The sequence below is a fragment of the Peromyscus californicus genome, unplaced genomic scaffold (genome assembly GCF_007827085.1).
Source record: "Peromyscus californicus insignis strain IS unplaced genomic scaffold, ASM782708v3 Scaffold_15__1_contigs__length_86483966, whole genome shotgun sequence".
NCBI classification, from domain to species: domain Eukaryota; kingdom Metazoa; phylum Chordata; class Mammalia; order Rodentia; family Cricetidae; genus Peromyscus; species Peromyscus californicus.
This window is the reverse complement of record NW_026294447.1, coordinates 62311575-62374261: the sequence shown is the minus strand read 5'-3', so window position 1 is coordinate 62374261 and position 62687 is coordinate 62311575. Positions and strand designations below refer to the sequence as shown.

The following is a 62687-nucleotide window of genomic DNA, read 5'->3' as shown; positions in this document are numbered from 1 at the left end:
CGAGGATGGGGGAACAGCAGGACAGGTGAGCTAGAAGCTTATGTCAGCCCAGCTGGGCAGAAGTGGGGGGCACAGTAAGTGGAGAAGCCAGACACTGAGCAGACTGAGCCTCAGAAGTACAGGACCTTCGGGAAATCAGCTGCTTGCTGGTGAACTGGAGTACTTGTCCACAAGCAGCCTAGTGGTTGCCTTGGACTGCACCCTCCGGTGGCTGCACACAGCACTGTTTCCTGGAGGACCTTGCTGGACGTACTCAGCAGTCAGAGCTGACCTCAGTGCTTCCACTGCTTGGGTGGTACAGTAGGACTGGCCCTACCACTGAACCCACCCCCTGCTCTGCAGACCGACCAATAGGGTGCATCAGGACCAGCCAAGCTTAGAGGACTGGCAGGGATGTGGGCTGGCACACAGCTCCTGGAGTAGCACACCTCCAAGGTACTCACTGTACAGCCAGCACCCTCTAGCCCTCATCTGTCCCATTTACGGGACTCAGTTACTCTGCAAAAGGGCCCTGGCCTCTTAGGGGGCACTGAGGTATCAACTCAGCTTTAGGTAAGGTGGTTGGAGGGGTGCTATCCTATGGGAAGTAAACTATGCAGGTAAGGGTCTCAGCCCATAGTGAGTTTCAGGAAGGACTCTTGGGCAGGGGGCCCAGCCTTTTACATGCTCTAGTGAGGTGGGCCACTGTTTCCTTGGTGGTCAGAACCTGTGTCTATACCCTGAGCTACATGCCTTTAATCCCAGCACGTGGGAGGCAGAGGCAGACAGATCTTTGTGAGTTCGAGGCCAGCCTGCACTACAGAGTGAGTTCCAGGAAAGGCGCCAAAGCTACACAGAGAAACCCTGTCTTCAAAAACAAACAAACAAAAAAAAAAAAAACAAAAAAAAAATTGTCCCTAGGGTGCTTGGGCTGGAACAGGCTGGCAAAGGGTGGAGCCAGGTTCCAAGCTGCACTTGGCGCCTGAGGTCTGCCCAGGCCTTCAAGGGGCTGTGGGCAGTGGTAATGGGCAGACTTTATGGTTTTCCTGTTGGGAGAGGAACCTAGATCAGGAGAGCTATTGTCCCCAAACAATGGGCCTGGCTAAGACCCACGAGGGCAGTGGCCCCAAGCTGGTGGGACCCAACCCATCTCAGCCATCACCCACTTTCAGTCTTCAACCTGACCTTGGGTCTAGCCTGTCCTGAGCCTCATTCTGCCATACTCTTTGTTCCTGCCATTCCAGCTGATCCTGGATGGGGAGGAGCATGGAGGTGCTCCCCAAACATCTCCAGAGGGCTTTAATGCATAATGCACCTTGCATCCCAGCCCGACAAAAGCAGCACAGTGGAGAGGGTATCACTGGCACCTGGGTAGCAAAGCTGAGCTCCCAGGCTAGCCCTGCTGCTCAGATGGGTCTGACTGGCCTAGGAGACCCCAGCTTGAGCCAAGATTGGAGAAGTCTAGAGAGAAGGTCTAGTTAAACTTGGTGAGCTGAAGGCAGTATCCACTCTGCCGTATGATGTAACTCCTGTCCCCCAATATGAAGGTTGTGAATGGCTATCAAGCCAGGCACCTGACTCAGCAGAGCCTTTGGAAATTATCATGGCCTGATGACACAGCGTATCTTGGGGAATGGCCAGCTTCCCCTCCCTGCCCAGTGGAACTGGACTGACCCTTGCAGAGATACCCTAGGGTAGGGGCAAGGGTCAGACTTTAGTGGATGGAGGTACAGGCTGTAAGGATCAGCATGCTGTCTTCAGTGCCTATGTTCAGAAGTGGCATAGGCTTGCTGAGGTGGTTTTCACACCTTTAAGCACCCAGCTAAGGAGCACTTGCTGGGCCCAAGAGAAGGCTGGCGATTTCCACTGCCTTGAGCTACCTCCCAATTCCTGAAGAGCCAGGCACCACTACCCTCATTACTTACAGACAAGCTCACTCCACAGGAGAGCAGTGTACTGCAACTGAAGTAAAAATGAGCAACAGGACAGGCGGTGGTGGCACACACCTTCAATCCCAGCACTCGGGAGGCAGAGGCAGACGGATCTCTGAGTTCGAGGCCAGCCTGGTCTATAGAGTGAGTTCCAGGACAGCCAGATCTACACAAAGAATTGGAAAGCAGATGCCCTGGAGGTTTAATCAAGTCTCTCCCCTGTCTCAGCAATGCACACACTCACGCTTCAATGACAAGTATAATAGAAACGCTGAAGGCTGTCCTATGCCCATCACCTGTTTTGGGAGGCTGGAATAAACTACTCGGCATCCGGAAGCCCCAGGACCTTCATCTCCCATAAGCCTTTTACCAGAATTGTCTCTCCCCCTCACACACACACAAAAGGCTCAAAAATACATGTTTCTCAGTCATTTGTGAGTTGTTCACTGAGCAGACACAGTAAAGTCAGTGGTATAGCAGGGAACAGCCAGGCCTCCCCTTCAGGCTGCTGTGGGAGAGATTAGCACACGATGTATCTGTCTATTGACACGTGAGGAATCTAGCAAGCAAACTGGAGGGGCGGCATAGAGCTAGAAGCAGAGGCAGGAGGATCAATGTAAGTTCAAATTCAGCATAGGCTATAGAGTGAGACTGTTTGAAACAGAACAAAAGTGGGGGGACCCTCTGCAGAGGCCCACAGAGGAGAAATGGAGTCCTGCTAGACAGCCAGGCAGGACCTGAGTAGAATAGCACTCTGGCCTTCCTCTATTCCAAAAACGGCCATGGCTGATAGGACCAGAATGGACCTGGAGAGCTGGGAGGTACCCTGCATGAGCACAGGGTGTGGAGTGCTCACAGGGACTGCTCCGAAGTAAAGTTCTTGACAGAAGCTCGTGAGGATGTGTGGAGAAATGGGTTGTGGTAGGACTGTGTTCAGGGGCCTGCAAGGTGGACAGAGGTCTCTGAACAGAAGGATCTAGGATGATGAGGTGGAATCGGGCTCAGCAGCCTGTGGAGGACTTTGGGGGGACATCCCTGGTAGATGTGCCCCAGACAAGTTGCTGTTCAAGAACAGGATTTCCCAGCCCGCTGGCAGTGACTCAGATTGAGAACTTGGAGTGGGGGCATTGTCACGGGCTCAGGCTGCACACAGCCATGTCCAGGCTGGATGGAACACAGGTGTTACACTCCTCTGTTCTAGTTTGCCTTCTTTTTGCTGTGATAGTTTTTAGTTTTCATTAGATTTATTAATCTTACGTGGGAGTGTTTTGCCTGCATATATGTATGTACACCACGTGCATGCTTGGTGCCTGCTGAGGTCAGGAAAAGGTATCATCCCTGGAACTCGGGTTACAGGTTGCTGTGAACTCCATGGGTGCCAGAGAGTGAACCTGTGTCCTCTGCAAGAGCAACAAGTGCTCTCAACTGCCGAGCCATCTCTCCAGTCTGTTGCTGTTATTTTAAAAAGCTGAGCAAACCCACTTTGGGAAGAGGGGGAGGGTTCATTTGGCTCATAAGTCCTGATCACAGTCCATCATTGAAAGAAGTCAGGGCAGGAACCACGGAGAAACACTGCTTACTGTCTTGCTCTTCAAAGTTTGTTCAGCTTGCTTGCTTAGACAACCCAGTACCACTTTCCCAGGGATGGCATGGCCCACAGAGGGTTGGGCCCTTGGGCCCTCCCATGTCAATCAAGAAAATGCACTACAGACGTGCCTACAGGCCAAACCTGTGGGACAATTCCTCAATTAACATTGCTTCTTATTAGGTGAATGGTTTGTGTCAAGTTAACAACTTACCATCACCCCTTCTCCACTCAGGCTCAGCAGGCAGAGACGGGAAGCCCTGAGTGCTGGATTGCAGGTCTTACAGACAAGGGACTTCATGGTTAACATAACAGAAGCCCTGTGCCAAGGAGAGAAGGGCTTCCCCCGTAGGCAAGAGTCCCAAACAGCCTGTCCTTCCCCACTTCTCCACCAGCCTTTTGGATGTAGGGGCCAAGGGCACTCTGTTCTCCCCAACCCCAGCTCCAGTCTTTACACACAGCAAGTCCTGGGGTGTGCTGGGTAAAGAGTACACTGTGGTAAAGGTGGAGGGTCAATTTTGCCAGGGGGCAACATACCTCAGGGTTCTGCTAACAGTCCACTAATGCTCAGAGATAAGCCCATGAAATGCAGGCACTCAGGGTGGAAAGGGGCTGGGAGAGCCTTCCTGAGGCCCTAGGGCGGGAGATTTATAGGAGTCACACTGGGACATCTTCCCAGAGCTATGCCAAAACGGCACAAAATCTTTAAGTATCTAGAAGAGTCAGGTCTCCACATACTCTGGACCTGGGTGGCAACAGAGAGCATGTCAGGGTACGACTGACAAAGACATAGGGTGTGGGGAGGTGTGGGCAGGACCCCATGACAAGGGACAGCATGGGTCTCTGTGGGTAGGAGGTGTCCAGAGATTGGGGTATCATACTTTTTGCAGAGTAGAGCAGTCCAGCAGAAGCAAGGTCATGGCTCAGAAGAAGAGGTGAGCCCAGCTGTGAGGGCCTTGGAGAAGAAGCCAGCTTGTTGTGAGACCTAATGGCTAGGCACAAGTGCTGTGAAGGTAGGCAGAAGGACATGGGGCCAAGGAGTCCTCATGCTGGGCGCTGTGTGAGTCACCACTGACCCGACGTCCTGGCGCCAAGGTGGGGGAGCAGGCCACTTTTACAGCAGGAAGCCATGAAGGCTGATAAAGGGCAGAGTTGGAAGCCAAGGGCTTCCCACTTCCTGCAGACTGAGTGGTAGGGCTAGGAGACCTGTGGGCATCTGCCTTTGCAGACCTAGGTGTCCACAGCCTGGCCTGGATGGCTTGTAAAACAGGACACATTTGTCCCATGGCTTGTCTAGCTGCACCTTTGGATAGTGTGGCAAGAAAGGACCTGGTGAGTGCAAGGTTATCTCGCACAGCTGCCAGGGGAAGGGTCTTCTAATCAGGGCAGTGTGGAGAAGGTGGCCAGATAGGCAAAGAGGAATTTGACAGGTGTATCGACCTAACCAGGCGACGTCAGGAGTGCACAGGTACCCAGGAGATGGTGCACTCCCGGGAAGGGCACACTAACCCAGTCTTTGATGTGACAACAGATGATGCCTACTGAGAGCCCCACCCAAAGTCCCATGGTGACCTCTCAGTGCTGCCCAATGAGTGCAGCCCTTCCATACCTCAGTGCTCTGCCATGCTATGGCCACAACCACCCAGCCTGCCCACAGACAGAGCCACAGAGGGACTGCTTAGCCTGACCCTTGCATTGGCAGGGCCACATACCTGCCCTGTCTTCCAGGCACCGCAGCCTTAAGTCCCGGGACCCTGGCAGGTGGTCACCACATGGGCTGACCTTCTCACCAGGGCTGCCAGCATAATGGTCTCAAACAATGCAAGAAGTGGAGCAGACGGGCTAAGGGCGACTCATCAAGCCCTGGCACTCCAGCACCCTTGTGCCACTCCCGTGTGCTTCCCTTTCCCCAACACCCGGCTCTTCCCTGACCCTAGTCTACATTGTGCTGCTGTTGCATTTTTCCTCTGCTCCCTTCTCCAAAAAGCCTTCCTTGCTCTCTTCCACCAGAACTGAGTTAGAGCACCCTGGGGCTTCAGCAGTCTTTGAGGGTCCCTCTGTCCCCACCCACTGCATCCCGCCCTCCTGAGTTCGGGACTAGGGGTTTCGGGGAGGGGGAGCTGCTAGCAGGCCCGCACTTCTTGGGGTAGGGGTTGCTTGCTCGTGGAGATGAAGCAGGAAGTACTGTGAGCTGTACAGTGCCAAGGAAAGCAGACCCTTCCCTGCCCCATCTGCCTGGGGTCTGCCAAGACTGGAAATGACCAGGGCCATCTCCTTCTGACCAGATATAGAGGTCTTTGTCCCTACTCCTGCCAATTTCTGTCCCTCCCCCATGACGCTGTCATTCCGGGGCAGCTGAGCTCTTCCTGACAACTACAACAGATGCCTGCCAGGTATACTAATCGCGGCTCTGTGGGCTCACTCAGAGCTGCCCCAGGTTAGGGTGGGGACTTAGGGGCTTGGTAAAAGGCAGTCTCAACTTCCCTCCTCTCTGGAGTTGGCTCCAGTGTGAGCCATCCAGGCCTCCAGAGCAGTAGGAGGCCCAAGGAGTTTTCCAGATATGGTCCCAGAGGGCGCACATCGTCTATCTGTTGGATAATCCTCAATGCCAACCAGGAGCAGGAATATAGCCTGGTTTTATATGTCTTTTATATGTCTCTGACTTCACGTTGAGGGTAAAGGGCAAGACAAAGGGCGTGTCAGATGCTCCCCTGCTGTGCGCATATACGCGGAGTCTAGGCTGCCCGCACGGCTACCCTCTACCACCTCAACTCTCACAGAAAACTAGGCGACACTGCCTGCCACGCAGGCATCCATGCCACCCAAAATAATAAGAGAGAAGCGCAGCCCTGCGAGGATGTTTCCCAGCATCAACACGGATGACGTCTGAGGCTTTGGGAGAAGACACTTTTTTCAAAACATCACACAAAACAACTCAAGAGCCGCACAGGAGTCAGGCGCTGCTCAGCGGTCTTAGGCAGCGGGGGAGGAGCCCCTCGCCAGCGGCCCTAGGGGCGGAGCCAGAAGGGGCGGCTCCGAAGCTGTGAACTGTGCCAGGCTCTGGGCGGGGCGGCTCCCCCCACCCCACCCCCGCCCCCCCGCGCTACCGAGATTGGTCCGAAGGCGGGGCTCGCCGACTTCCCATTGGTCCCCAGCCACCCACGCGCAGGCCTGGACGAGCTTTGGACTTCTCTCTGCGCAAGGCTTCTGTGGGTTACAGTGGAGGCGCACGGTGGGGAGGGACGCGCGCACAGCTCCGTGTCGTTCTGGGCCGGGTGTGCAGGGTCTTATCAGCGCAGGCAGCTGGCAGCCTGTCCCCGCACGAGCTCCCCAGCCCAATTCAATGGCCATTGTCCGCCGGCCCCTTTGTTCGGGAGGCGGCCACTTCCTGCAGGACAGAGCAGGGGGCGGGTTGCAGGAAACCAAGATTCGGAGGCCAGCCTGGCCTGGGGTCCTGTCTCGGGGGCTCGTCTCCGTCCGAGGCCTGTTGGGTGGATGGGAGAGCCGGAATGTCTCCTGGAGAAGCGGTGGTGGGGGCTGGGTTCGTGAGATCAGATCCTATAGAGCTGGAGGAGGGGCCGAGGAAGGTCCCCAGACTGCCATGCCCCTTCCAGGTCTGCTGCCTCCTACTGATCGGCGCCGGGTCACCGGCTCGGAGAAGTTAAGAACCGCCGTTTTGGATGGAACTCAGACGTCCGGGTGTAGAAACTCCACTCCCACTGCCTCCCCTACAGGAATAATCCACTGGGACTCAACTGAGAAAGGGACTGTGGCATGGACTGTGAGTCCTCTTGTTGCTCACTCTCCTGAGCCTTGTGGGGATCATTGGGCTGGCTGTGGTCCAGACTGCTCATCTCTGGAGGACCCACACCTGGCCAAGAGTCAGCTCTGTGGAAGAGGGAAGGCTGCCCACTGGCCCACAGTCCACCGTGGTCCTTACCAGCTGCCCATGACTACCTAGTATAGAACCAAACAGCTCTTTCAGGCCTCCCCTCTTTCAGGCCTCGGTCCCCAGTCAAAATCCAGGATCTCACGCAGATATTCCAAATAGGGATTACATACAAGGAGTTGGCAACGAAAGGCTCAGGCAGGTGGGCAGAGCTGCCCCTGCTGTCCAGAAAGCCAGAGTTCCTGTGCCTGTCCTGGATTCTTCTAAGACGCTAGGATGTCACAAAAACGACAGCAAGTGGCTGAGGATATCGGGCTCCCCTGGGTTGAGAAGAGATTCCCTACATACTCACCTCAGTGCAGAGTGGGGCCAGGAATGCTCAAGGTGAGCTGATGGGCACCCAACCAGCTTCTTGCCACACCCAGCCAGATCCTTGCCCCTTGGGCATGTCTTGTCTATCGAGACTCTCTAGCCATGATGTGAAGCTGGTGCTGAAGAAGGCATGGGCAAACAGCACCCCACAGAGCAGAGCCTAGTGGCCCTTTGCAAACAGCCAACACCCTCAATGTCCTGGATCCTCTAGGGATGGAAGCCTTACCATACTGATGCCTGTGAACAGAGCGTGGAAGGAAGCCCTTAGTGTGGTCAGCCGGAGGCCACAAGGTCTGGGAGAGAGCAGTTAGGCCTGAACTTGAATCTTCTGTGTTCCTTCAGGTTGTCTGAGAAGTCAAGATGGGCCATCTTAGGAGAGGGCAGGGCGAGCCCTGCCTGAGCCAGGGACCTTGGAAGTGAGAGGGGCAACAGCATGAGCTGGGACCACAGTCAGCCCAGAAGAGGTTGGAACCGTCATTCTGAGTGCTGTGATGTCCCTAGGAGAAGGGCAAGAATTGGAAGAAGGGAGGGCTGTGTGAGCTTCCAGAGGACCTGGGAGATAAGTGGTCCTCCCGTAGACTACATTAGAAACAGACCTGGAAAGGCAGCCTGGCGGGCTGAGGACTGAACCAGAGCTAGTGGTCCCCTCGAGCATGCCAAGAGGCAAGGTGTACTGCCCATGTGCCAGCTGTAGGCAGAAGAACCAGGTGTCCTTGCATGCTCTGTCTTCACAGTTCTGGCCTGAAAAGACTGCCCTGCATGGCCCCAAGTTGGAGGATAGCTGTCAGCTCTCCCGAAGCTGTACTCACTACTCCAGAAAACTGCCTCGGTCTCTCAGGGCTACATGCCACTCAGAGTGGCTCGACCCTTCATGGGATCCTAACTGGCTGCCACTGCTCAACCTTCTCACGTCAAGGGATGTCCACACCCCAATGGCCCTGTTTAGTCTCTGCCATGCAGACTATGGTCAGTCCTCAACACAGGGCCCTGTCCAAAGAACAGTGGCCTTATCAGGACCAGGAGCCACTGGCCTCTCTCCCTAGACCTTTCGTCCTTGGGTAATCTAGCTGCATCCCCCTCACTGGTTCTACCCAGCTCTTGGCACTTGAACCTAGGCTTCCACCAGGAAGCTCCCATGTCATCTGTTAGCACAGGTGATGCCCGGTGCTGGGATGGAACCCAAAGCCCAAGAGGGCAGGGGCTGCAGGGAAAGATGGACCCTTGCTTTGCCTCGGAGCTGGGGGTGGGGAGGGGCTCTGGGGCCATCTCTTTCTGGGAGGTCTAAGCATGAGTCACCCCTTAAGGCCCAGGCACAAATGCAGGAAACTGCCATTCTATGGAACTATTTTCTCTCACAGAGGGAAAGCCCGTCACACGCAGGCATTGTTCATGACCAGTGCTTTCCGGGTGGGCTCCTGCAGAAACCAGCAGACTAGGGCTCTGGGCTGAACTGCTTCCCTTTGAGACGTAGGGGCGCCTGGAGGCTAGGAATGTGGGGCCCTGGTCCAGCCACTAGTCTGAGGTGACAGGAGCACGTCCACAAGAGGGGTGCCCTAGGGGGATGGGGGCTAGACCAGCCAGGTCATTTTGCTGCCTACACATAGGAGTGGGGGACAGGAGTGAAGGGGAAGCAGGGGCTGGCCACTGCCCCCCATACCATGTAGCTTGTCCAGCAGCTGCCTGCTCCAGCAAGTCTTGCAGACCCCCGCCCTCTGTTTACTTTGGCTCTGAGTCTATATAGGCCCTGTGGCAAGAGCTGAGCCTGTAATGGCTGGGGGATGGGTCTGGGCACAAAGGTGGAGAGGGGCAGGGTAGGGTAGTGTCACCTGGCCCTCAGGTGCTCACCTGTAACTGAGGACTACACTTACTGACAGGCTGCCTAAGACACAAGCCCCTCATAGGAAGTTGGGAACGCTGGCGCCCCCTGTCAACACCCTTAGGGCAGTGCAGTAGAGAAGTAGCTAGTGAGCCAGGTGGGCTGGTCCCTTACCCGCACACCTCTTCTTTGGCTGAACATGCGCTAGAGTGTCATGGCATCCCAGCAGGGTGAGGGAGCAACCTTTCTGAGCCCTGCCCTCCTCCAAGCTTCAGGCCACCTGTCTACAATATCCATGCTATCCTTGTCCATCTAGGGACTTTCCTAAGCTGTCGAGGAAGAGCCTGGACCTGCTTCAGTTTCGGGTCAAAGATGTCAGCAGCACAAGAGCTCATTTCCATTTTCGCCACCATACACAGACTCACAGGCTTGGCCTCACTTGTGTAGGCCTATATGTGACCCTCTGGTGTCACCACACTTCCTTGGACAGAGCAACAGAGTTGATGAGGGCGGGTGAGAACCATCCACAGCCTGATAACATGCAGGGAGACCTGGGGCTCCTGGGGCCCGAGTCTACAGCACAGCTGTCTCCTGGAGACCCAGAGTCTACAGTGACATGTGGGGAGACCAGCTCACAGGAACAGGCGGCCAGCTGGACAGAGCCCAATCCCAGTGAGGAAAGCAGGAGCGTGTCTTGTGTACTGGAGGGGCCTGCAAGGGACCCTGGGGCAGCAGCGTGTGGTAGAAGACATCTAGGGAAAGATCCAACATGAGAGGTGGCCCCGAGGAGTGACTCAGAGCTGGGTACCCGCCCAAAGAGAGCCTCCTAGAACACACTAGGAGGAATGGGAGCAGCCACGATGCCCCATAGATAGGATGGGGAGGCCTCAGCAGCCTCACTGCACCTCTTGAGGGGAGCAGAGGAGACAGCTGATACAGACAAAGGCTGTGAGACATGTTGCTTATGCCCTTTCCGGCCACCTCTCCCCTACGTCTCTCTGGGCTCTTCCCCAGGCATCTTCTGTCTCACTCACCTCTGACACAAAACCCACCTTACCACACACATCTCACATCCTCACAATGTTTCAATGGGAGTAAAATACACAAATACAGCATTTATCATCTTAACCATTTAAAATGATTTTAATTGAAAAAGTAGTACATGCCCCAGCAAAATTCAAAGCAGCGCTTTATGTGTACAATGAGAAACAGAGCTGGTTACCCCTTCAACTACTCACCCACCGTTGATGGCGCCCATGTGGTGCACACCTGTTACCCCAGCACTTTAATTGGGAAGTCTGAGGCAGGAGGATTGGTGAAAAGTTCAAGACTAACTTTGATACTGCCAGTTTTCTTTTCTTAAAGCACACCCAAAATTCACTGTTGTAACCTTTTTTTTTTTTTTTTAGTTTGTTTTAAGACAGTGTCTCATGTAGCAGATGCGGGCTTTGAACTCCTGCGTCGCCTGCCTCCACCTCTTCAGTGCTGGTATTACAGGTTCCATTGTAATCACTTGTTTTGTTTGTTTGTTTTTTCCAAGACAGGGTTTCTTTGTGTATCCCTGGGTATCCTGAAACTCTCTTTGTAGACCAGGGTAGCTTTGAACTCACAGAGATTCACCTGCCTCTGCCTCCCAAGTGCTGGGATTAAAGGTGTGTGCCACTCCTGGCCATTGTAACCACTTTTAAGTGTACAGTTTAGTGGCATTAAACTCACTTGTCATTGTGCTCATTGTGGAACACTGTCATCATCCCAAACTAAAATCTTGTCCCCAGCCTCCTCCCCCAGACACCCCTTCTATCTGCTGTGTCTACGAATCGGACTACTCCTGGAACCTCATATGAATGGAAGCACATGGTTCTTTTGACTGGCTTATTTCATTCCGCCTCAGAGGTCATCATTTGTAGCATGTGCCACAATTTCCTTTCAGGCTTAACAGTGCTCCATTGCACAGCAGAGTGTACACCTGTATATTCATGTGTCCATTCACAGTCGCATTCTGATGCACAGAGATGATGATTCTTCTTCTTCTTCTTCTTCTTCTTCTTCTTCTTCTTCTTCTCCTCCTCCTCCTCCTCCTCCTCCTCCTCCTCCTCCTCCTCCTCCTCCTCCTTCTTGTTTGGACAGGTTTTCTCTGTGTACTCACTCTGTAGTTCAGGCTGCCTCGAACTCAGAGATTGGCTTGGCTCTGCCTCTCAAGTGCTGGGATTAAAGGCATGCGCCACCACTGGCCCCCGATAGATTTTGCATGTTCATGAAGTCCAATCTGACTGCTTTCCCTTCAGCTGTCATTGACGAGTTGAATGTCGTGAGTGTCTGCCCTTTTTCCCCCTCGGAGTTTTAAACCTTGGTCCTTTTGCTCAAGGCTCTGGTCCATTTGAATTAATTTTGTGTTTGGTGCCTCGCAAGGCTCCAACTTCATCCTTTTGCTATAGACACCCATGTCCCCTGAGATGCCTCACAGCCAGGAGAGGCCAAAGCCCAATCTCCACCCCACAGCAAAACACCACAACCTGCTTTTGCTCGACTGGCCTCCTTCCAGTTGTTTGGGTCAGAAAACCTGGCAATATCCTGATTCTGTGTCCTTCACTCTTAACTCCACAGAAGCCTGCTGCAACTCTTCACAGAGTCTGGCAGAGAATATGCATGCATGCCCAAGACATGCTCAGGAAGGCTGAGGCCACGGCTGGTAGTATGGGACCTATTCCTCTTGAAATCTGCTCTGAGGGGCCAGAGATGGCGCAGGGGACAAGGCTGTACTGGCGTGAGGATCCCAGCACCCAAACAAAACCAGGGTGCATGTCTGGAAGCTCAGCTCCTGGGGAGAGAGGCAGGATAAATGAGGTAGACAGTGGTAGAGGAAGACACCCAACAACTCTGAGAGGCATGCATATTTACATACACAGGGTATGTGATGGTGGCAGTGGGGGTGGCTGGAGGGGTGGCTGGTGTCACACGGAGGACAACTATCGTAGAGTCAGTTCTCTCCTGCTTTTGTGTGTGTTCAGAGATTGAGCTCAGGTCACCAGGCTTGCATCATCAAACAGTAAACACCTTTATCTGTTCTGAGTCCACTGTAGTGGCTCACAACTGTAATCCCAGCACTCCAGAGGCTGCGGTCAGGTGATGGGTTAGGAGTTCCAGGTGAGGCTGGGCTACAGAGTCAGACCCTCAAAACCACTGAGAAGTGTGTGTGGTGGGGCGGAGTCCGTACTGGAAAAAGTTCAAATGCAGAAAAAGGACAACCACGTAGAGAACGTCACCAGCCTTAGCCCCACCCACTGGGGCCAGCACTGCTTACCTCTCTCTATCCTAGAAGTCACTTTGACTTTGGCCTATATCCCCAGCTCCTTGGCAGCTCTGGCCCAGCCGTCCCAAGCAAATACACAGGCACTCGGAAGGTCCGGCCAGCACAGCACTCAGGCTCTTGTCCAGCACAAGGGAGGCAGGCAGAAGTGAGGTCCCACAAAGCCCTCAGTGGCCTACAGGTGGGTGGAAGTAGCCCCTGGAGATAATCAGATAGCAAAGCAACCCGCCAGTGCTGGAGGAAGCTGACCCCAGCCGGAGCTTTGTACCTGGTCACAGTCACCCTTCTCTGTGTAATAAGCACATTCCAACAAGGGGTGCTGGGCATGGCTTCTGCTTGGAATGGGGGTGGCATGGAGAGAGCGGAGGATGGGTATTTTTCCCGGATGTCTGCTCTGCCACAGCTGACACACAGGAAAATAGGGGCAGGGTCTCAGCTCTGTCAGGTTACCAGAAAGACGAGGTCTTCGTATTCCAGAGCTACCTGGTCTCCCAGCCTTGACACAGTCCTCCCAGCCACTCTGTCTCTTAGGATCCTCATGTTGTATGGTATTCTTAAGTCTCCAGACCTACAGGCTACCTGTCATCCCACTAGATAACACAGAACCCAGTGCCCACCTAGACGTGTCCAGGCCATGGACACGATCTAAGAGCATCTTCCATCCTGGAGCCAGCAGTGGGCAGACCATTTGTGCCCTACAGCTCCCCGGGTATAGGATCTGCCCTACTGTGTGCCTGCTTGTGTTCACATGGAGCCTAAAGGGGCAAAGAGAGTTTTGTAGGTGTGGCTGTTTGAAGGCCCTGAGGTGACAGTGGCCCTAATTATCAGGGGCCCCAGATGTGATCATATTGTCCTGTGGAGCTGTGAGCTCTTCCTGTTCTCCTGCTAGGCAGGCCCAGGTGCCCAGAGCGAGTGCAAACATAACCCCCAGCCAGTGACACTAGGCCCTGTAACCTCCTCCTTCTCCTGCCCTGCTGATGAGCCCGAGACTGGTCCTTATTGTCTGCACACACCCCAGGGAGGAAAGGCCTGCCAAGAGGCCTCTGAAATGGGAGGAAGACACCTTTGGCCGGGGTGGGCTGCTAGAGGGGCCCCTGGATGGAGGTCAGTTGGACCTCCAGGACACCTGGTGGCCATGCTTAAAGCTGGAAAGCACAGTGCTTTAGGAGAGGTAGGGGTGTGTGTGTGTGTGTGTGTGTGTGTGTGTGTGTGTCTAGTCTTCAAGAATGGCTAGTCTTGTGACCCATGTGCCCCATATTGTGAATTCCCCTCCCCTTGAATCTGGAGTGGCCTGGGCCTTTGGATGCATCTAGACTGATATTGTGATGGAGGAGTTCTGAAGCCCTCTCTGGCTGGGTGAATGTGTGCAGTGCGGTAAGGAACAACATGGCCTCTGTGAAGAGAAACAGCCAGAGACAAGTCGCACTTTCTCTCAGACTGGGGTGCAGTCCAGGCCAGGTCAGCCTCTACCTGGGCTGGGGCTCTTCCTCTAGCCTTTCTTCATCAGCCTTTTCTCTTTTGACTCTTCTGAGAGGAGTCTTCCTACTCTCCCCTTCTGTATGCTCCAGTGATCGCCCCGGTTCCCAAGCTTGGGGAGGGGGTGGGGTTGTTACTAACCAGGGGCAGGCAGGCATCTGCTCGGCTCCCCTACCCCGGCGATCCCCTTTGATTCCTACCCGTTGGAGGCTTCAATTACCACAAAGCCCTCCTCTACCCTACCGGGTTCTCATCCCCTCTCTAGGGCTTGGAGACCAGCCTGACAGCGCCTCCCTTGCGCGCTGCACTCAGCAGGTGCTACCTGCGCGCTGGGGCCCGCCCTCCGGCCCGCCCTCCGCGCGAACTGGGCATGCCCAGAAGTGCGTAGACGCTCCCGCCAGCTCCTGTCTGCGGAAGACTCTCCACTGCGCCACCCATGGAGCGCATCGAGGGGGTGGCCGTGGGCCTCTGTTCCCGCTCGCCCTACCTGCGGCCTCTCAGGCTGCACTACCGCCAGGTGATCTGCCCCTCGCGCGCCTCTCTGCTCACCCCACTTAACCCCGCCGACTATGCGGTCCCGCCCCCGGGTTTGGCTCCGCCCCCGGGGCTCACGCCTCCGCCCCGAACTGGTTCTCTGAGCCCGAGCTCCGCCCTCCTGCTGTCCTGACCACCGGTTTTCAGACTCAGTTAACCTGGAATGGCCAAGGAAGGACATTCGAGGATGCTCTCTCTTCCCTCCAAGGCAGATTGACTGGCCCTCCATTTCTGACCGCCCATCGATACTTTTATGCAGTTGGATCTCAGGGCAGGAAGAACTCTGGGGAAAGAAGCCCACCTTGTGATGGGAGACACCCTTTGCTCATTCCTTCTAGCTCCTCCTTCAAGCCTTAGCGGAAAGGCTACTGCTTCTAAGAAGCCTCCCCAGTTCAACCTTTCCCAGCTCCCAGGTGTCTCCTAGAGCAACAGGGCCGTCCATAGCTTTCTTGCTGGCACCGTGGGGTGTATAGTAGGCCCACAGAAGACATTTGTTGAGCTTGGTTGCTGCCTCCTCTCTCTCCTCTCACCCTGTGGTCTTCCAGCAGGGTGGGCCTTCTCTGCTCTGCCGGCCCTGTCTAGTCGGTCTCTGCTTACTTCCCTTCGCTGTGCTATCAGATGCACACTGCTTGCCTGACCTGGTCAGTGTAGCCCTGACTGGGTTTCAGCCCAGGTCAAACCACCCAGGGCTTGGTGTTTGCCCAGCACCCCCATCCTCCCTGTCACATCCATCCCTGTCACCAGTGTCCAGTGTGGCGGCCTCCAGCCTGAAAATCCCCCTGACCCTCATGTGTTTGCTGGGCACAGGTCCTCCTGACCCCAGGACACAGAATTCCTCTCCCAGAGTGCAGCCAAGGGTAGTTCAGGCTTGGGGGAGCAGTTGAGTTAAGTTGAGGGACATGGGGGTCACTTTCCTTTCCCCTTTCACTGGCTGGTGACAGGGGATGGGCACTGTGGCTGTTCGTACACAGGACCTGAGGCTCGGGTGGGCAGTTGTTGGGAGCAGGGTGGTCCAGGCTAGTTCTGCTATGGCCCCTGACAACAGTGCTTCCCTTACTTCCTGGGAAGTGCTGTGGGGTGGTTTTGCAGCCTTGGCTGGCAGCCCACCAGCACATTTCCGCTGATGGGGTTGGTAACCAGAGCTCAGCTGAGCAGGCAGCAGCCATACTCATGGCGGTGGCGGGGGACGGGTAGCATTTCCTCAGGAGCTGAGGGATACTGAGGCTGGGCTGTGAACTGGTTAGGGAACGGCAGCCTTTAACTGACTGCTGCTCCTGGCCAAAAGAGGTCTGGTAGACAGACCAAAAGCAGGGGCCCAGTTGCCCTACTCAGCCTGTGTCCACCTCGATGTCCTAGGCCTGTCTGTCCCTCCCACTGCCAATGTCAGCTTCTCCGGCTCTTCCCACGGCTCTAACAAAATGTTTGACCTTGGGTCAAGAGGGTCCTTTGGAGTGATACTTACGGGAATGGAAGCTGTGAGGGTAGGCAACACAAGGCTCACTGCAGCCTGGGCAGGTAGCCTTCTTTGGAGCCTGCCTGGGTGGCGAGATGTCAGGCAGGCCCGGGCTCGCCTCGTGGGGTGGGGCTTCAACGGCCTCCTGGGCAGCCTGACCTGCCCAGGACATTGGCTCTTTTTTCGCCCTGGAAACCAGGCTGCTACCACCGTCCCAAGATACCTCTGCCTGCAGGCTCACGTCAGTCTTTCTGCTTTGGGACCTTCACCTGTGAGGCTCTCCCATGCGTAGCAGTACCCTTCTCCACCTGTAGGCCAACACGAGGAAGCCCTTGTGGCGGTTCCTCAACATCTCCCTCTTTGTTGCCCACCGCTCTGTCTCTGGGGCCCAGGCCCCTGTCTATTTTTCGGCTTGGATGGAGCCCCAGCATCTGTGGTAGGCTGGCCAGGGCTCGCTGAATGACCCAAAGGTGGGTAAGCAGCAGGAAGGGTTAGGGGTGAATAGGCTCTAGGTCTCCAGCCCCCAGACACAGCCTGTCTTACCACGTGGCATCTTGATGATGAAAGGTGGGGCCCTCCTAACCTGGTATACAAGGCACCGTTGACATCCGGTCTAGCTGTCCTCTACTGCAGGGCCCGCCTTACCTGTCTCCTGAGTGCTGCATGGATCTAGGGAGCCTGCCCCACATGCAGGATCAGCAGGACTATGGGATGTGTAAGAGATAGCCTGAGCCTGCAGCAGGGTGGGGCATGGACTCACCGCCCAACGCACAACTGCAGTGTGAACTGTCCTGTGGCCCAAGGGAAATTCAGCAGTGAACACCTGACTTCTGCTCTGCCCACCTGCGATCCTCTCTGCCCCACCTAAGGGTGTCACATCTGCCCTTCCTGTATCCTCCTAGTTCCTTCCCACACTTGATGGCAACATAGGTTTCTGTAGTACTTTGTGCTCATGAAATGCCTTTCCTGCCCTTTGCCCGGGCTTTCTAACTTACCCTTCCCGGAACACCAGGCTACCCTGACTTCTGGGGAGACCTCATCTACCCCCACCTGCGGCAAGTCCCCATTCCTGATGGATGTAGGCAGGCAGCAAGCCTCCCTGCTGGGAGCTGCCTCAGTGGGTCTGTCTGGCCCATGTACCTCCATCTGTTGCTGGCAGCCACTCACCCTTCCTGATTGCTACCCTGCCTCTTTCAGGACGGTGTCCAGAAGTCCTGGGACTTCATGAAAACACATGACAGGTGAGAGGGGCTATCCTGGCCACTAGGCAATCCCCCAGTTTCTGCTCTCCTTAGTGTCTTCAAACACCTCCCACCTCAACCTAGTCTCTGGCTCTCACGTCTGTGAGGCCTGGTGGCTAAGGAATGTAGTAGCTGAGGACACCAGGGCCCCTCCTAGGGCTGAAGAGATCTGCTGATCCTACTCTTCAGGATCCAGAGCGTGGGCTAACGCGGTTTGTGAGGGGTGTGACAGTTGGGAAACCAGCCAGCAGAGGCCTCCACTCTCCCAGTTGCCCAGTATGTTTTCTCCCCCTGCCCCTATTCTGTGAACCTGAACCTAGCAGGTCAGGGCCCTGGCCTGACTGCGTGGCCTTGCTATCTGAGCAATGGCCTGACTGTGGCGTGTTCTTACTGCGCTTCATTCCCCCATGCAGTGTGACCATTCTCATGTTCAACTCCTCTCAGAGAAGCCTGGTGTTGGTGAAGCAGTTCCGGCCAGGTGAGACCAGCTGGGTGGGCAGGAGCTGGGAAGGGGGAATTGCAGCGTGCTTCCAGGCCCTTGATCCTGAGCGTCTGAATGCTGATGCAGTGGTGGTTCTAGGGGAAACTGAGCTCCAGCAGGAGGTGCCGGGCCCAGAATAGATTGCTCTGAGGTGACCACCATGTGGCCGTGCTTCCCCCCATACCAGCTGTATATGCAGGCGAGGTGGAGCGCCTCTTCCCAGGGTCTCTGGCAGCTGTGGACCAGGACCAGCCCCAGAAACTTCAGCCAGCACTGCCTGGCTCAGTGGGAGTGATGGTGGAACTCTGTGCCGGCATTGTGGACCAACCTGGGCTCTCACTAGAAGAAGTGGCCTGCAAGGAGGCTTGGGAAGAGTGTGGCTATCGCCTGGACCCCACCGACCTGCGCCAAATTGCCACGTACATGTAAGGAGGCTTGGCAGGGTGGGCTGCTACCTCGTGTGGTTTAAAGGGTGAGAAAAACTCTCAGGGAGTGGGTGAGAACCCTGTCCCTGAGGGTATACAAGCACAGGACTGGAAGAGGGTTGGTGGACTGTGCCTCAGCTCCTAGGCTGGGCCAGACCTGGTGCTTTGGGGCTGGTTCTGGAGTATGCTCAACCCTGTGCCCCTACCCTGCAGCCCCAGCCATGTGGGGTTGGGCTCTGGGTGGCAGCTGCTGCCGACAGATGCCCCACTTCCTGTGGGATTAAAGCACCGGGCGCTGGGGGTGGGGTGAGTCACAGCTCTGTTCTCAGCCGGTGGCTCAGGAATGAGAGGGAAGGACAAGTCCTGGGGAGGGGAAGGAGGAGGGACTACCCCTTCTAAAGCCCAGGTGCCAGCCACTCATGCCTCCCTCAGGCAGCCAACCAGGGCTGCCTTATTCAAATGGAAGCCACCCCTTGCCTCAGGATGTTGTGTGGATCCTTGACCACTGAGATCTTAGGGCAGAAAAAGGGTCTTATGGTGCCTGTCCCCCTACAAGGTTGAGTACCACCTTTACAGGGGCCTGAGCCCACCTTCAACCACAAAGGGCCAGAGTCCCTGCCACTTCTCTCCTGGCACTCTCCACCCAGCCAGGGCCCTCCTGCCTCCATCCCTGAAGACCTCACTCCAGCACCTCGCTGTGGTTGGACCGTGTTGGATCCAGTGTTGACCATCGCCTCTGAAGGGCTGGTCTGTGTCCTTTTCTATGTCTTCCATTTGGACGGACAGTGATTCCTGGATCCTTCAGCTCCCAACATGACAGTGTTTAGGGCAGGAGAATCTAAGGAATCTGGCCTTCTTCATAGGAGTGGGGCTAGTGTGTGGAGCAGACAGACGGGATGGAAGGCGGGAAGGAAGTTAGCTTTTGGGGTGGGGGGTCCTGGCAGATGTTTGAGGACAAGGGAACCTTGTCTTGAGAGGTTTCATAGGCAGGGCCCCTGGGCTGTGTCCTAACTGAAGGTACTAGAGAGCCGGCTAGTGATCATCCTGCTCAGACTTATATTTCGAAGAGGAGGGTGTGGCTGTGAGGAAGCATGACTGAGGGTAAAAGGCTAAGTGAAAGTCGGAGCACCTGTCCCTGTGGGCCTCACTGGGACTGAACAGATCAGAGCCTACCCACTTAATGGTTCCCTGCCCAAGACCAGAAGTAAGCCAGTCCACTCCCTTGATAGTCATACGTGACTGTTGTTGCTTTGTTGTGTGAATGACATTAGAGCCTGCCCAGGCTGGAGGCAGCCTCTAGCCTGCCCAGACCACAGGCTGGAGCTGTCTCCCTCATGAGTTGGGGAACTGAGACCGGTGGCTGATTCCAATCACAGGTGTAGGCCGTGACTGTCAGGAAAATGGGCCATCAGGAAGGGCTCTGTGGGCATAAAGCGGTAGCTGGGCATGGTCAGTCTTGGAGGTGGGGGTCCTCCTCTTGGGGGTTGGGAGGTCTTAAGTATCTCCCAGTTCTGCTCCTGCCTCCATGAAGTGTCCTGCTGAGAGATTTCCCCACCTGCACCTGTCTGGAACTGTGTTGGAATCTGCCCTTTTATGTGAAGAGGTCTGTGATCCCCACCGCCACACCCGGTCTCTGGTTTCTCCATGGCTCCCCAATCAATCAGGAGCTGCTGGCTTGGGCCTTAGCAGTTATGGAAGTCAGGCCCTGGTTGGGTACCCGGCAGGCGCCACGGGCAGGGGCCTAATGAACAGATTCTAAGAGCCTATCACAGACTCTAGTTCTGCTTGCTTATGACCCCATGGCTTCTGCATATCCAGTCTATGTCCAGGGTCCTTGGTCTTCCACTCAGGGTCTCATAAGCTTCATTCAGGGCTGCCAGCCACATCCATACAAAGGTAGCACACTCCAATTCCTGCGGCTGTGGGATGGCGGCCACTTCCTGACTAGCTGTTGACCAGGAACCACTCCTAGATCTCAGTGGTGCCCGAAGGTCCCTGCCATGTGTCTCCTTACAACACAGCAGCTTGTTCTGGTCTCTGTTAGCAGAAAGCATCAGACTTCTCCAGTTTTGAGGTGGAAGCTGTCGTGTGAGTTCACCTGGTTAGGCCAGGCCTACCCGGGTATCTCCCTTGGGATGAGTTCAGTCCGGTAGCCGAGCAGGATCCTGGGTCCATGATGTGTGTATGATGCCTCTGACATTTTTGTTTTCCCTAAATGCCAGTCATCATGTTTGTCTTGACCGTTGGATGGCGAGTCTCGTCTTTGGTGGCTGAGCCATCTCTCCAGCCCAATGATCAAAATCATTTCAGTGCTCTTTACGTCCCTTTCCTAATTAGCGTGAGATCCCCCACCTCCGCCATATGATAGTCTAGTGCCAGAAGGCATGCCCAACATGCATCGGGTTCCCCCACTCTAGGGGGCATACATGACATGGATGTACCCACCAGGAGTGGTATTTGGGAGGGGTGAAGCCACTCAAGAGTTCTGCCCATCAGAAAGCCAGAGAGAGGGGCATGGAAGCAGGGTGGCTGGCAGGGTCGCCATGGTGTCTCAGTGCCCCCTGTTCTACCTGACAGGTCTGGAGTAGGATTGACTGGCTCCAGGCAGACCATGTTCTATGCAGAGGTGACAGATGCCCAGCGAAGTGGGCCTGGTGGAGGCCTGGCTCAGGAGGGGGAGCTCATCGAGGTGGTACATCTGAACTTGGATGAGGCCCAGGCCTTTGCCGACAACCCCAACATCCCCAAGACTCTTGGTGTTATCTTCGGGATCTCTTGGTTCTTTAGCCACGTCATTCCTCACCTGAGTCTCCAGTGAGACCTTGGGGCTGGACAGGCCGGTCCCGTCCACTCACCTTCCTGCCCTACACACTCAATAAAGCTTGCATAATTTTCACTGATGGCCACTGGGGTGAGGATCACTGTCTTGAGGGGCAACCAGGTCTCCACACAAGCCCCTGTGTCCCTCCTCAGGCTGTGCAAGTGGCTGGATGCCCTGGGAGGCAGATGGCTGTCGGGGCTGGTGCGGCAAGCCTGGGATATAGTCAGGTGGAGTAGCCAGCTCGGGAGGGGACCAGGCTAAGTGTTCAATCTGGGACAGGGCCACCATTCCCTGTGCACAACGTGAGCTGTATCTGCAGGAGTAGAGAGACTGAATGCGGCCTCAGTTGAGAGGAAATGGGTACAGTCCTGCCCATTCCAGAGAGTGTATACTCCCTGATCTGGGCAGATATAGGGTCCCTGCCATGCCTGGGCTTGGGCTCGAACAGCACTGCCACTGCCCAGGAACTCAGGGCTAGGGATACTCTGTATCTGGGGTCTCCAGTGCCCTCTCCGTGACTTGAGGGGACCTCACTTGGCCTGTAGGACACAAGTAATGTTGCAGGCTTGGCCATGATGAGCATCTAGGGCAGTCATCTTGGTGTGGGCAGCCTGGTCCTTGCATAGAGCTGCCTCAGGAGTGTGACAGCTCACAGTGCTGCTGGCCTTGCTCTCTGGCCTGAGGGTGGGGCTACGAGAGGCATGCACATAGCTCAGAGCCATCCTCCAGGTCCCCAGAGTGCCTGCCGTGGACAAAAGGGCATGCTGTCCCACCTAGCCAGCCACCTGGACCACAGGCACATACTTCAAGCCGCCCTGTGAAAGGTGCATTGGGGGACATCTGAGGGATCCGGAAGTTGGTCTGTCTTGGGTAAGGTCAGGCTGCAGAGTCGTGGCCAGCTGTGCCTTTCCCCAGAGCTTCAAACCCTCCAGTCAGCATCTTATATGACATCCCACTGACGAGGGCCACGAGGTATCCTGGAGAGATGCCCCCTTCCCCCTTGTAACTTAGTACAGTGGCACTCAGGTGATGAGCTGTCTATGAGCATGTCCTGGTGCTCTGTGTCTCAGTGTCCCCTTGTATGAGGCCAGGAGCTGAAGTGTCGGAATCCTAATCGTGGACACTGAGATAGGGATGCTGAGGTGGGTGGGGTGCCCTCTGTCCTCTTACAGCCCCCTGCCCTGCCCTGGAGGATGGGGGGCACTGGCTTCACCCCCTCCCTATGCCCCAGGTGGGTGTGACATTGAGGCACCACCCTGAGGAGGCTGTGACATGTGGACTGCTCAGATAGCACCACCTGTATGCAAATGTTTGTAGCAATTTAGGTGGGGCTCAGCCAGACAAGCAACCACAGCTTTTCTTTTCTTTCTTTCTTTTTTTTTTTTTTTAATTTTATTTTAGGGAAGGGTCCCTAGGCATGTGGTGTGTGTCCAGGAGCTGAATACAGGGAGGCACAGTGATCCAGCTTCACCTTGATGGTCCCAGGACAGGAGTATATCCAGCCACTGCCATCTATGCCCTGCCCTTACATCCTGCAGCTGCCTAATGCCCACCATCGGAATCCCATGACCCTCAGGATTGCCCTTGGGTGTTCGCTGTCTGACGGGCAGAGTGGGGGAGGGCTCTGGAGGGCAGGAGGATGGGTTAGGAGTCAGGGCACCTGGGCTTGGGTAAAGTCCAGTCCCTCACTCTGATCTGCAGCCTGGCGGGCAGGTCAGCCGGCACCAGTGCTGGGCCTAATGGAGCTGGCATCGATTTCCCGGCTTGGGGTGGGGGGGCTGTAACCGGAAACTCCCCTCCCTGGCCGCTATATTTAGCATCACAGGACATGGGCGGAAGCATAGCTCACTCCTGAGCCCAGCCAGCTCCGTCCAAATCCTGGGCTGCCTCATCCTCCAGCCTGGTCCTGAGGCCCCTCTGTGCCTGTCCAGCTCAAGCTAAGCACCCATTCAGAACAGGCCCAGACCTCAAGTGTTAGGGATCTTGGCGAGAGCCACCAGGCGGGAGTCAGTCATGCCCAGTGGGTGATGAAGGCCTTCCTGAACAGGCAGAGCAGCTGACCCCACAGGGTCAGGTCAGGGTTTCTGAGCCCCCAAGTATACTGGGAGCAGCATGAAGGCAAGCATTAGGTTTGAAGGGTGTGTGAGGCAACAGTTCTCCACGTGCAGGTCCATCTGCCCCTGGCAATTCTGCCTGAAAGCTGCCGAAATCAGTGCAGGGCGGGGGTTTTCAGGGGAGGTCCCACTCAATGCAAGTGGCCACCTTCCACACCTTCAGCATCTGCTGGTCACCATCAGGTAAGGTGGTGGTGCCCAGGAGGAGGAAGAGGAGGTCATCACCATTGTGGTGATGACACCTGGTCATGGCAGGTGTCATCCAGGTATTGAATATACTGCCCTGATAGTCACCAGCTGTTCTAACCAAGGAGACCCAGGTCTCCCTGTTCTCCAAGGCATGCTGTTGGACAGACCCCCTCGGAGCCTGTGTACCTACAAGGTAAGTCCTGTGTCTTGGCCTGATGAAGAATCCTTCCCTGAGCCACTGCACCCACAGTTCTGAGCAAGGGGGTGGGAGTAGGCTGAGTCAGTCACACAGAAGTCCATGTCAGCACACCGTGGCTCTGCCTGCTGGCCTGTCCTCCCACAGCTACCTGACAGCAGGAAACAGGGAGGCACACAGAGATGGGCTGCAGGGTTATCCCTGGGTTCTATTTCATGCTGAGCTCCCCCCGCCCCAGCCCCTGCACTGCCTGGACACCCCAGACACTGTCCTAGACACCTGTGCCTCTCAACAGCACCGTGCCATCACCCTGACCTCCCCTTACACCCCTCCAGGCCGCTGTCAGGGATCTTGATGAAAATGTAAGTCGTGGTGTGACACAGCCATCCAGGCTCTTTGTGACTTCCCACTGGTATCGGCAGGAAGACTGCAGTATTACCACCCACCTTGGTTTGGATATTTTGTCCTCATAAGCCCTTGTCAGGTTCTTTGAGCCCCAGAACCTTAGCGTGTTATTCCTTTTCCTCACCTTGCTGCCCCACCCTCTGGGTCTCATGGGGCGTGGGAGTGGGGGTGTGTGGAGGCACCTGGTTTTAGACTCTTTTACGGTTTGCTGGTCTACAATATATCATCCACCCTTAGAGAGGTCCCTGCAGGTAGGTCAGGGCTGTGGCTGCCTAGTTCACAGCTTTGCTGGGTGCCTCAAAGAGATGGTGAACATAGGCAAGCTGGGAAAGCTAAGGCTCTTGTGTCCTCTGTGGCCTCCCTGTCTCCAGGCCGGAGAGAAAGTGAGGCTGAATCTGCAAAGGGATTGTCTTCTTTAAAGATGCAAACATCGGGAAGACTCTTGACACACTCCAATTCCCTTATTTGGTGGGTGTCCCTGTGTGTAGCCAGGCCTGGCTTGTCATGCCCCCCAACTAGCCTACCTGCCTGTGGTCTTCCTGGGCTCAGGCTGGGGTGGGAGCACTCTGAGTGTGCAGAGCCAGGTATGGGGGATGCTGGCCCAACCTTGCAGGCCTGCTGCTTCTGCAGGAGATTTTGGAGAGGCATTGGACACTGGTGGGACAGGTGCACTGCTCAAGGCATTCCCAGGGCTTGGCTCCCTGTGTAGGTTGCCAGGCAATATCCAGGAGGCAAGGTAGTATCCCTGGTCCACTTCTACTGTGCCTCTGATTCACCAGTATCAGAATTTCCCCCTCCCCCAGTAAGTCCTCTGGCAGTGACTTGGTCCAGTCGGGGAAACCTGGGAGAGGATCCTTGGAGAAAGGACAACCCAGCTATTGTGGGGTTTTGAAGGGCAGGGTAACACATCACCACCTCAAGTATGGGGATTTCTAATCACTGGGGTTACCACTGGCACTGGAAAGGGCTCTGCTGAGTGGAACAGAGGCCGTTTGTAGACGAAGAACCCTTGGTATTGACATGCGGAGGAGGTGATCACCTAGGAACAGGCTTAAGAGATGGTAGTGGAGGGTTGGGATTCCCAGATTGCTGGAAAATCCTCTTTGGGTAGCTCTCTTGATATGGACCACTGTCCTTTATTCCCATTTCCTTTCCCCCAAATTTGGACCTCTGGCCGGCGAGTTCCTTGAAGATAAGAGTCTGGCGACGTCCACCTCCTAAACAGCCTGCAGGAAGGAGCATTTGTTGACTGGCTACTCAACCTGTGCGCTTGGAGGAGGGGAGGGCTGGGCGTCGGAGGGGAGCAGCGCCCCCTGTAGCCTGCGTGGAGGTGGCAGGAGGCTGAGGAGCGGGGGAGATTCCTCGGGGAAGGGGGCGCACCAGGAGTTGGGCTCATTCAGGTCCCAGGGCCCCATCCGCCCTGCATGGGGGCAAAATCCTGATGCGTACATCAGGCAGCATCTCCTTTGGGACCAAGAGCAGAGCGAGAGTGGCTGCGCTCTGATGGGAGGGGACCATGACGGTGACCTCAGGGGGCGCCCCACTCCCAGGCTGCTAACCCGGGGGAGAATTCTAGAGGAGAAGAGGCCACACCTCAGCGAGCCTGGGCACAAGAGAAGCCACTGCGTGGTGGCCCCGCGCCCCGCCGCCCCGCGCGGAGACCGCGCCCTCGCCTCCTTTAAAGCCCGGGGCGCCCCCAGCACCCCCCCACAGCCCCACCCCACGGCGAGGCCCCGCCCCCTCATGAATATGCAGGTGCGCGGGTGACGAATGGGCGAGCGAGCTGTCAGTCTCGTCCCGAACTTGTTGGCTGCGGTGCCGGGAGCGCGGGCGCGCAGAGCCGAGGCCGGGACCCGCCGCCGCCGTCGCCGCCGCCGCCGCCGCCGCCGGGTGGGAGCCGGGCCGGCCGCCGGAGCGCGGCCGCAGCGAGCCGGAGCCGCCGCCTCCCCTGCACGCCCGCCGCGCAGCCCGCGCGCACTGCTCGACCCCGCCCGCGCCGCCTGTGCGGCCGCCGCCGCCTGTGCGCCGCCGGGCTCGTAGGGCGGGCGGGCGCTGGAGGCCGGCGCGGCGGCTGTAGCGGGCGCGGGCGGCGGCGGCGGCGGCGGCGGGGCCGCGGGCGGGGTCGAGGCGGCGATGCGGGCACGCGGCTGGGGGCGCCTGCCTGGGCGGCTGCTGCTGCTGCTGCTTCTGTGCGTGCAGGTGAGCGGGGCGCGCGGTGGCGACGGGCGCGGACGGGGCGCACCGGGCCGCTCCTCCAGGCCGGGCGGCGCGCAAGCGGCCGCGGTCCGGAGCCCTAGGAACAGCGCGAGGGTGGGGGCGGGGCAGAGGCTCGGCGACCCCGGCCCGCGCCTCCCTGCACTCTCCGCTGCCTTATTTTTAGGCGGCGCGGCCCATGGGCTATTTCGAGCTGCAGCTGAGTGCTCTGCGGAACGTGAACGGGGAGCTGCTGAGCGGCGCCTGCTGTGACGGCGACGGCCGGACGACGCGCGCGGGGGGCTGCGGCCGCGACGAGTGCGACACGTACGTGCGCGTGTGCCTTAAGGAGTACCAGGCCAAGGTGACGCCCACGGGTCCCTGCAGCTACGGCTACGGCGCCACGCCCGTGCTGGGTGGCAACTCCTTCTACCTGCCGCCGGCGGGCGCTGCGGGAGACCGAGCGCGCGCGCGGTCTCGGACCGGCGGCCACCAGGACCCGGGCCTCGTCGTCATTCCCTTTCAGTTCGCCTGGCCGGTACGTGCGCCCCTCCCCCGCACTCAGCTTCCCTGCGCGCCTCGGCGCCCGCCGCGGTCCCTTCAGCACCTGCGGCCGCGCGGGTGCGGGCGGCGCGCGCCCAGACGGGGCGGGGCCGGCAGGGGGCGCCGCGCAGCGGGCGGGCCTGGGGCGCGTGCTGTTGCGGCCAGGTTCGCGCCTGGCCACGTGGGCGCGCGGGGTACCCGGGGGCCGATGGGCTTGGGGTCGTGGCGGGGCGGGGTGGCCAGAATCTGCGTGCTCGGCGGCCTTCGGAGTGTGCCGATGTCGCCCTGCGCGTGTCTGTGCGTGGGGAGGTGCGAGGCGCCTGCGGCCCGGCAGGCTGCGCAGGCATGTGCGCTGCGCGTGCTGGGGCTGGTCTGGGGCAGGCCCTGGCGGAGCCGTCCGGGCCCGCGGCCAGCCTGCTCCTGCCCTGCAGTTTCCTGGATGCCCGGGGGCACGGACAGGCGCCTGGGACCCGCGCAGGGATGGCCTGGTGTGTGTGTGTGTGTGTGTGTGTGTGTGTGTGTGTGTGTGTGTGTGTGTGTGTGTGTGCAGAAACTGCTACAGATGGAAAGACCACCCCTCCCAAAGGAAGAGACACTAACTAGGCTCCAAGTTGTAACCCACTGTGGCACCGCCGTTTGTGGATGTTTCATTTTGCTTGTTCGTTTCTGGAATTGGGAAGCATCCTGTCTGCTTAGGGGTGGCCAGGTCAGGCAGGAACCCAAGCCTGGGCATGCTGGGAAGAAGGGTGGTGGGGATCCAGCATCAGGGGGAGACAGGCCCCGTGCCTGTGGCAGAAAGGCCTGGGAGTGGGCCTTATGGTACTTGCTTTTGTTCACTTTCTGGTGTATACTCTTACCTGATTGTCTGCAGGTATGAAATGAGGTATGGGCAGTGAATGTGGACCTAGCGTGGAGAACCAGGTTAAGAACAGCTGGCATTGGTGGGCCTGCGGGCCTGTGAATAGGGAGTGGAGTGGGGTATCAGGCAATGACCCGAGAGGTTTCCTGGGTGAGGTCTTGCGCTTGGTCCAGCTGCGAAGAGCCGTGGGAGTGGGTCTGCCTGGTGCCTTGGTCCTGAAAGAGACTTGGAGCTGGGGGCCAGGAATGGCCAAGATTGGGAGGGCAGGGTCTCCCTTACTCTGCCCTTGCTCTGAGCCCTGGACAGCTCTTTCATCCGAGGCCACCCAGCTTGTGCCTCGCATCTTTATCCTTCCCTGGAGTCCTGCTCCGTATATAGGGAATCCTCTGTTCCCATGCCTAGCCAGGTATCCTTGACCCTGGGGGCCTGCAATAGGAAATGTGCCCCTGAAATGGAAAAGGCAGGGGCAGGCCTGGGAGGGGCCCTAGGCAGTTACTATTGGCCCTGCCCCCCTCGCCCCCACAGCAGCACAGCGGGCAGGTCTGAGCAGGGCCCACAGCCTGTCATCTGCACTTGGGCCCCAGCCAGCGTGGCTCCAAATCGCTACCTGAGGATGTGTTTTCTGCTCGACTTGGCAGCAGTGGTGTGGGGGCAGGGAGGGCCTGGAGGAATGTGGCGGGCCAACGCGTGTCCCTCGTGGCTCTTTGCCCCGCTGGCCAGCCGGTTGGTGTGGGACGGGATGGGACAGGCCCTCGCCTTCTTTGGAGTCTGGGTACCTACCTGGTGTTGAGGACATTTTAACCTCCTTCGTTCTGTTCCCAGCTGGTTCCCTCAATGCCCCAGGAGTGGGCATGTTTCTGCCCTGGGTGGAGGGGTCAAAGGGTATCCTGTGTTTCGGGGGGACAGTTCTGGTCCCCCTTCTCCCCTCTCGCTGCGTGACCTGGCTGCCAGGCGTGGAGCTGGTGCCGTGATGCCAGTTCCTTGGTATTTCCGTTCTTCGGCAACAGCCCTGCGGCCAAGCTGCTCGGTTTGCCACAAGTTCAGCTCTGTCCCACAAACCAGGGTGCATTTGGAATCCAGGTGCGCACCGGAGCATTCGGCTTCTGGGAACAGCAAGGACCAGCTGAGACTTGGGCGCCTGGGTGCCAGGAGGGCCCTGTGGAAAGATGGGGTGGTGTGAAAGGTGACTGAGAGCAGGCACCAGCTTCGCACAAGTCTGCTCTGGGTGTGCCTCTGGCTCTGTACCTGCCGCGGAGCCTCTCTGAGTGAATTCTTAGATGTGGAGAGGTGCAACAACCCCCATTGGGTTGTGCGCATCATGGATGGCCCCGGGAGATGTGTGTTTTCCCCAGAGTGGCTCTGGTGCCCGCCTATACCCAGCCGAGGGGAAGCCATGTCCCACCGCACATGCTTGAGCTCTGTGGGCTGAGCAGGTGGCGGCAGAGGGTTCTGAGAGGATCAGGAACTTTCCTTTGGGGTCTGGTGGATGGCACTTTCAGGATGGCTGAGTGAGGAGCAAGGGGGTTGCTGGCCTCTCTAGCGAAGGCTTCCAGAAGAGGAGCGGTCTCTGCTGCAGGCTTTCTGCCTGACCAGCTTGCCTTTTGAGCCCAGGGGTGCGGCCCTGTTCCAGTCTGCTTCCTTGGTGGCAGGCCAGTGGTGTGTGCACTCCCAGAGCTGGAAGACGAGTAATATGGTAGAGTGTGGGCTTCGTGGCACATCGGGGGTCACGAGTGAAAGTGAGGTGGGTCCGAGGCTGACCTGGTTTCCGTGGCTCAGAAGAGCTGAGGTGGATGCCCTGCCTCCTTTTTGACTGGGACGCCTGAAGCTGGATGAGGCTGTCGGATGCCCAGCATGCTTTCTTCTGAAGTCTCCAATGTGGCTCTGTCCTGCCCAAGTCCTTCCTCTCCCCCTACTGGCTGTCCAGCACATGGCCAAATGTGTGCTAGGTGGTGTACTTGAGGGTGGCGAGGCAAAGTGGTCAGGGGAGGGCTGCCCACTAGGATGGAGGGGTGGAGGTTGTCGGGACTAATCAGAGCCGATCTGGTGGTGTGGACACAGGGCCTGGCCCCATCTGACCCAGGTGGGCTATTCTGGAATCTGTGCCTTGCATGTACACCAAAAGGCCACGCTTCCCTCCATGCCTTCTGGAGCTGTATGGGCACTGGCCTCTCCATTGCACCCATGCTAAGGTCTCCTGCCTCCCACACCATCCCCGTGAGACCCACATCCTCCTCAGGTGGAGCTAGGGGCAGGTGGTACTTCTCCTTTATGGGTTGGGTGGGGGCTTGTTCAAGGCTGTATAGTACACCCTGAAGTGGCCAGGAGGCAGAAAGAGCTAACCTGGCCAGTGGAGGATTTAGACATGGAAGTGGATGGGGCCTTTGTCCCTGGGCCCATAGAAGTGGTTGGAAAACAGGCGTGTAGTGTGATGGATGGAGAATGGATGTTGTGTATCTGGGTTGGCAGGAAGGGCACTGTGGTTTTCAAGAGTCCTCATGGTATCTGGGTAGAATGGGAGGTGGGCTGGGACAGAGACAGGTCCTGGGGGACCCAGGCAAGGGCTTGAGCTGGAGGTAGTTGGCCTTTGAGGAACTTTAATTCCAAAACCCAGAACCTGAGCTAGCCCCTGTCCACACACCCCATCCTGAGCTAGGTATGGGCATATCCATCCTGCTCCTGGGCTAGCTGCAATCCCAGATGACTAGGAGTGTTAGCTGGCTCCCTGACTTCTTCCCTCTTCACAGTGGAGCCTGGGTCCTCCAGCGGTGGGTAGGTGGACACCTAGGCAAGGCCTTGGCTGGTGTCTGATGGTGGCTGTCTGAGCTCTGGCATGGGGTGGCCTACTGTCTCTTCCTGTGGTCCTGAGACCTGGAACCTAAGAGGAGTTGCCCCTTCCCCCAACCCCTTGGGTGACAATGACAGAGGCCTAGGCCCCTCCAAAGCTCTGGTTTCGGGAAATATGTCTGTGCTTAGGGCTTCTGGCATTGGCAGCAAATGTTCTGCTCTGTCAGGGGCCCAGTTTGGATGCTGGGATAGAACCAGCCTTGCACCTGGTTTCAGGCCTGCCTTTCCTGTGTTTGCTGCTGTCCTGTTAGCTCTGTCTGAAGACTAGGTCAGGGGATTTTAATTAGGCTTGGAGTTTGACCAGACGGTGATGGACTGCGTCTGGGGGCATGGATGGGGCCAGACTTGTGGGAAGAGGCTCTGCTACATAGACCTCCAGAGGTAGGCAGGCAGGCAGATGGCCCAGGAGGGGTGGCCTAGGAGGAGGGACCAGGGCAGGTGGTAGCTCTGTCTTTCCCATAGTCCCCCAGCTTTCCCAGCCCCCACTCGCTCTGAGGCCTCAAGTTCCCACAGGCTTCCAGCCCAGGCACCATCATCCTTCTTGTCAACTGCAGGGTTTGGCTCCCCAGGCAGGGATGTACGCTGCCATTTGTAGTGAGGGATGTGGTTCAAGAGGCTGGGGGAAGGGCGGAGCTGGGGGGCCAGTATGGCAGGTGGGGAGAAGCCACAGGTGCCGCCTGCCTGCTGGCTCAGGTTCTCCCTGGATGACTTCCTGCCGTCCAGGTGTAGGGAGCCCAGCTGGCGGGCGACGGGCCCTCTTGGGCGGCGGGTGGGCCACGTCCCTGCGGGAGCAGGTAACCGGAGCCCTGGGCTCGGGCTGAAGTGGTGGTAACCCTACCTGTGTGTCTGGCGTGGGTTTCCTGGGAGTGCTCCTGGCTCATCTGAAACCCAGGTGTGTGCAGGGAATCCGGACCCAGGCTTTTACGCCTGCCTTGTGGCTAGAGCCTCTCGCTGGTGGGCTTGGCCTGTAGCAATGAAGGCAGTGACCTCAGGCTCAGCCCGGCCTTGCCCACTTAGAGCCCACCAGCTCCTACCCAGCAGCAGAGTGTGTTGTTAAACCTGTTGGCCTCAGATCCCACTGACCACCTGTTTTGATGGGAATCAGTGATGATGTCCGTGGTGGGGTCTGTGGTGCCCTGTGCTGTGGTCCCCCCTGTTCCACACTCCTGGCTCTCTTGGCCCCCCTCAGCCTCCTTCCGGGCCCCCATTCCTCTTCCTTGTGGTGATTCCTCCTTTGGGTTGTAGCCTCTTTCTCTTGGGGCTGTGTGACCTGGCCTGTCTATCACTTTCTCTGGCTCCAGCTGTTGGTTCAGGGGCTGTAGGCAATGTCTGAACTGTGCTCTGCACTTGGATGAGTGGGTGGGTAAAGGAATAGAGTAGGTGAGGCCTGGGAAGCGGGGCTGGGAGCCCAGCTTGTCACCAGGGAGTTAGACTTGGACAAAGGGAGGCTCTGAGGATGACTTTCCAGGCAGTCAGGGTGGTGTGCTGGAGTGAAGGTAGAAACTGTAGAGAGCCCCAGGGAGGCTCTGCATCCTAGCAGAGGAGGATAGCACATGGGGGTTTCTTAGGCTTCTGTGGATAGGGCTGGGAGGCCCTGTGGTTGCTGAGAGCCCTGGAAGAGCAGTTAGGATGGGAGTCACGGTGTGGGGGAGGGGGAGAAGGTTTAAGGGGGACTTAGGGGATAGCATTGAGAAACCTGGTGGTGGCTTCGTGGAGCCAAGGAGGCTTCTGGAGGGGACCAGTGGCCCTCTGCTTTTGGCCTTGCTCACAGTGGCATAGGCCCTATGTCTAAAGACAGGTGCTCAGAGGAGGTGCCAGAGTAGGAAGTGAGGGTGTCCATGCTGAGGTGCCAACAGACAGGGAACTGGACAGGTTCTCCCAGTGCCAGGCCCAGTAGGCTGAGTATGGCCGGCCGAGTGGGGAATGGGAGGATGGAAAGTTCTAGAAAGCCTAGGGCCTAGACCAGGTTAGATGGGGTTCCAGTGAGTCTGAGGGGAGGGTGTCGGAGCTGAGGAATGGCCAGTGGGACTCTTAACCATTCAGGAAAACATGAAGTTTCCTCAGCATAGCCCAGCCACAGAGGAAGGGGTGATTGGGGGACAAGGCATGGTGGGATCAGGCCACCCTCTCACGGGGGCAGGTCTTACGTTGCCAAGGTGACAGCTAACAGCAGAGCTCACCATGGCCTGGGGCAGGAGGAACAGATGGTGGGGGCTGGCCATGATTATGGGCTGAGGCTGTACTCAGCACATCTCTTGAGCCTCAGTGTCTCCCACCTGTACAGCAAGGGACCCCCCCCCCCCAACCTCTGTCCTGGGGTGATGGTTATGGGTCTCACTGCATACTCTCTGCTGGTTTTGTCTGTTGGGGCCTCTGGGTAAGCACCTCTATGTGCCTGGTGAGAGGGACTGATGGGTGGCCAGGGTACTGCCCTTGAGTGGCCTTGTTAATATATAGGACCACATATTTCCAAACTCAGGTCGGACCTCAGCGAGGTGCAGGGATGTACTCTCAGTGGAAGTGCTCTGCCCACAGATGCTTGAACCCCCCCCCCCTTCACCCTTTGCTGACTTTGGGAGCTTACACAGGTGGAGCTGAACTGGGCCTTGGGGGCCCAGGAACAAGGAGCCAAAGCTTCCTGAGAGATGCAGCCAGGGAGACCCTTCTACCTTTGAGCTGGGACATCTGGGGTCTGTAGAGGAGATGAGCCCATATTGGGGGACAGGGATGGGGATGGGAGGGAAGCCCAGAGCCTCCCGGGTCTGGGGTCTGCCCCCTGCCCCTGGAGCAGCAGCAGGTGGAAGGGAGCCTCAGGCACCTGACCCGTGGCCCTCTGTCCACAGCGTTCTTTCACCCTCATCGTGGAGGCCTGGGACTGGGACAATGACACCACTCCAGATGGTGAGTGCGCCCTGTGTTGGGAGGAGTGGGTGGGTGGAGGGAAGCCGCCAGCCAGTGAGACTTTCCCCAAGGTGCTAGGAAGCTGGCCTGCTGGGCCAGAGTGCCTGTGGCCAGGTCCGTGGTCCTCCGTCTGCTGGGGGCAGCGGCTCATACATCTTGTGCTGATGTCAAGGAGCTCTCCATCTCTGTGGCTTTGTAGAGCTTTGTGTACAGTTCCTCCATGCTGGTGTCTTCAGTGTGCTCTTTTGGTGCCCGTGTTGGTGATACAGTGGACTGGGATACCCTCAAGTGGTTCTCTGGCTTTGTGGCCTTTTTTTTTTTTTCTATCCTAGAACACAAAGCTTTGAGGGTCACCACCTCAAGGCTGGCTATCTTGGATGGTGTGTGTATGTGGTGGGGGGTCATCTCAGTCTTTTAGGGACGAGGTAGAGGAAGACAGGTAGGGAAGCCCCTCGAGCAGAGAGTGAACAGAAAGTGCAAAGGCCCAGAGGCTGCATTTGAAGATCTGGGTGGAGTTCCCGTGGCTGGGGGATGAGGGAATCAGTAAGGCTTGATCGCGCAGGCTTTGGGGTCAGTGAAGATGCTGGCTTCTTTCTGGAGATGGACTGCTCAGGCTGCACTGTGGACAGAGTCTGCAAGGCCAGAGTTGAGGCCAACAAAGAGGATGCTGTGTATACCAAGACAAGGAGGCTGAAACAGGCAGCTTGAGAGGTTAAGAGGTTCCGGCTAGTCTCGAATGTGGGGAGGCCTAGGGTGGCTGATGGATTGGACCTGCAGTTATGGTCAAATGGACCCCTTGAGACCTTCCAGAGCCATGCATGATGATAGGGAGGAAACCCAGGCCCACCAGAGAGATGTTACCAAGGATATGTGAACAGGGAGCTCAGGATAGGGGTCAGCCAAGGGCCAAGGAAGGCAATCTGGGGCCTTGACGAGGATAAGCCAATGGGCCCGAGGCAAAGCCAACGAGGAGAGCTCTATCTAGTCCAAGGCACTGAGTACCCAGCTGGGCCTGTACTAATGCAGTAGGGGGAAAGTGGAGCAGGAGGGCTCTGTGACCAGCTGCCATAGAAATCCCCAGACAACACTGGAAGGTGCTCTGCAGCCTGCTCAGGGAGCCTGCCTCAGTGTGCAGGGAGGCACAGCTCTGGGATGGTCCAGCCCACACGAATGGGGTCCTAGAATCCTGTTTTAAGATGGATCAGTAGGGTGCTTCTGGGAGCCAGATGCAGTACAGGAAGGAAGAGAGAATGGTAAACTCATGGCTGGTGTGGTGCCCAGGGGGTGTGGGAAGCTTAGGGCTTGCAGCCCTCCTGACCCTGTCTTTGTGAGAGTGGAGCGGGTGTGCTAGCTTCCAGGGCCCTCGGTCGGTCGGAGCTTCTGGCCCAACCTTCCCACGAGGGCCTGGACAGTGTCCCCACTGCGCTCTGCCCCTGGCCCCTGCAGGGGTGGCAGCCTTCCTCCGCCTGGCTGCCCCCGTTGCCCCCCGAAAGCTGCCTGTTAGGTAGGCCTGTGCTGTGTTCCTGGGGGACTGGCGGGTAGCTGATGCTGCTGGCTGACTCTGCTGCTCCCAAAGAGGAGCTGCTGATTGAGCGGGTGTCACACGCCGGCATGATCAACCCTGAGGACCGCTGGAAGAGCCTGCACTTCAGCGGCCATGTGGCACACCTGGAGCTGCAGATCCGAGTGCGCTGTGACGAGAACTACTACAGCGCAACCTGCAACAAGTTCTGCCGGCCGCGGAACGACTTCTTCGGCCACTACACCTGCGACCAGTACGGAAACAAGGCCTGCATGGACGGCTGGATGGGCAAGGAGTGCAAAGAAGGTGAGGGGTCGCCCGGGGTGGGGGTGGGGGTGGGCACGCGCATGCGCGGGGCTCGCGTGACCGAACGACGACGGGCTGCAGCTGTGCCTCCCTCTGCCCCTCTGTTTCAGCCGTGTGTAAACAAGGATGTAATTTGCTCCACGGGGGATGCACCGTGCCTGGGGAGTGCAGGTGAGCACCATGCCTGCCCTTCTCTACCTGAGTGGCTGTTGAGCCTGCAGCAGCTGGGGCACCCCGCAGGTGTTCGTGGGCCACAGAGTATGGTGCTTCATGTAGGAAGTCAGACGCCTCGGAGCCGTGGAGCTGACATGGAACCCTGCCCTTAGGAAGCCCGTGGCCACGGAGAGGGCAGTGCTGTCCTGAGCATGTGGTGTGTCCAGTGACATTTTCCCCATAGGACAGCTAGAAGGGGACAAGAGAGGTAGTCACACCACCACCCAGAGGCAGTGGCCAAGGGGTGTGTGTGTGTGTGTATGAACTCGCCATACCTATGAGGAGTCCGCCGCCCTGCGGAGCATGGCAGGATGTCACAGTGGCATGCTAGTGGGAGAGACTGGTACTGTTGCTGCAGAGGAGGGAGAAGAGGGGCCCTGTCAGGAGAGGCTTAGGAGAACCACGCAGCCACTGGGTAGGAAGAGCCTCGTAGGTGGCAATGAGGAAAAGGTACGTGGGAGGCCACAAAAGGAGGGTGATGGCCAAGCAGGGTGGAGAGGTGGGCAGGGCCTGCAGACATGCTTCGGGGCCGGGATTTGATGGTGAGTTTGGTGTAGGAGCGAGAGGGTGGCCGGTCAAGACGGACCTGCAAACCTGCCAGCTTGAGCTACTGAACAGCAGAGCTGTGGTGGCTGAGGCAGGGATGGCTGTGGGGAGGCAGGCCAGTGTGTGTGCGAAAGGGTGCTTTGGATAGGCCCAGCCTTCAGGCAGCAGATCATGTGGCGTCCAGGTTAGGTTTACAGCCGGTGGTCAGGTGGAGAGCACGGGCTGGGAATGTGGGCAGAGACTGTCAGGGGGCCGGACAAGGTACTCAAGAGTCAAAGGGAGGCCAGAGTGGGGGTCCTACAGCTTAGAGTGGAGAGTAGAAGCCCTCTGAGGCTTGTGAAGCGTTGTGGGGGTAGTGAGGCCAAGTGAGTAGGGTAGACAGCAGAGCAGAATGGGGCAGATGTTGGCACACTCAGGTGTTGGAGAATGCAGGGAAAGGGTTGGGGATGAGGGGCTCTCAGGCTGGTGGAGCCACAGCAGTAGGTCTGCCAAGGCTCTCCTGCCGTCCTGGTTCTCACCATCCCTGTTACCCTCTGAGGGGTGGGCATGCTCCGTGTGTGTTTTCGGATGAGGACAGCGGAGCCCGTGCAGTTAAGTGACTTACACAGGCATGTGCTGTTTGGTCTGGAGAAGATGGCCAGAGAGTGGGGAGTTGAGGTGGGCTGGGGAGGAGTGTGGTGGTGTTGGCTTGGGTGGTGATGTGGACAGCAGCCAGGCTGGTCCCAGGGCAAAAAGATGTATGCGCAGTGCGAGTCCCCCAGGGTCACTTGCGCACACTGTGGTTTCAGTCTTAGCAGGACTCGAGGCAGTGTGTGTGGAGCACCTGGCCCAGGATGGGCTAGTACCTTACTCTAGGAGCTTCATCCTAGGAGGGACGTGGGGCAGGATGGGCCGCAGAAATTGTCCATGGGAATGGCTCTCTGCCTGCCTCTGAGCAGTGTGGTGGAGGTGGCGTGAGCTCTGGACAGATGAGGGCCTGCCCTCAACCCCACACTCACTCCTTGGTCCAAGGTGTCTTATATTCCCTTGATGGTTGTACCAGCATCCCTGTGTGGTCAGGGCCGGGCAGGAGGGAGATGAGAGACAAGTCGGTTTCCCCACGGTGCAGAAAGGCTGTGGGTAGCACACAGACATGAACACTGGGGGAGGAAACCAAGGTAGGGGGCAGTAGGTGAGTGCCACCCGCCTCTCCCCGGGCCAGAGGGTGAGGCCCAACGGCCTCCTGCTGTCCAGGGCTCAGGTTTCAGCAGAGGACACCCCTCCCCAACCGGATGCTACTGCGGAGATGGCTGCGCTTTCCTGCCACCCTCCCCAGGCCCTGGAACTGCTGGCAGGAAAGCCACAAGGTGGGGTCTGGTGTGGGATGGCCCGCCCAGGGTGGAGAACTCGCCCTTGGGACTCAGCAGGGTCTGGGCTGAGCTGGCTGCGGTGCTCCCTGGTGGATGACCCAGCAGCCCTGCCCTGCCCTTCAACTCCCCATATCACCTGTAGAGAAGATTCCAAGCAGAGATGGGAGGCCTACTGTGGACCTGCCTTGGACATTCTGGGCTGGATCCTGGAGCCAGCCTCAGTTTCCCTATGTGAGCCTGGGTGAGCTGGGCTGATAAGTGCTTGAATGCGTGGCTCCAGGGCAGCTCAGGAAGGGCTGTGGTTTTTCCTTCTATAAAAATAACTCCTGTGGCGGGTGTCAGCATGGAAGTGACGTGGCCTGCACGTCATTCCTGCCCCACAGGACCTTAGCCTTCAAGGAAGGAGCCCCCAGAGTCTTGTCCAGGGCCCAGAGGGCAGCCTACTGGAGCCCTGTATTCTTACCTGCTGGCTCTGTGCTGGCCACCTACTTAGATCCTGAGGGGCTGCCCAGAGGGAACCTAACCCACAATGTGGGCAGAACCAGGTCTTCAGATTATGGCCTCAGCTGAGATCTTCAGCTCCACACTTTGGGCTCTCCTCTGCTCAATGTGGCCCTGCCCTAGGGCTGGCTAGGCAGCCCATGGGTTGGACTTTCCTGGGAGTCAGAGAAGCCTCTGCCCTTGAGTAGCAGTGAGGATATGGACATCACCCAAGGTCACACAGACCTTGGACCTGGGTGGCCAGGACCTCTCCTGGTGTCTCCTCATCCTTCTCGGGCCCTGGTTGCTGCTGTGGCCCCAGCAGCACCTGGTGAACAGGACCCTGGCACTGTATCCCCGGGCCTCCCCCAGCTGGGCCTTCCTTCCCGGCGCCTGCTGTGGGGCCTGGCTCAGGGCTGACTCCCAGAATAGCTCAGGGGGGAGTGACGGGACAGCTGGGCTGACCGTCTCGGCCAGTGGCCGGGAATGCCCGTGACGGCGAGGCTAGCCGGCAGGCCGCAACCCCTTCTTGGCTCAGAGCTGTTCTCTAGGGCCAGGGCCCGGTGGGGGTAGCCTGCACTTCTGTGCCTGCCTCCCATACCCCTCACTCATCTGCCCAGCTGATAGCCTCACTGCTCGGTCCCCCAGGTGCAGCTATGGCTGGCAGGGCAAGTTCTGTGACGAGTGTGTCCCCTACCCTGGCTGCGTGCATGGCAGCTGTGTGGAGCCCTGGCACTGTGACTGTGAGACCAACTGGGGTGGCCTTCTCTGTGACAAAGGTAGATGGTGGGCAGTGGGCAGGGCCAGGCCTTGAGCTCTGAAGCTGGGCCCACCCCTGAGAGCCCTACCCTTGTGCCCAGACCTGAACTACTGTGGCAGCCACCACCCCTGTGTCAATGGGGGTACCTGTATCAACGCTGAGCCTGACCAATACCTCTGCGCCTGCCCAGATGGCTACTTGGGCAAGAACTGCGAGCGGGGTACGTTGGAATGCTGTTTCTCAGGGAGCCTGGCCGAGCCCTCTTTTCACTGCCTTGTACAGTGGACCGTACCCCGGTGGACTCTGGGTCTTGTGGGCTTGGGGAAGAATGTTTGAGTTTGGTAGGCACCACTCTACTCACACTCTGGTTCTGCAGCCGAGCATGCCTGTGCCTCCAACCCGTGCGCCAACGGGGGCTCTTGCCATGAAGTGCCATCTGGCTTTGAATGCCACTGTCCATCGGGCTGGAGTGGACCCACCTGTGCCCTTGGTGAGTGTCCGGGGGCTGCACAAGGAAGGGAGTGGGCAGCACCCTCGGGGTTTGGATGGAGTGGTCGAATCCACTGCACTGTGGACACTGGCCAAGTGACAACAGATTCCCGCTTCTTTACATGGGACCATGCTTCCCTACTGCAGACTGAGCCCCATGGGGTATGCCCCCTGCTCATTGGCCATGCCCCCATAGCCCATACCCACTCCATGCATCTATACTAACTAGCCATGATCCCACATTCACTGACCACGCTCTATACCCATTTACTACTACGCCCTCCTGCTTGCTGGCCATCCCCCTGCATCTCTCTCTCTCTCTCTTTACCCCTGCAGACATTGATGAGTGTGCCTCAAATCCATGTGCAGCAGGCGGCACCTGTGTGGATCAGGTGGACGGCTTTGAGTGCATCTGCCCGGAACAGTGGGTGGGGGCTACTTGCCAGCTGGGTAAGGGCTCCCTGGGGGCCGTCTGTGCATGGGCTGTGTGCTGTGCATGTGGCTGCTGCTGCTGCTGCTGCTGCTGCTGCTGCTGCTGCTGCTGGCGGCACTGCTGGGGCTGCGGGTGCCAGGTGCAGGGCCCAGTGGGTAAGTGGGGCCTGAGCCCCACAGTTCCCCTTGTCTCATTCACAGACGCCAATGAGTGTGAAGGGAAGCCGTGCCTTAATGCTTTCTCTTGCAAAAACCTGATTGGCGGCTATTACTGTGATTGCCTCCCGGGCTGGAAGGGCATCAACTGCCATATCAGTCAGTATGGGTGGGTGGCGCAGGTGGGTGGGGCTGGGGAGCACAGAGGGCCCCCCTGACCCCGCCCACATGCCCCCTCTGCCCCTAGACGTCAACGATTGTCATGGGCAGTGTCAGCATGGCGGCACCTGCAAGGTAAGGAGGCTGCCGCGTGCCCTGCCAAGACTGGGAAGGGTGGAACGTGGCTGGAGGGGAATGGGGGTGGGGGTGCGTGAGGCTCACCCACCTACCCGTCCACACACCTAGGACCTGGTGAACGGTTACCAGTGTGTATGCCCGCGGGGCTTTGGAGGCCGGCACTGTGAACTGGAGTATGACAAGTGTGCCAGCAGCCCCTGTCGCCGGGGTGGCATCTGCGAGGACCTGGTGGACGGCTTCCGCTGCCACTGCCACGGGGCCTCTCCGGGCCACTCTGTGAGGTAGTGACCTAGCTTTGGTGGGAGAGGTCTCATGGTGTGTGCGGGGAGTGTTGCCCACACTGTCCTCAGAAGCCTGGCTGGGAGGGGCCTCATAGCATCAGCCAAGTCAGACCGGTCCTTTTTCACAAGGCCTCATGTGCTTTACGCCCTCTAATGGGGCCGCACCGGGAAGCAGCCTGCAAGAAGGTCCCCCGAAGGCAGAATCGAGTGTTTGATGGTGTGGGGTCATCATGGGTCAAGGGTGGGCCTAGGAAGGAGTGGGTGCCCTCGCCCCCGGCTGGTGCCCTCGCCCACGGCTGGTGCCCTCTCTTGTCCTGAGCTACATACACATGGTTTTGCTCTGGCCTCTGTGAAAAGAGTAAGCCTCCTGCTTGGTGGGCTTCTGAGGGGCCCACGGCGGCGTCCTGGCTTCAGGTCCAGGGAGCATGGTGGTTGGTGTTGGCTGTGGGAAGAGCCGCTCTTGGCTCGGAGGGCAACCTGGCAACATGGGGGTCAGAAGCTGGCCTTCCTGCCGGCAGGAGGAGCCAAGGCCGGATGCTGCCTGTGGGAGGCAGAGGAAGCTTGGCTGCTGTGGAGGCGAGGGCGGCAGGAGGGGGCTGGTGGCCCACAGGTGTTTCCGCCCAGCTGATGGTTCTTGGACATTCTCGGGTGGGCGGGAGTTTCAAGCTCGGCCTGGCACTGTCTGGTCTGAGGCTGAGGCCTGGCTGTCCACACTACACAGTGCTTCTCTCCAGAGCTGGACTGTTACAGATGGACACCCTCCTTTACCTGCAGGTGGATGTGGATCTCTGTGAGCCAAGCCCCTGCCTCAATAGTGCTCGCTGCTACAACCTCGAGGGTGACTACTACTGTGCCTGCCCGGAAGACTTTGGTGGAAAGAACTGCTCAGTGCCCAGGGAGACATGCCCTGGTGGGACATGCAGAGGTGCGGGATGCAGCCCCAGGCAGGGTGGGGACCCCGGGTGGAGATGGACCTGACCCCTGTCCATCTCTTTCTCACAGTGATTGATGGCTGCGGGTTCGAGACGGGGTCCAGAGCACGTGGCGTGGCGCCCTCTGGCATCTGTGGCCCTCATGGGCACTGTGTCAGCCTGCCCGGGGGCAACTTTTCCTGCGTCTGTGACAGCGGCTTCACGGGCACCTACTGCCATGAGAGTGAGTGGCGTGCGGAGTCGGTGGGGTGGGGCAAGCCGGCCAGCCGCGGGGACAGCTCACCTCACCTCTCCCACAGACATTGACGACTGTATGGGCCAGCCTTGCCGCAATGGGGGCACGTGCATTGATGAAGTGGACTCCTTCCGCTGCTTCTGCCCCAGCGGCTGGGAAGGCGAACTCTGTGACATCAGTGAGTGTGCACTCTTGCACGCCTGCCCTACCTGGACTGCCCCACTGGCTAAGGCCTGGCTCCACCCCTATGACCTACTCACTCAGCATTGTGTGCATGGGCCTGAAGTCATGGGGTGGAATCCCAGGCTCCCACGTGCTGGGGCCCAGCTCTTGCTCTTCTCCGTGAAGCCCTCCCCAGCGCCGGTGACCCCCGCTGACCGGCGTCCTCCCCCCAGATCCCAACGACTGCCTCCCCGACCCCTGCCACAGCCGCGGCCGCTGCTATGACCTGGTCAACGACTTCTTCTGTGCCTGTGATGACGGCTGGAAGGGAAAGACCTGCCACTCACGTGAGTGCCCGGGTCCCTGCGAATGAGTGGAGGGGGCTGCCTGCCGGGACCCGGCTGCTGCTGCGGTCAGTACGGCCTGCCCGCTGAGCAGCCCGACGTGCTTGCTTGCAGGCGAGTTCCAGTGCGACGCCTACACCTGCAGCAACGGCGGCACGTGTTACGACAGCGGCGACACCTTCCGCTGCGCCTGCCCTCCAGGCTGGAAGGGCAGCACCTGCACCATCGGTGAGACCCCAGCCCAGCCTGGCACAGCCCGGGGGGCTCTGCCGGCAGCGCTGCCCCTAGGCTGCCTGTCTTGCCGAGGTCTGCCCGGGGGGGGGGCGGGCATCACAAGAAGCCCTTTCTCCCTCCTTGCAGCCAAGAACAGCAGCTGTCTGCCCAACCCCTGTGTGAACGGAGGCACCTGTGTGGGCAGCGGAGACTCCTTCTCCTGCATCTGCCGGGATGGCTGGGAGGGCCGCACCTGCACACACAGTGAGCTGGAGGGGTTTCAGGTGGGGGAGGCCCGTGGGTTCTTCTTATCCTCACCCAGCTCCCCATCCCTCCTTGCAACTGCCTGGAAGACCCACTCCACCTGTCCGTCCACCTCACCATCCCCACTCTGTTCTGCCGTTTTCTGATTCAGCCCCCTGTCCCAGATCTGCAGCGTCCATCTACCTCCCCCGATCCACCACTGTGCAGTCTGGGGCTCCTGCTGAGAAATAGATCCCACTCCAGCTCTAGGCCCCCTCCTGGTGGCCTGCCTGGGGCTCCCGAACCTTCCTGGCACTTCCCTGCTGACTCTGCCAGGCTGGTATGGACAGGATAGTGTCTACCCGTGAGCCTCAGGCACGCGGGGCTGCTGCAGAGGTGTGCTGGGCAAGTGTGTGCTCAACTAACCACCCTGTCTTTCCCCTCAAATCCAGACACCAATGACTGCAACCCTCTGCCCTGGTGAGTGGCAGCCCAGGAGGGTGGGGGTGGGGGTGCAGGGCCCACTGTGGGGCACCCGTTACAACCACCCGCTCCCCTGCAGCTACAATGGGGGCATCTGCGTTGACGGTGTCAACTGGTTCCGCTGCGAGTGTGCACCTGGCTTCGCGGGTCCCGACTGCCGTATCAGTAAGCAGCCTAGGTGGATAGAAGGGGTTGGGCTGGGGGAATCTGTCCTGGGGCCCACCTCCAGCCAACCTCAGCATCAAGAGCTGGGCAACATACACATCCTGATGGGCTACGTGGCCACCGCCCTGTCCTGCCTCTCTTACATGTCTGTGTCCTACGGGATCCTAGCTCCTCCCAGAAGAGCCAGCTGCATCTTGGGAGGAGGAGCATGGGCCACGGGGTGGAATGCTCATGCTCACCCCTGACTGTGGCCGCCGCTCCGAGAGAGTGGCACACCGAGGTGGATGGAGGAGGTTGAGGGCCCGTGGGTTAGAAGGCTTCAGACTGGCAGAGTGACAGTGGCAGCAGCTGTCCCGGCCTAGGTCGCTGTGGGTGAGGTGGCCCGGGGTGCGCACGTCCTTGCACCGTCTTGCCGTTCTCACATCCTGGTTCCCCGGGTGGGGGTGCCAGCCTGCCCTGAGAAACACGTAGCCACTTTCCCTGCAGACATCGATGAGTGCCAGTCCTCGCCCTGTGCTTACGGAGCCACGTGTGTAGATGAGATCAACGGGTACCGGTGCAACTGCCCACCAGGACGTTCCGGCCCTCGGTGCCAGGAAGGTAGGCTGGCTGTGACCGTGTTGGTCGGGGCACGGACCAGATCCACCCTCCGGTGCTGGGATGCTCTGTTGAGCCACCGCCTCCTCCTCCCCACAGTGGTCATATTCAGGAGGCCCTGCTGGTCGCGGGGCGTGTCCTTCCCACATGGGAGTTCCTGGACAGAAGACTGCAACAGCTGCCACTGCCTGGATGGCCACCGGGACTGCAGCAAGGTGGGTGCAGCCCCTCCTGCAGCCCCTCCTGCACCCGCCCTGCACTCTGACCCTGAGTAATCCGAGCCTTTAGGCTCACTCAGCTATCAATAGGCTGATGCAGGGGCGGGGGTGTAGGTAGATAAGGCTGCCCACTTCTGAGGGTCATCCTAGGGGATAAACTGGGAGGGGCCTTGGGCCCACCTCTCTCCCTGTACACTTAGGGAAGTTGACGCCCGTCCCGGGCTCTGCCTCGCTCTTTCTGCTTGGACAGAAAGTCCTTTCTGGAGTGGAGTTTCGCCTGCCTCCCTGGGGCCCCCGGGTGGCGGAGACACTGGGGACTCACTGGCCCGACCATGTCTTTCCTCATGTGCTACCCGTACCTGCCTGTGGTTCCCACGTGTCTCTCCTGGGTGTGTCTTCTCCAGGTGTGGTGTGGATGGAAGCCCTGTCTGCTGTCCAGCCAGCCCAGTGCTCTGAATGCCCAGTGCCCACCAGGGCAGCAGTGCCGGGAGAAAGCCCTGGGTCAGTGTTTGCAGCCACCCTGTGAGAACTGGGGGGAGTGTGCCGCTGACGAACCTCTCCCACCCAGCACCCCCTGCCTGCCACGGACCACCCATTTGGACAACAATTGTGCACGCCTCACATTGCGCTTTAACCGTGACCAAGTGCCTCAGGTAAGTGGCCCTGGGGGACCCAGGATTCTAAAGCTTACCCTTAGAGTGATTGACTCCCATAGGTCCAGAAGCCCCTGGTGGTCCAGATGGCCATCAGTGGGCTCATTTGAGACCGCACTGAGCCCAGGTATTGTTGGGCAAGAGGGAGAGTATAGGTCCAGTCTGGGCTGCCTACTTATCCCGTGTCCCAGGGACCTAGATAACTAGGGACATAGGGACCCTAGACTGCAGGGGTACTGTGGGCCACTCTACTTTGGGTAGTGGATTGTCATTTAAAGGAACGTTCCTGATTCCGATCATGTCCTGGCCTCATCCTCTGGATGTTTAGAGCTAGCCTGCCTATTTCCTAGAACAGAGGAGCTTGGAACCCATGATGCCCATCCCGCCAACCCCTACTTTCCCTAAGCTCCTCCCATTGCCCACAGCTAGACTGGGTGGGAGGCAAAGTAGACTTCCTTTGTTCCTCTTCTGCTTCGTGGATGGAGCCCCCTCCCCGCCCCCAGCAGAGAGATGAGTGGCCTCAGATCTCGGCCCCGGGCCGTGCTAACCTCTCGCTTGTCTGTCTAGGGCACCACCGTGGGCGCTATCTGCTCTGGAATCCGAGCCCTGCCTGCCACGAGGGCCGTGGCCCGAGACCGCCTCCTGCTGCTGCTCTGTGACCGCGCATCCTCAGGGGCCAGTGCCGTGGAGGTGGCTGTGGTGAGTGTGGGTGGAGACCCGTCCTGAGCAGGCCTCTAAACCCCCAGTGGCAGTGACACTCGGGCCTCTTGTGGGACAGTGGCAAACTTGAGGAGGAGAGGCATCCACATGGCAGAATGGAGACAGGGAGCCGTGAGAGCTGAGATAGGAACCAGGTCGGCATCCCCCTGGGCACCTGGGCAGCTAAGTGGGGCCAGGTTGGGAGCTGTATCCACTCAGACAGCGGCGGCGGCGGGAAGACAGGGGCCAGAACTGTAAGAGGGACGAGCACCAAGATGGTCAGGTGGTTGGTGGTCACTGATAGCCCATGGGGTCAGTTGCTTGATGGAAAAGCAACAAGGTTGTGAGATGGGATTCTCTTGTGAAAAATGGTCCAGAGTCCAGTGGGGTCAGCAGGGAGCTTGTCCAGGTGAGGCAGTGTGTGGAGGGCGTGGAGGGCGGGGCTGGACAGAGGCGTTGACAGGCCCAGGGCAGAGAGGCAGAAATGACAAGACACGCACTAGACCGCTGGGAAATAGTTTCAGAAGTGGCACGAACAACGACTCCCAGGACGTCTTTTGCCTGGCTTCTGAAGCCGTGGACATCGGCTCTCGGGTAGGATCCCTGGCATGTGGAAGGAGGCTGGAGAGGATGTTCTGGAACTGTCCCTGAAAGAGGCAGCCTTGAGATGGCAGGGGTGGGTGTTAGCCAAGAGGAGGGTGAGGCAGGAGATCAAGATAGCCTGGTGGTATGTGGTGATGGAGGGCACAGCATTCAGGGGGGAGGGGAGAAAAGAAACGCCTTGGGTACAGGTTGGGTGCCAGGGTGGGGTCGCAGCCCACTAGTAGAGATAGAGGTACGGGACTAGTTTTGTTTTTGTAGCTCTTCAGGTGCAGAGCTGGGGGAGCTGAGCGGATTGAGAAAGGCCAGCTGTCCCCATGCAGGATAACAGGGGTTTGACAGAGGGAGGGTTGGGCCCCTCCCTAAATCTGTCTGCATCAAGATCCTACCCCAGTGACCTTCTTACTTCTTGGTCTCCAGACTTTTTGAGGTCCTGGCCTTGTGTAGCACAGACTCAGCCCTGACTCTGGCAGCCCTCTGTGCATCTGGCTAGGAACTGGTCAGGGTTTGGGCAGAGGCCATGGCAGGCGCCCCGGAGGATACCTTTGGGCTGCGCCCCAAGTGTCATCCTCTGCTACAGTCTTTCAGCCCTGCGAGGGACCTGCCTGACAGCAGCCTGATCCAGAGCACGGCCCATGCCATCGTGGCCGCCATCACTCAGCGGGGGAACAGCTCACTGCTGCTGGCGGTCACTGAGGTCAAAGTGGAAACCGTTGTTATGGGCGGCTCTTCCACAGGTGAGCTGGGGTGGCGGGGCTCCCAGACTTCAGCCACTGGGAGTCTGCCAGGTAGCCGCTGCTCAGAGGGGTGGGGCAGCTGCTGCCACCCAGTTCTGTTCTAGAAACCGAACCGAAGGGATACAGTGGTGCTTACTGCCTCTCCTCCCACCTAGGTCTATTGGTACCTGTTCTGTGCAGCGTGTTCAGTGTGCTGTGGCTTGCCTGCGTGGTTATCTGCGTGTGGTGGACCCGAAAACGCAGGAAAGAGCGGGAGAGGAGCCGGCTGCCGCGGGATGAGAGCGCCAACAACCAGTGGGCCCCGCTCAATCCCATCCGCAACCCCATTGAGCGGTCAGGCAGCAGTGGCCTGGGCGCCGGGGGCCACAAGGACGTACTCTATCCGTGCAAGAACTTCACACCGCCACCCCGCAGGGCAGGCGAGGCCCTGCCCGGGCCAGCTGGCCACGGGGCCGTTGGGGAGGACGAGGAGGATGAGGAGCTGGGCCGTGGAGATGGGGACTCCCCAGAGGCAGAGAAGTTCCTCTCACACAAATTCACCAAAGACCCCAGCTGCTCCCTGGGAAGGCCAGCCTGCTGGGCTCCGGGGCCCAAAGTGGACAACCGCGCGGTTAGAAGCACCAAGGATGTGCGCTGTGCCGGCAGGGAGTAGGCCGGCTGCCAGGCTGGCACCCAGAACCCTTGCCGGCACTAAGATGCCTGCCGGACCATGGGAGGCCAAGGCCGTGTGCATAGTTTCTTTATTTTGTGTAAAAAACAAAACCAAAAACCAAAAAACAAATGTTTATTTTTTACGTTTCTTTAACCTTGTATAAATTATTCAATGGCTGTCAGGCAGAAAACAACGGAGTATTCTCGGATCATTGCTATTTTTGTAAAGTTTCCGTGTCCGCACGCACCGTGGCAGGAGAGCAGGGCGTGTTTGTGTTCTCACCAAATCGTATAATGTTTGTTACCACAGGCTGTCGCTGTTTACAGAATCTTCTTTTTTATTCCTCATTTGGGTTTCTCTCTGGCTTGAGGCCCAAAAGCCCACAAGACCTGTGGGCTGGGCTGTGACTCTCAGTGAGATCTGTGGCTTTCAGTGTGGCCCATGGCTCTCAGTGGGACCTGTGGCTGACAGTATGGCCTGAGGCTGTCAGTGGGACTGTGGCTGTTGTCTTAGCTGTAGCTCTCAGTGGGACCTGTGGCTGTCAGTGGCACCCGTGGCAACTGGCCTGGCCTATGGATGTCAGTGGGACCTGTGGCCGTTAGGAACATCTGTGGCCATTGGCTTGTGGCTGTGACACTCACGGCCGCCGGTGGCACTGGCTGCTGGGCTGGCCTGTAGCTGTCCGTGGGACCTCTGGTGGCCCATGTGATGCTGGTTACCATAGCTGTTGGTGGCGCCTGTGGTTGTCAGTGGGGTTGGAGGTCATTGGCGTGGCCTAAGGCCGGCGAGCAGACCTGGCCCATGCCTCGGCTAGCCCCTCCAGCCTGCTGTCCTTGCTTCCTCCTGCCCAGAACTCTCCAGAGATCTCCAACTGTGCTTTCAGAAGTGCTCTTCCCAACTGCTCGGTCTCCCTCCCGGGATGGCGGCAGTCTTGAAGCTTGTGACAAGTGCCTTCACACAGACCCCCTCCCAGCTGTCAGCGTTTGCCGTGGGCACCAGGCCGCTGCCCACCTGCCGGCCCCGGCCACCCTCCTTGTGAAAGTGCATTTCTGTAAATATGTACATATTAAATGAATCACTCTGTATATTTGATTTAATAACTTAAACGTTTTGGCCTCCCTGTTCTTTGGGTGATGTTCCTTTTTTTCTGCTTGTAGTTGGGGCACAGGAAGAGGCAGGGCATGGCCTGGGTGTTGGGCCATATTAATGTGGGATCTTTGAGGTCAGATGGTCCTGACCCTGGCGCAGCAGGCAACTTGGGCCTCAGGCATTGCTGGAGTCCTGTAGTAGCTGACACCTGTTCAGTGGTACCCTCCTGGGGATAGGGTGTGGGGAGTGTGGGTGCCTGGCCTTCTACCTCTAAACATAGCTAAGAGAGGGCTTTATGAAATAGGAAACTCTCATCAGTGATGAACTCACAAGGTCTAAGAAACCCCTGGTCAAGTTAGAGAGAAGGAAACCCAAGAAAGAATCAGACTTCTCTGCCCCCTTGTCTTTCTATCTCATGTGGGAAGAGCCTTAGGGCTGAGTGTTGGGAGCCAGCCCTGGGGCCACCTGCCAGTTTGTACACAAGCTGCTTACTCCCTCTGAGGGGCAGAGGCTGGCCTAAAGTAAAGAGCAAAGCCAGATTTCAGAGCTACTCAGAGCAGGAAGACGGCTTAGTTCTTGAGAGGGAGGTCTCACCCTACTTTTTGCTGGGTGAACAGACTGGCCTGGCCACTGCTGCTCTTTCCCCCAGGGATACCTTGTACCATTTCTCTGTACTGCAGTGCACATGATGAGTGTCTCCATGGTCCCCGCTTTGTCTTCCCACCATCTTCAAAGCACCTCTAGGCTGGCAATAGCAGATGTGGATGCACTGGGCAGTCCAGATGAAAGACTGCCCCGAGGAGTCATGGTCTGCATCATGACTTGGTAAGACATGGGGCCTACATTCCCACCATTATGCTGGCTAAAAAGTCCCCTAGGCTTCAAATTTCTTCTTGAATGATAATACTTAACTCAAAGTCTTCAAGTACATGGTAGGAATAAATATAGACCACCCTCATCCTGGAATTCTATCCCCCCATCTCATAAATGACTTTTCAAGGTCATTGAGCAGACCATGGCCAAGAAGCCCAGACCTACAGGAAGCCTGAAGGACAGACTGCAGAGGCACATGCATGCACACCATGCATGGGTTCTCGGCCACCAACCATAGAGTGAGCCTGCCTACCGTGCTCAAAGTCGATGCCTCGGAAGTACTGACAGGTCAGAAAACTCGCAACAGCTTTACGGGCTTGAAAAAGAATTGAGCACAACTTACAGAAATGAAAATAAATGAACTCCGAATGAAAACTTTCAGGTGAGTTCAGCAGATACTGTGGAGCTAGACGATGATCCTCAACAGAAGTCCAGGCGTGGAGAGAGCCCAGGTGGTAAGGTGCCTGCTGTGTAAGCATGGGGAATTGACTTTGATCTCCAGTACCCACCCAAAGAGCCAGGTGTGGCACGTGCTTGTCACCTCAGCACTGGGGAGACACAAAGATCCACGGGGCTCACTGGCCAGCCAGCTTAGTCTACTTTGCAAGTTCTAGGCCAAGAGACCCTGCCTCAAACTAAAGATGGATGCCTCTGAGAAATGATATGCAAGGTTGACCTCTGTCTTCTGTATGTATTCACAAATGCATGTGTGCACACACCATTCATCTCTCTCCACATGACATGAACACATACATACACACGGTCCAGATGCAGCTCAGGGACGAAGGATGGAAATGCCATCAGCAGTCAAGGACCCTGGGTAGAGGGCCTGTGATGGCAGTCGTGGTCCCGTGAGAACCCAGTCAGTCTCAGGATGAGCAGGAGGGTGTGTCTCCCCTGCATGTCATGCTCACAACTGCCTGACTGGTGCCAGAAAAGGCCCCATAGACCAGAGGGGGCTCATGGGATGAAGTCTACCTCATGCTTGCCCAAGGTGAGGTGCTCCTGGAGGCTAAAGTGGGATTGGCACACACGTGCTGCGTGTGTATCAAGTGCACGAGTAGAGCTGGGCCTCCATAGAGAGCCGCTTGTACACTTGCGTGCAGGCCTGCTCCTCCCTCCAAGTCTACTGTCCAGTGTTCTGCATCCATTTCAGATTCCAGGCTTCTCTGACACACTATCCCCTGCTCAGGCCTGGCTTGGTCAGTGGCTGAGAGTTGGTCTCCACTCAGGTAACCTGGTACCTAGCAGGGATGGGGACAGACTGGCTACAGCCAGCTCATGCTCACAGCTATACCCAGGCCCAGGTCTCCTAGCTCACTCCACATTCTCCTTTGTCTGGAGTCCCTGCTGGGTTATAAGTTTATGTAGCTTCTGGTCATCTCAATGTGGCCACTGACTATAGAGGAATATCGGCCACTCAGCTGATAGCAGGGTTCCCACAGGCAAGGGTCAGGCCGTGTCCCTAGGGCCGTCCTGTCCCTACAATAGCCCATTCCCTCTGGAGAGTTGAATAATTAGCTCCACAGAGGTTGATTCCTCAGCAAGTCCAGCCAAAGGAAAACTCACTTATGTGCCCAGCTGTCTGCTGTACACTGTCACCCTGAGATTGGTGTTAGCCCTGGGTTCTCCTTGACTGAGTGAGGAGAAACTGGAGGCCCTCCCCGGAACTGTCACAGCCTCCAAGCTGACCAGCTGACTGAGGACATTGCTCCCGTTTCCCTACCTACGGATCCTGCTGCCCAGATGGAGAAAGGCAAAAATTTGGGAATGGCTTGTGGCCCTGCTGCAGATATACCTGCTCTCTACCACAGAGCCACCTTGTTGCCAGGAGCCTGCTGTGGCCTGTGCCCCTGGGAAACTACAGGCCCCTCCTTTCTCCTGTCCTCCTACATGCTAGTGCTGGGAACGTGGGAAAGATAGTTTGGGTCCACGGGCAAGATTCGGGGGAGGTGTGTCCCACAGTCCCCAGTCAGGCAGATGCCCGGAGCTGACCCACTGTCTGTCGGTACCTCGCCTTTTGGACCTGCTTCCACTTGGGGTCCGGAGGCTATACGGCCCAGCAGGGTATGATCCTCTCATTCACCCTTCGAAACTGAATGCCGTGCAGTAAGATGATGGCTGTGTTCAGAACAGCCACCAGGAAGGGACACATGAGCCAAGCACAATGTAGAGATAGGTGTGGGGCCAGGCAACTGAACCCACGAGGGGACTTCCTGTGTCCCAGCAGGTGTGGGCTGTGTGGCTCCAGGGTTAAGGGTCTGGATTCTGAGGTGGACAACAAAACACCAGAGGGGTTCCTGACTGTGGTGTAGGCAGTGGGTGCTCATCTCTTCAGCAGAGGATGTATAGCCTCATCCTTTCCCCTCACTGTTTCTAGGTGGGGTGACCTGTGCTCAGTGGCTTGTACTGCAGTCTAGACAGCAGGGACAGGGCCCCAAGCCCAGCACCTGAAACAGAATCCTCCTTGTAACTGGGGTCAAACTGCCCTCACACTCCCACACCATCAGAACAGAAGGCGGTATCCGAAGTCTCCATCCTGGGGCGCATCCCAGCTGCCATCCTGACCCAGGAAACCAAGTCCTGGTTGGCAGGCTGATGTGGGTGCAGGACAGCTCCGAGGTCGCGAACCTAGGCCTCTCATACTTACTCTCACATTGCCGTGAGCAGTCAGCAGGCCGCCCTCCTGGCTGCTGCTTTGGCGCGCAGCCCCAGGGACCACGGCAGTTGATTCTGCTTGGCGACAGCTCTGACTGCTGTATCTCCGAAGAAACCAGCCTCAGGGAGCGGTGAGGAGAATCTACATGGGAACCTGGTCCCAGGGTGGCTGGGCCTATTAACCCCTACAGGCCAAGCTGTAGGCAGCTGGCTTGGTTCTGTAGTGACTTCAGAGTGGACTTCATCTCTCCTAAACACAGCTGGGCTCCCCTCGCTCCATCAGACCCTGGCCCAGTTCATCCAAGAAATCTAGGTCGGCGGGATCCTGGAGATCGCAGGTTGAAAGCATCTGGGACTTGGGTTATACCAGTATACAAAGGAGAAAGTGAGGCCCGTGCGGGAGAGGTCTGCCCTGCAATGTTCTTTCTGGCTTCTGGCCCCAGAGGATACAGAAGCTTGTGGCAGAGGTGGCTAGGGTACAGCCTGGGGAAGAGATGCCCCAAGGGGCGTGCTCTCAGAGGAAGGTGGCAGGCAGGGAGTGAGCAGTACTTACTAAGCAGGGGCTATTCCAAGGGGCTCTAGGCTAGAAAAAAACCCAACGTTCCTCCAGGAGGGGCTGCTTGGATGTGTGGCCCGTGGGCTCAACCATCAGGTTCAGGGCTTTGATTTTTAACTGATGTTAACCCAGATGTGTCTGCCTAGTAGTAGTTCATGGAAGAGAGAACCCTGGATGGACAAGATAATTTAAAACAGGCCCAGAGGCTGGGCATGGTGTTTCACACTTTTAATCCCAGCTCTTGAGAAGCAGAGGCATGTGGATCTCTGTGAGTTCAAAGCCCACCTGGTCTACAGAGCAAGTTCTAGGACAGCCAGGGCTACACAGAGTGAGACCCTGTCTCAAAAACAAACACCCCCTCCCCTGCTCCAAAATTAAATAAAACAATGAAAATAGGCCTGGAGGCTACCAAGAGAACTCTGGAGAGGCAGCATCATCCAATGTAATTGTTTCTGTGGGTGACCCAGATCACTCTCTGGCTATCAAGTTTTCAGGTGGCCTTGGATCCCCAAATCTGAAGCTAGGAATGATATGGAGCCCCAATAAAGAAAAAAAAGACTGAGCAAGGGCCTGGGCTAAAGAGCACTCAGCTCAGAAAGAACCCTCCTCAGGTGGGTGGATTTATGGGGAATCCTGTGGAGGCAGCACAACCCACCATGGCCTACCAGGAACGTGTCCCACTGCTTAGCCCCAGCACCCAAATCTCCACTCAGAGAATGGTTGTCACCTGCAGTCACAGTCACCTCAGCAGCCCTTCCTACCTTTCCTTGCCACCTTCAGGAGGATGAATCTTTCACCTCTGAAGTCTCTGGGCTCCCAAGTTGGATTGAGATGACGATGGTCTTTAGGTGGCTGAGTCGGGAGGTGACAGACTGCAGAGCAGAGGGCCAGCCAACCTAATTATCACAGAAATGCACAGTGGAGAAGCCAATGAGCAACCTCTGGTAGCTGACAGCCCACCAAGCAGGAAAGAGGAACTCAATGGCCAGGCCCAGACCCACACAAACTCCCTGCAGATGCTCCCACCTGGGGACCAGGGACCTATGTCTATGCACTATGGAGAAGGGTTTGGTAAAGTGGTGTGTGTGTGTGTGTGTGTGTATGTGTATATACACATACACACACACACACACACACATCAGATTGGCCTGTGGGGATGTCTGTGGGGCATTTTCTTGATTGATGGTTGATGTGGGAGGGCCCAGTGCAATGTGGATGGTGCCACCCCTGGGTAGGTGGTCCTGGGGTGTATAAGAAAGCAGGCTGAGCAAGCCATGAGGAGCAAGCCAACAAGCAGCATTCTTCTATGCTCTCTGCTTCAGTTCCTGCCTCCAAGTTACTACCCTGAGTTCTTGTCCTGGCCTCCCCCATGATGGACTACAACATGTAAGGCAAATAAACCCCTTCTTCCCCAAGGTTGGTTTAACCAGTGTCTTATCACAGCAACAGAGAAGCAAACTAGATGATTCTTCAAGAACTGTTTGGAGTGATAGGTAAAGACAGGAAGTAGAAGAATAACCGACAGGTGGTGAGGTGGGGACAGTGGCAGGGACTCCTAACTGCATACAAGATTTCTGTCTCAGGTGGGGGTGGGGTGGACAGAGATGTTCTAAAATGGAGGGTATTACTCAACTCTCTGAATGCATGACCAACTCAACCGATTCACACTCTACACAGGCAAGAGGCTGGCATCTGCACATCCCCAAAGCTGTTACAATCAAACTCAGCACAGCTTCCCTGGAAGCTGTCTGAACCGGGTGTGCTGGCTCACACCTGCAATCTCAGCGCTCCGGTTGCGTAGGCAGGAGGTTTGCTGGGAATCCAAGGCCAGCATGAGCTACATAGTGAGTTTCAGGCCCAAACAAACACCCCCCCCCCAAACCTAGTGCCAAACAACAATAACAAGCTATTTGAATACGGTATTGACCTCCCTAAGTTTATATGAAAATAAAACCAGAAATACAGAAAACCACATTCAGACCATTAAAATTATTTTCTTTTCACAAACTACCCGCACATAATTTTCTTTTAGTTCTTGGCAACCTACTTGTACAGCAGGGCTTAAATCATCTAGCAAGAGCAGAGGCACTTAAAACTTCATTTCCTCTTGTCCTCTTGCTTTTGCGGTAGATTTCAGAAAGGAAAAGAATAGGGGTACGACAGCAGGAGAGGCATCTGTGTGTCATGAGGGGCCAGAGCCACTCTGAGGTCCCCCAAGTGCCACACAGCAGCCTAGAGGTGCTCTAGTGTGGCTACCTGGGACTCTGGAGTCTGCACCCCTCAGCTGTCTGCTGTTCTTCTGAAGAGCCTTCAGGTCCCTGAGACAGTGATACCCTACGTAGACCGTGCTGGGCAATGAAGGATCCCTTTCTCACACCATTCAGCCAACAGAAATGTGAGCTGTGTGTAGCTGAGTAACCTGAAGACAATCACCCCAAGAGTCCATGGGTCTGGGGAACACAGCACCCTGGTGACACTGTTTCTCTGGTACATTCCTGCTGTCAGAAGTGGGGTTTCTCCTAAGGAATAGTGTGTGTGTGTGTGTGTGTGTGTGTGTGTGTGTGTGTGTGTGCGTGCACGCAAATTGCCATCACATATTCTTTTTTCCAAAGCTATTTTGATTTTAAAAATGTTTATTTATACCAGGTGATGGTGGCACATGACTTTAATCCCAGCACTCAGGAGGCAGAGGCAGGAGGATCTCTGAGTTCAAGGCCAGCCTGGTCTACAGAGTGACTTTCAGAACAGCGAGGACTACACAGAGAAACCCTGTCTCAAAACAAAATGTTTATTTATTTTATGTGTATAGATGTTTTGCCTGCACACATGTCTGTGCACTATGTGCATGCCTGGTGCCTGTGGAGGCCCGGAAGAGGATACTTGAACCCAAGTCCTCTGGAAGAGCAGCCAGTGCTCTTAACCACTAAGCCCCCTCTCAGCTCTGAATTATAACTTTTTGTTGTTTTGTTTTGTTTTTTGTTCTTTCGAGACAGGGTTTCTCTGTGTAACCCTGGCTGTCCTGGAACTCACTCTGTAGACCAGGCTGGCCTCGAACTCACAGAGATCCACCTGCCTTCTGAGTGCTGGGATTGAAGGCGTGTGTCACCACCACTCAGCTTCCCCTTTTTTTTTTTTTTTTTTTTTTTTTTTTTTTTTTTTTTTTTTGGTTTTTCGAGACAGGGTTTCTCCATGTAGCTTTGCTCCTCTCCTGGAACTCACTCGGTAGCCCAGGCTGGCCTCGAACTCACAGAGATCCGCCTGGCTCCCGAGTGCTGGGATTAAAGGCGTGCGCCACCACCGCCCGGCAGCTTCCCCTTTTTTATAAATAGATTCTTTTTGGTAGTTTTTGGTTAATCCCGAAGTCCATGATGCATTCTGAGTTAGTTTTGTCTGTGACAAACAGTGTTTTTTGTTGAAAATCCTTTTTCCATTGAATTGACTTTACATATCAGGGTTTCATCTTTGTGCCAGAACCACATGGCTTTGAGAACCACAGCTTTACCGTAAGTCTTAGGATTAGAACCACATGGTTTTGAGGATCACAGCTTTACTGTAAGTCTTGGAATTTTTTTTATCTGTTGTTCTGGCCATTCTCAGTCCTTCACCTCTCTGTATGAGTTTTCAGGTCCACCTGACATTTTCTATGCCTAAAAAACAAGGGTCACCTTACAATTTTTTTCTAACAGATTTATTTATCTTATTTTATGAGTATGAGTGTTTTGCCTGTATGTATGTATGCACACTACGTCTGTGCTGAGGTCAAAAGAGGGCACTGGATCCCCTGGAACTGGAGATGTGGATGGTAGTGAGCCACCATGGAGGGATTGGGAATTGAAGAACAGGAAGTGTTCTTAACCGCTGAGCAGTGGATCCAGCTCCTTGCCATTCTTTTTTATTTTTTTATTTTTTATTTATTTATTTATTTATTTATTTATTTTGTTTTTCGAGACAGGGTTTCTATGTGTAGCTTTGCGCCTTTCCTGGAACTCACTTGGTAGCCCAGGCTGGCCTCGAACTCACAGAGATCCGCCTGGCTCTGCCTCCCGAGTGCTGGGATTAAAGGCGTGCGCCACCACCGCCCGGCGCCATTCTTTTTTAATTCTCAACTTTTAGGTAATTACGTCTCATGAGAAGTCGCAGCAAAGCGCAAGCCTGCCATCCTCCGTGGAGGTGTCTCGACAGCCCTCAGGCATCCTCGAAGCCAGGACTGAAATCGTCAAAAGCCATCACAGCTGTGGGCCTCGCTTGCGGACCAGTGTTTGTAACTTGTCTCCCAGCCTGAATCTGTGGGTGTCCATGACATTTCATCGTGAGTGTAGAATCAATTAGACAGCCAACCCTGTGTCAGAGTGTGATCACAGCCCCCCACAGGAGAACTCCACTGTTACCCCGCGTCACACTCCACCCTTTCATCAGACTCTGACAACCGCTAATTCACTCTTCATCGGCTATTGGTTGGACAGGAAGCACCCCCAAAGACTCCTGGGCGGTACAGCTGTGAGCTGATTGGCTCACGGGGCACCCACTTCATCAGTGGGCTAATGAACCGGAGAGCTCATGCAGAAGGAGCCATTGGGAGCTGGGGTTTGGCTGGAGGACGTGAGTCACAGGGGTGTGCGTCTGCAGAGGACGTCTTGTCCCTGCCTGCCCCCTCCGCTTCCTGGCTGACATGAGAGACGGGGCTTTCTTTGCCACAGCTTCAAAGCCACAGAGCCCCGCACGGGTTGAAAAACTCTGCCGCAAGGGTTGAAAGCTCTGGAATCCTGAGCCAAATTCCTTCTGTGAGTCACAGCGACAGAGGGCCCGACTGCTGGTTTCGATAATCTTGTCATTTTAGAGATATGTTGAATTATACAATAAATAACCTTTGAGACTGGCTTTCTTCCTTGAGTCCTTAATAATCACCCAAATTACTGTGCACATCAACAGCGTGTCCCTTTTTTTTACTGAGTATTATGCCATTATATGAACTTACTGAGGTTTGTTTAGCCATTAAAGGACGTGAATTATTTCCTCTTCCAGACAATTACAAATAAAGTGCCTGTCTATATTACTGTGCAGATGTCTGTGTGAGTGTACTTTCTCATTGCTCTGGAACAAATGTCCAAAAGTGTAAAAGTTGGGTTGTAGGGTAAGTGTATCCTTATGTCTTTCTTTAAATTAGTAAGATTTACTTTTAGGATAGTTTTAGGTTCACAGTAAAATTAAGCTGAAAGTAGAATTCCTATAGACCACCATACCCCTCAGTCTCTGGCACCTTCCATGCCCAGCAGCTCCTTTGCTGTGACTGGCCCACCACACTTATGCACTTATGCTGTATCATACTGAACCACTTCCCCGCTCCTATCCGCCGGGCTCCCCTACTCATCCCCCTTTGCTGACCCCCAGAAGTCACTGATCTTGTGAATGTTTTCGGCTTTACCAGGATATCATGTTGGGATCACACGGGGTCAAGTCTCTTCAGACTGGCTCTTTCTTCTACTCAGCCACATACATTTCAGCTCCCCCCATGTCTTTCCACGGATAGATGGCTCACTTCTTCCGACTAAGAAGTATGCTCCACCCCCTGGACCATACTTCTTCATCCATCACACTGTAAGAATACCTCAGTTGCTTTCAGGTTCTAGTAATTAAAACCTAGCAGCTATAAACATTCATGTCCAGGGTTTGAGTGGACGTGTGTTCAAGAGTGCAGCTGCCTCATTCTCCAAATTACATCCCCTGGGGTTTCACTAGCAGCAGCGATGGGAGCCCAGCATCCTTCCACGGGCTGCTTGCCATCTGTCTTCTTCATCAAAGTGTCTGTCTAGGTCTTTGGACAATTTCTTTCTTGCTCACTTTGTTATTGTTGAGTATTAGGAGTTCTTTGTGTATGTCAGGTAACAATTCTCTGTCAAACACGGCTTCTGCATACCCCATCCCACCATGTACCTTGTCTCCCCACACTCTTGACATGGTCTTTTCCAGAGCAGGAGGTTTTAAGTTTAATGAAGATGTTGTTTTTCTTGGCATTTGTGGTGGTCTGAATGAGAATGGCCCTCAAAGGCTCATATGTTTGAATGCTTGGTCTCCAGTTGGTGGAACTGTTTGGGAAGGATTAGGAGGTGTGGCCTTGTTGGAGGAGGTGTGCTCCTGGGAGCAGGCTTTGAGGTTTCAAAAGACTTGGGTCATTCCCAGTGTGCTTCTCTCTGCCTCCAACTTATAGATTGAGCTGTGAGCTCTCGGTTGTTCCCGCTGCCATGCTTTTGCTCAGTCATCATGGACTCTAGTCTCTGAGGCCATAAGCCAATTAAATGCTTCCTTTCATAAGATGCGTTAATCGTGGTGTTTTTTCACAGCAATAGAAAAGTGACTAAGACAGCACTTGTCCTGTTTGGTGTTTTCTGAGCTTCCTGAAGGTGTGGCTTGTTAGTTGACATTGATTCTGGGGAAACTCTCAGTTATTATTGCATCAGCTATTTCCTCTGCTTCTTTCTTTATTCCTCATGTGTGGGTGTGACACTTTGGGGAGTGGTTAAAGTTCCTGGATGAACTATTTTATTGGGTTCTTTTTCCCTCTCTCTGTTTTAGTTAGGGTTTCTACTGCTGTGACCAAACACCATGACCAAATGCAAGCTGGGGAAGACAGAAGGGGTTTACTTGGCTCACACTTCAGCATTGTTGTTCATCACTGAAGGAAGTCAGGACAGGAACTCAAACAGGGCAGGATCCTGGAGGCAGGAGCTGACGCAGAGGCCATGGAGGGGAGCTGCTTACAGGCTTACTCCTCATGGCTTGCTCAGCCTACTTCCTTAAAGAACCCAGGACCACTAGCCCAGGGATGGCTCCACCCACCATTGATCACTAATTGAGAAAATGCCTTACAGCTGGATCTCAAGGAGGCATTTCCTCAGCTGAGGCTCCTTCCTCTCTGCTGACACACAAAACCAGCCAGTATTCTCTTACATTATTTATTCATTCATATCTGTGTGTGCGTACACATGCCACGCTGCATGTAGGGAGTCGGGGGACAGCCTGGGGAAAAGGTTCCTTCCCTCCACTATGTGGGTCCTGGGGAGGGAATCCAGGTCATCAGGGTTGGTGCTGAGCTCCTTTCCTGAGCCGTATCACAGGACCTCTCCCTTTCTTCTCTTTCTCTCGCGCCTCTTCTCTTCCCCTTTCCCGTCCTCCATGCCACCATCCTGCTGTATAGCCCAGGATGGCCTGAACTCTGGATCCCCCTGCCTCAGAGTCTCAAGCACTAGGATGGCTGGCACCATCACACATGCTTCTTCTTCTAGGTTCCTGTTGTCATGACCCTGAGTTTGGAGAGACTTTGCTTGGCTGTGTCTGACCACTGCACAGCCGGACACGGCTATTCTCCACTTCTGTTGGGGTGGCCTTGGCTTCTGTGTCCCTTTGGACTCTTTCCTAGGACTCTGCCTCTACGTTTTCATTGCCGGATGGGCTCGTTCACCATTTCCTCGATTGGAAGAGACCTTAGCACCCATGTCACAGCTGGGCTGCAGCTGCAGGAGCTCCTGTCCGGTCCCCCAGCACCTCTGTCAACCTTGACTCTGCCTCTGCAGGCTTGGCTTTGCCTTTTGACACACTTGTCAGTCTTGCTCAAAGTTGGCCATGATGAACAGGTAAGAGAAAGTGCAGTTAACCAGCCATCATGATGGTGAGGCGTGGTGCAGAGGACATGTTCCGCCGCCTAGCAAGTGGCCTTGACCTTGGTGACCGTCACTTTAGCCCATGATCCTGGGTTGGGGGCCAAATTGGCACTTCTCTCCTGTTACCTGATTGGCAGCTGCCTCCTGAGGGGACTGTCAGGAAGGCCCAATGCTCTGGGCTTTGTAAATGGTTCCCTTCCCTCCCCACCAGGGAGTGTAGGACACGATGATCCCCCACCCCCAGCACCACAAACTGCCGGCAACCTGCTGCCCCACTCCCGCGCGTTCTGAGGCCTCCGCTCCGGGAAGTCCTGATTTTCAGGGTCCATCTCTCCAGCTCTGGGAAGGTGGTTTTGCTTCTTTCTGGTCAGTGCCTTGCTGCTGGTAGAAGGAAGTTCCTGTTTGGCTTTGTGAGACGTGTCTGGTTGATTTCCTGAGTGGCTGCAGCTCCTGCTGGGATCTTACTGGCCCGATATTCTGCACAGATCAACCTCTGAGCTGGCACTGTAACAAACCTAGTCTTCTGCGCTGTGAGCACGCTTTGGTCCATACTTCACTCAGGCTCTTGTAGCTTTCTTCCAGCAATGCCTTGTTGTCATCCATTTTAAAATTAGCTTGCTCATTTCCAATTGTAAAGTGACACTTGTTCATTGGAGAGAATTGTGAAAAGACAGAAAAGTACAGAAACTCTGTGGGCGTTGGGGGTGGGAATCTCATCCCACAATACAGAAACAAGAGCATTGGCACAGGCTTCCCCTACGCCTGGGTCTCTGTCCTCCTTACATGTATTTGTTACCATGCGAAGTCACGTGGCCTCGATCACGCAGTCTCACCCTTCGTCAAATGCTCGGCTCACGCTTTGTGGTTTTCCGTTGACGGGCAGAGCACATCGGTCACATTCACACTGTGCATGTGAGTGCCCCGCTGCTACGGGCATAGGAACTCTCCCCCGTTCCACTTCTTTCTTGACACTGACCCTCCACCCCCTCACTAACCTTGCATCCTGCAGCCCTGCTGGCTTCTCTTGCTTGTTTCTGCTTTTGAGAAACAGCCCGGGCTTCGTTGATGGTGGAGGTGGGGATTGAGTCATCCGGCCAATTTGCTGTTTAAATTCCTAGACACTAAATTGCTGGGTTGCAGGTCACAGAGCATTTAGAACCCTCGCTGCCAAATTGCTTCCAAAAACGTTTTCTAATTTACATGCAGCAGAGCCCAGCTCTTCAGCCAGTCAGTCGGAAGCCATCACAGGAGAGTTCCCAGGCATAAAATCCTCCTCCTCCACCTCCACCTCAGCAGTCCGGTGGGTGCCCGAGCCTCAGCAGGGCTGAGAAGTGCCAGGAGAAGAGTCCCCGTGTGCGTGGCCAGTTGTGGGAGGCCACATAAGCACTGGGATGACCAAGAGCTTCTTCCACCAGTGGAGGACTAGCAAGCTGTGGAGACCATGGCCTCCCACTTCCCCTCCCACTGCCAGCCTGCCCATCCACATTCTCGTGGGTCCCTCTGACTTCCACAACTAGGGGACCTTTGCCTCTGTCAGGGTGAACCATGTGACACTTTCTTCCTCACTCTAAACAGCCACACCGTAGCAATTCTGTGTGCCTCAGTCTACTTAAACACAGTGGGAGTTGAGCCAGCCTAAGTCTGGGAGTCCCAGCTCCTCAGCTCCTAGGGGCACAAAGCTGGGAAGGGGGTTGGCCCACCGCTTAGCAGTTCACCACGGCTGGGAACCAGCCAGGTCCTGCCCTCAGGGTATCTATTCCGGTTGGGGAAACCACTCTCTCCTCCACCTCTACCCTAACCCTCACCTTCTGACCCTCTCCAGAAATAATAAAATTCTCCAGCAGCTTCCCACACCATTTAAGCCCTCCAGGAGTCCTGTGTTAGCCTGGAGACCTTACCTCTGTCCTCCCGGCAGCTTCAGGCCCAGCCTGGCCCTGGCGGCATAGATGCAGCTCCACCCACCCTTCACCCCCGACCTCCCCCTGCCCGCCATAGCCAAGGAGCTCCCTGGCTCGATGTTCCTCTCTGTTGACCTTCCTCCTTGTGGAACCATGGTCCAGAATGTGGGGCCAGGCTGGGCCACCGTGCTCTGCCCGGGTGAGAAGTGGGCCTGGACCCCCAGAAGGTACTCCTCACACATGTCAGCCCTGCTTTGTTTGTGTCCTAAGAATGCGACTGATGCAACCCGGGATTTCTCAGAGCTGGACCACTTCAACTTGGTTAAGCTTATGCACTGACACCCCCCACCCCCAGCCCTGCCAATCACGGCCTGCTTAAGAAGAGTGAGCGACAGGAGAGTCTGGCTTTGCAGCAAGTGCCTTAGTTCTGAACATGGCTGTGGAGAAATCTGGCGTCAGCCATGTTCTCCCTGCTCTGCCTGAGTGGCTGCGACGGACGTTTACTCCAGGCCTGTCTCTGCTCAGCCGGCACCAGTTTCTTTTCACTCACCTGCACCCAGTGTCTGGGAATCTGCAGATCTCATCCAAGCGCCCTTCACCAAGGGGTTCTGCTGGCCTCTGCATAGAGGCACTTGTGCGG

At 56.6% G+C, this 62687-nt stretch overlaps 2 protein-coding genes across 3 annotated transcripts; both read left to right on the top strand.

The window, feature by feature from the left end:
* The first annotated feature begins 14725 nt into the window (after nt 1–14725).
* On the top strand, nt 14726–26053 carry Nudt14 (nudix hydrolase 14). Of its 2 annotated transcripts, none has more exons than XM_052739143.1 (5): nt 14726–14872; nt 17540–17583; nt 17997–18061; nt 18252–18489; nt 22712–26053. In XM_052739143.1, exons 1-5 carry the CDS (start codon nt 14792–14794, stop codon nt 22749–22751), a joined length of 468 nt encoding a protein of 155 aa, XP_052595103.1. In that variant the 5' UTR covers nt 14726–14791; the 3' UTR covers nt 22752–26053. The 2 variants fall into 2 exon arrangements, with proteins under 2 accessions (XP_052595103.1, XP_052595102.1); XM_052739142.1 differs by lacking the exon at nt 22712–26053 and adding an exon at nt 21067–21389 and having other exon boundaries at nt 14730–14872.
* A 259-nt stretch (nt 26054–26312) lies between these two features.
* Nucleotides 26313–48441, top strand: Jag2 (jagged canonical Notch ligand 2). Its single transcript, XM_052739140.1, is given in 27 exon segments — nt 26313–26413; nt 26595–26945; nt 33497–33554; nt 35131–35382; nt 35493–35553; nt 38619–38749; nt 38831–38950; nt 39107–39220; nt 39556–39669; nt 39853–39966; nt 40055–40101; nt 40213–40354; nt 40357–40385; nt 41160–41310; nt 41388–41540; nt 41617–41730; nt 41948–42061; nt 42173–42286; nt 42419–42535; nt 42967–42994; nt 43077–43162; nt 43649–43762; nt 43859–43974; nt 44382–44630; nt 45198–45329; nt 46510–46666; nt 46822–48441. Coding segments are annotated over 27 exon segments (3741 nt in total). The 5' UTR covers nt 26313–26347; the 3' UTR covers nt 47319–48441.
* Nucleotides 48442–62687: the final 14246 nt, after the last annotated feature.

Excerpts from the sequence above, each read along its gene's own strand:
- Nudt14 (XM_052739142.1), top strand. The coding sequence starts at position 14,792 with ATGGAGCGCATCGAGGGGGTGGCCGTGGGCCTCTGTTCCCGCTCGCCC. Across the intron at positions 17,584-17,996 it reads TTCATGAAAACACATGACAG|TGTGACCATTCTCATGTTCA; the intron begins GTGAGAGGGGCT and ends TCCCCCATGCAG. Across the intron at positions 18,490-21,066 it reads CGCCAAATTGCCACGTACAT|GTCTGGAGTAGGATTGACTG; the intron begins GTAAGGAGGCTT and ends TCTACCTGACAG.